Genomic DNA, 72,089 nt, shown 5'->3' with positions numbered 1-72,089 from the left:
GACAGCGGGGTGGTGTTGTTTGACCTTTGTTCTTCACATCCCTCAGGAGAGCAGACAACACCTCTATTTGCAATGTTTCTTCTGAATGATTTCCCGCCTCGTGGATTGACAGGTACTCTGATTATCTGCCTAAGGAAAATGAAGGGATAAACAGCTGAGAGATGAAGATTGACTTGAAAGGACTGCGTTGAGGAGTGTGTGTTACACTTGGATAAAGAAGAGTATAAAACAGGGCCGCGCCGAGAAATGTCAGATTAGCACCTAAATATATTTTGAAGAGAAACATAGCATTTTGCCAAAATGGTTTTTACTTGAATAGTAACGATTCCAGATTGTCACTGTCACAAGCCTAGAGATTTATCTGAGAAAGATAAATGCCTTTCTCTTTTTAACCATCTAGAACAGTGTTCTGTAATGGAGGTTTCGAGGCATCTCATTCAGTAATCTTGGGCGGAGGCCTGGGATCTTTATTTGAAAACTTTATCCTGATCAGTGAAGATGATGAAAGCCAGCATGGAGAACAAAAATAATACAAAATCATTGTGCTTAAATAATGAAGTGTTTGCCTCTTGACATATCATCCCGAACCCAGACTTTCCCCAACCCCATTCTTTAAATTTTTTTAAATTGGTGCATTATTATGGTTTCATGCATGTATACAACATCACCCCATCCTTGATGTTGAAGATACCCTTTTTATATTGTGCAATCCGTCTAAGTCAGAGAGACCAAGAGAATTCTGTATGATTCCCTCATGCTCTCGATCATCTTTTTCCCAACCATCCATCTTTTCTTCTTTTACCCAGCTTTGAATGATACTAAGAGTAGGTACTATGTAGCTGAATATTATTACCTAATACTGGATTTTATTCTGAGTGGATACTCAACTGGCTAGTGGTAGATCTAGAGACAGAGAAATGAAGTTAGCAAGAGGAAATCATTTCCTATCCAGTTGCTATAGCTTGGGTGTTTATGTTCCCCAAAGGTATTGGGAGGTGCTATGTTCTTTAAGAGCTGGGGCCTCATAGGAGGTCCTTAAGTCATTGCGATGTGCCCTTGAAGGGGAATGTGGAACTCCATTGTCCTCTCCCCTCTGCTCTGGTTCAATACCTGAGCAGTTTGCTCTATTATATGTTTGCATTGTGATGTGTTACCCTCATCATTAGGTGCAAACCAATGTGACCTCCCAATGTTGGACTTGAACCACAAGAACCACGAGACAACATATTTTCTTTTTACTTTATAGGTAGCTTGCCTCAGATATTTTGTTGTAGTAAAGTGAAGCTGACTGATACACCAGTTTTATAATTGACTTGTGTTTTCCTTAAAGAGAATAGTATGAAGACTGTTTCTAATGTAATTTTGGTGTTTCTGTATGGAAAAAGGGGAGCGAGCTGAAGGAAAGGAATCCTATGGACATGGTAACCAAAAAGAATAGCAAAATCAGACAATTCCTGGCTACAAAAAAAAAAAAAAAAATGTTTGTCATTTCTGTTTTAATCTCACTGGGTTTAATGATCTGGTGGGTTGCAGAAGAAATTTCTGCCCAAACTAGTCATACCAGCAAGTGATGGAGCCTTTTGAAACATCCTGCATTATCTCCCTCTCACTGAATTAGAAAACAGAGCCATGCAAAGCTATTTTTACAACCTTTCCACTGTGTGATGTCTGCATTGCCCACTGTGTCAAGGCCCAGGAGTGGCAGGGGGACTCATCTGTGGACTGGACAAATGAGATCATCAGGATTTCATCTCTGTACCCTTGGCCGTGACTTGCACTGCTCTAATCCCTCTGTTCGCATTGCCGCCGAGGCAGGGCATAATTCTTGTCATTAAAAGGGTGCACGGTTTTGTGTGTGATTGTGTGTGCACTCTCCCAGCTCATCCTTCACTTTTTTTTTTTTGTTTGTTTGAAAATTAAAACTCTGAGTCGCTGATGACTGGATATGAAAAACACTCTGAATAGACTTTTTTTCCCCCCCAAAATCTGCTCCACAGCTGTGTTTGTATCCATCCAAGTGCTATGGCCCTGCCCCCCTCTTCACGGGGCCAGGAGAAAGATCAGCCTGAGGTTGTGAGGCGGCCAGGTGCTCAGTGACCAGGACCTTTCCCATGGGTGTGCCTCTGCCCTGAAAGAGCACGTTTAGCCTTTCCCCCAGCCCTCTGCACATTCACGGTCTGCTCAAATTCATTTAGGTATTTCTTTTTTCCTTTGCAATTCTCTCCTCTTCCCACCCCTGCTACAGAGAATTGGGCACACTTGTCATTTTTCCCACGGGGGAAAATAAAACCCAACCAACCAACCGAAAAGCATGTAAAGGTATAAATGGCTATATTCTTTTGTGTTTAAGACATTGCTAATAATCAGGACCACTCTTTGCTCTGCTTGCATGTCTGAGAGGACTAAAGGGCACAGCCCAGCCAATTCAGGGCTTCCTTGAGTCAGCTGTTACACATGGAGCCCAGTCAGGTCTGTGATCCTTGTGTCCACAATATAATTTGCCAGCTGCTTTTTCTCTGGAAGAGTCTCTCCCTCCCATTTCCTCTGAATACTGCTCACTGGGTTGTTCTGCCCAGTGTTGTTGTGGTTGTGCCTCAGGGGTCCTTAACACAGGTCTTCTGTCCTTTTCACCTGTGACCGCTCTACTCACCTCACTCAATTCATCTTCTTACCTCCCTGCTGCTCCTGCTTTTCAGACTTGCCAAATGCAGCCCTGCTGGGAGGGAGGGAACGTTATGTCTTGCCTGGCAGTATTCCAGAAAGGTTAAGAGGGATTCCCTGCCTGGGAGGGGAGGGCGGGGGAGAAAACGGGGACCACACTTATTTGACCTCCTCCACATTCTATCTGACCTTACAGATGACAGCTTGACAACATGTGGAGAAATTGAAGCAATATTGACTTCACCTCAACCTTTTAAGAGGCCGTTGCCACGCTCAGAGCTGTGGGGACCTGATGACATTTTCAACAGGGAACCTGAAATGATCTAGACATCTGCATCGGGTTTCCCTCCGGGAATGCTGAGGAAAGGACCCCAGATTTTAATGATGTCACAGTTTCCTCCCTTACTCCACCTCCTGCTCTTATAAAAGGGAACATTTGAGAAAGCTGACTGCAGCAACTTTGACTGCTGGCCAGATGCCTGGCTAGGACCTGTGCTGGCTGAAGCCAAGCATTGTGTGTGGGTGGCTTCAGGACCAACAGTGGTTTTACAGTGCAGCTGTGTGCAGCCCAGGCACCTTGCTGAGGCTCCAATCACAGGATAAGGATGCACCATCAGCAAGACCTCTGCATCTTGCTGTTATTTCTCTATGGAATGTGGCCAATCTGCCACTGTGGCAGGCCAGAGCTGTTGTAATATGCAGTCCATAACTGATTTGTTAGGAAACACCTTCAGTGTGTGATGGCAGAAAATCACTTCAATCTTCTTAAGACAACCAGGCATCTGCTGTGTGGGCTGTACTCCACATGTGAACAGCACACAGAATTGTCAGCAAATTCTTTCTTGAGATGTCACCACTGAAAGTTTATGCTGCACTTTGGGTTCTCCCTTGTTTTTCATGCTGACTCTCGATTCAGGCACTTGATTTCTCTTCATTTTGCAAGTGAGTTGATTTGAAGATGAATTAACACATGAGTGGCTTATTAGCAGGGATGAAGATGGCGGGCAGCCTAGAATTGGGACCTCATTTAATTCCCCTTCCTCTTTCTTTTTTTTCCCTCTTTCTCTCTGCTTTGATTTTCTAATGGTTATTGTTAGTATGGCTTACATTGATCAAATTGGTTCCTGAATGTTTCTGTGATAAGCATCTATGTAGATTTCATTTGGAAGGACTCATACACCAATGCTATTCAGCAGGACTTTCTGCTATCATGCTGTCTCTTCATGGCTCTTCAGTTTGGTAGCTATTAGCCACGTGTATCTATGAAAATGTAGCTAATATTATAGATGATCAAATTTTTAAATTTTATTTAATTTTTATTAGTCTAATTTTATATTTAAATAGTTACTTGTGACTCTTGACAATTGTATTAGATGGTACAGATTTATAGACCAACCCATTCATTTTGCAGATGAAAAATGAGATCCCATGAAGTCTTGACTTTTTGCCCAACTGCATTTTCAGACTGTGGTGGCATAAACACATCTGACAGGTAATGCCCAAGCCAGCTAAAAGATTAGTTAGCGCATTTTGAATAATAAGCTAGTAATTTTTTTGATATCTCAGCATGTGATTTTAAAATCTTGTGCCTTATAAAATAAATTAAACAAGTAAATACTAAAATACAATTATATTCTGTGTCAGGTTAACCCTGTACATAATTGGTTTGTACAGAAAGAGTGGCCCCAAAGGGAAATTAGGCTGGTTAAGACCAGCCTGTTATTCCACAAAGGGCCCTAGGGTGGAGCTGTTGTATAACTTCTGAGACCTGCAAAATCCAAGCTCAAAAAACCCAAAGCAAAGAAAATCCTCTTTTTCTTCCTATTTCTGCTCAGTCCACCTCTAACAGTTTGTTCTTTTATGTTTAGATCTTTGAGTATTTTACCTCCCAGAAGAAAGAGAAAGAAAATTCTTGTGAGTCTACAAAAATAGGATTCCATACGTAGGAGGTAAAACCTGAAGTTTGGTCTGCTTTAAAAACATATTGAGGATACTGTACAGATTAACCCCAAAGGAAGTTTGAGCAGATATTTATTGATGTTTCCAATAGATTAAAGAGAAGATGGCAGAGAGACAAAACCCATCAATATTCTGAGGTCTTATACACTAAGGCATTCTTAAACATCACCGTAGAGCCCCTAAATTATCAGCCTTGGTTAGAGTGTCATTTCTGGGAAAGACTGGGGAAACATGTATTTTCAGACTGTGGTGGCATAAACACATCTGACAGGTAATGTCCAAGTTCTCAGTGTGCAGTTTCTAAAGATCTGACTAAAGGGAGTATTAAGAATTTTGTGTATAGGCAACCTAGCTCTTTAGCATCTGAGGCCCCAAGATTCTGCCCCTCCCATCCTATTAATGCTGTTCTCTCTCCTGGAGAGAACACTTCATGTAGACATTCAGTAATGCCTCATGCCTTGTAATTCCCTTAAAAGTTAATGAACGTGTTAGAATTAATTTTAATAAATGTTGATTAATTGCAGTTTGACTTGGGTTTTGAAGAACAAAGACGCCCCACATTATTTGGCAGATTTTTCTGTCATTTTCAAGGTCCTCACAGCAGATGGCAGTGTTGCTCTGCGGATGCTACTAGGTAAGGCTGGTGTTCAGACTGGGCCAGAATATTCCCATCCGGACTCCCTAGCTGAGCTCTACAATGGGAGGTATCCCCAAATTAGAGCCTGGATAGAGACTGAAGGGAAAGACCCAGGAGAATTCAAAAGAATCACTGAGACTGCTGTGAATTCAGAATAATTTAGTTCAACCAAGTTTTATTGACTTGGTTCAGAAATATATATGAATAACAAGGACAAATAATTTTAAACAGTTTCTCACTGTGTTTGTATATTTGTGTGTATGGTGTGTGAGTGTGTATGTGTGTGGTTAGGGGAACCAGAGAATGGAAGAGGAGACAAGAGGTGTAAATGATATTAGAACATGCTGTCTGTAGATAATACATCACTATCTACACTATTAACATTACACATAGATCCTGAGGCTGGCCAACAGTTGATGTTTAGGTGAAAGTCTCTTGTTACAGATACATAGAGAAGGAGACTAACTGAATGTTTTTCTTGTCCCGAGAATGAAGAGAGAGAACCAGTGCTCTTCCAAGGTCACTTCCAGCCCTGATATTCAAGAAGTTTGTGAATATTTTCGTTTACTCTGGCACTTGCTACACCTTCAGAGTTTACAAAACAGACTGCTATCCTTCAAATCACACTGGCGTGGGTGAAGTCACGGAGCTGGATTACTCTCAATGTCACATCTTATTTGGCCTTTGAATGCTATTTAGCAAGACTCCTGTCCAAATGGCATGTGATGGTGACCAAGGCAATTAGAGAGATTGATTTGGCATGCATGATTTCATTCTCTGCTTTCTACAGTGAGAGATGAAGGAGCCCATCAGGGTCTAAGATAACCAAATTTGATTTTGCCCACATGAAGACAGTAATTTTTCAAGTGGTTTTGGTGTTATAATAATACTTAAGCTTAACTTAACCTCATTTTTTTTTTAAGAATAAGCATCTCAGAAAGAGGATTTTCAAAATTATGTTCTTTCAAAATTTTGTTCTTTTTACATTAGTTTATGGCCTAAAAAGATTTAAAACAAGTAGCAACTTTTCAAGTTAATGTTATTTTCTAAGGCTTTTTGTGTATTTTGCATTATGTCACATCCATCTGTTCACTAATTTGAGGTTGCTTCATTACTATTGTTTTAATGTCATACAAAGGCATTAAAATGTCACAGAATAATAACCTTGAACAACAAAAAAAAGCATGGCTAAAAAGGGCTCGCTCTGATTTTTTCTGGATATTGATTCCCTAATTGGATTAGAGTCTCCCTTTGACAGAATTCCAAGAAAATAAAGGGCCAGACCATGATTCACAACTGGTTGGATCTCATCCCAATGACCACGGGTAATGTTCATTCATTCCACAAACTCTGATTAAGGGTCTTCAGTGGGCACTGGTCAGTGTTGCCAGCATTGCCCAGGCAAACACATTCCTGGTGGCAGTTACAGGGTGAGTAGGTAGGAAAGGCAGCATGAGTTTTGAAGTCTGTTCCTTTCATGTCTGCTTTGAAGAGGAGCAAGAGCATTTGGGAGTTACTGAGGAGAGTTGAAATGGCAGGTAGCCCAAGATGGGATGTTGAAATCTTTTTCTCCATTTGCCTGGAAACTATGTGTGGCTCCTATGTGATATCTCTGGACTTTATGGGAAGCTCTTGGACCAGCCTCAAATACCTCATAGTTTTCCTGTGAACTCAGAGCTTGAAGTTAGAAGCAGCTTGCCAGTGTGATGAGGCCTGCAGACAGCTTCTGAAATGGCAGCTGATGGGAACACATGCTTTGTGAGATATTCAGATGTGTGGATTGTTGTGGGTCTTTTGCTGAAATATTCACTATAGATACTCATACAGCACTACGAGCATGAGATGCCTATTTCAGAAAAGATTAGTTGGTGGATTTTGCTTAATTTCATTTAAGTGTTCTACACTTTTTTTGGTGAAAGATCTTGCTGAGGGGACAAGTCAAATTAATCTGTAAGTTTCCTAGTCCTGTCCTGCCCTCCAGCCATACCTCCTGGGAGCTATTTGGGTCATCTGTACTGTGGAATAAAAATTATGATCAAACATTTACCACATTGTAAGTGCTTTTAGATGCCTTGCTTCCTGTTATCTTCACAATGACACCATGAATTAGGTATCATACTATTGATATATCATTGAGGATCAGAGAAGTCTCTTGAGGCAGGATTTAGAATATTCCATTCTGTGACATTCTAAAGGGCATGTCATTACTGTCACCAAATGAGAGCATTCTCACAGGGATCTTAAATATATGGGTGAGAGGTCAGTTGACCTATTCTCTACAACATCTACTGAAGCATCATCATTCTTCTCAGCTGAGAGAAAGCAAATAGGCAATAAGACTATTACTTAGCATCTCCATCCACCTTCATATTGTTAATATTTATAATCTGCTAATCTCTTGGCAAGACTAACAGATAAGATTGCTGAGTTCAGCATCTTTGAGAAGCATCATCATCATCAGATGTCTCATCCGTCCGAGATCTGGTTATCTTAGCCTTTCTCATGCTTTAGTAAATTATTTGTTCTGGACCTGCTCAAGTGAGCTGCCTGAGCACTGCCATTTGCCTAACTAGTGAAGACGAGTGGGGCCCCAGCTAGAGAAGGAATAGAATAGATGTACAGATGGCATTAGGACTTAAATTCAATTTGTCACGTGTGTGTTTTAAATATGTTTCTAGGGTGTTAATTTAATTTAAAAATAAAATTTAAAGATAAAATTCTTTTCAAAAGATTAAAAATATAACATCGTAGATTGATATTGGTGATATAGAGAAAATAATAGAGTTAACCCAGGACCTACTTTATAACTGGAAACAGCAATTAAGTAGAGCTGGCATTCTTAAGAATTATAGTGAAATAAAATGAAATTGCGCCCAATGAGGTTTTCTTATGTCTCTTCTTTATCTGAAAACCATCAAAGAACTGAGCAAGAATTGTTATATTGTATTCTAACAATGGCTCATTAATTCATATATGACTTCTAATATTCCACATATCCAATTATGTCCTTTAGTGTCCCACAAATCATTGTGATCTCGTGGTTGGCGAATAAGGTGCATTAGATGCATCTGTTAAAAAGAAGTTTAAAAAGTGGCTTCATTACACTTTCATGATATACAAAATATCATCATCTCCAAGATCCATCTTGAAAACCCATAATTCCTTTATTAGCAGGATACATTTTGGTGTTTTCAAGATACATAAAAACAGCATAGAGTACCTCTGAGAAGAATAAAACCAGTATCTTTGCCATGCTGAAAAATATGTAAATATCCTCTATCAAGAAGTTGTGTTGGGTATATTGCTATTAATAAAATTATTTCTCCTTTGTAAGACAATTGTATTTTGGTGACTTTTTAAAAATAAATCCATTACCTTTGACATTTTTTTTTCTGAAGTACTCCCAGAAATTAATATGAAACTTGGCAAGTGCAAAATTTATATTGGCTTTATCGTGAAATTTTAGGTTGGTGACTAAGGTTGGCCTGAGTTTCTTCATATTCCTTAAAGTAGGATTGCCAAAATGATATTTTTAATCTTTCTATATTTGTGTTTAAACAAAATGATGCTACCTTAAAATTAAAGCTGTATGATGACTTTGACTGGATGCTTCATTACCATTTCTGATTGTTATGTATAAAAAATAAAATGAATCTATTTGTTTAATTTTTTCTTCCTTTATAAACTACAAACATGTTAGTTCAAGTGAGTGCCAGGAATTTACAAAGCCCCAAATGATGTTTACAATTTATAAAATGAAATGCTTTCATGTACATTATAGGCTTTACTTTAATATTCTAGATGTTCATGAAATAATACTGAGCAGCAATGACCCGAAAAAGTGTATAGTTAATTCAATAATATTTGGCTGGATTTCCCACTTTTATTTCTAGTTTTATCTGCTTTTAAATTGTTTATTTGCATCTGGGCTAATTTTCACAACTGAATGACTGCTGGGTTGCATATTTGGATGTGACAGTGTAAGTTTTAGAGTTGGCAATTTAAGGATTGATATAAAAATGAATAGGATTTCCTCAAGAAAAGGATTAGGATTTTTCCTGGGGAAAATTGGTATTTTCTCAGTCTGTGATCACACTGTTGAAGCTTAGAAAGTAATTCTAGACTCCTGAATATATTCTAGGGCCCTGCACATAATTCTCACTCCAAGGAATGGGAAGACTCATGGCTACAGGTAGACTGAACAGGTGATCCCCTGCTGAGCCCTTTCAACAAGATAGAGTGTTAGCTGTGGTAAGTGCCCTGTGGATTGTGGGGTAGACATAAATACCATAAAAACAAGGCCAGAGATAAGGTGATGAGATCAGCGGAGCAGTGTTTGTGACATTCCAGAATGCTTTTTATTTCACTAAAGAATTTCCATTTTTTTGTATTTAAAATTAAAAACAGAAGAAAATATGTTATATTTTTCCCCAGAAAATATGAAGGGAAGCTGTCCTAAATATGAAAATCATGATGAGGCATAGTCTTGCAAGAGATATTATCTAATGAGCAAAAGATCTTTAATTGCTGGTAAACCTGATATTTTGGATTTACTCTTCTAAATATTCAGCTAGATAAGGATGTTTATTTCCTTATCATAGATAAAGGATTGCATTTGTTTGAGTTCATATACAAAATATACAGAATGTAATGGTTATCAAAGTCTGTGTTGGATTCTGGAGGGATATAAAATATATTTATTTTTCAAAGCAGGCAATGCCCCTATGTTCATGTCAAGAGATCATTGCAATTTCCAATACCTTGGGGGCATCTCTAATGACTATTAGCTTATGAGACAATAACTGATTCAATGTATTTTTTCAATGGAGGGAAAATGAGTACCCTACACAGTCTGTAAACTCTTCAGTAGGTTGGAATAATGAAAATTCCTCACTGAAGAGATGATGATGGTTTATGTAAGTGGCTAAGAATCACATGCCACAACCAGAATAAAAACATTTCAAATTTTCTGCTGTAAATTAATCACAAGAACAAATCTAATTTTTAGTATAAGAAATATTGACTATGTGCTTTGTCTTCCTAAAGTTAATTATAAGTCATACTACAAAAAGGATGCCTAATGGACAGACACAAGGAGCCACAGGATGGGCTACTACAATATGGGCGATGATAGTGACAAAAAACTGGGTCATAAAACGTAAAACCATCTTGAAAGAATATCTGTCACATGGGAGTGATCCTCACTATTCTTAATAATGCTGTTTTATTCTAGGAGCAGATTTCTGCTAAAAAGCAATTTAATTTTTTTGATACCCCCAGTTCATGTCCAATAAATATCATCCATAGGTATTTTTAGATATAATCTGATTCAGTAAAGTGATAATAAATCTTGAATTTTAATTTTGACCTGAGCTAGGTCAAATTTTCTCAACAGAAGATGCTGGGCAAAATTTAATGAATAAAAGGCAGTAAATAAAAATATCACATAGGTGAATTGCACCTGGAGAAGCAGGTAGAAATATATAAAATGGTTGTAGCCCATAGATAGCCAGAAAGGGAAAATAAATGTAGAAACTTTGCAATCTCATCTGTTTTAATTTATAATGAAAAAAAAAACACTGTATATATTTTGGCAGGTATATTTTATGTCAGTAAAACATTAGGATAAAAACATTTTTTTAGGCTTGGAGATATGTAAAAGATAGAGTTATAAGTCAATGTGAAGAAAAAAATGAAAATATGAAGTATAAATACTATTTTTCCCTGCACAATTGGAGTATCTTTCCCTAGGCCTATTTACAGGAGATGCTCTAAAATTCCATATCTATAAGCATGTAAAGTTTTAACATACTATATTCCTGCTTAGATTCATTTAAAAAGGCTGATTGACTCATAGGACTTGTAAAGAAGTAGTAAGTTTGTCTTGGATGTCAGGTTTCATTTCTTATAAATCCTGTGTATCTCATTAGGGTTACCTGAGACTAAACTTGATGAAATATATGTGATGTATATGCAGCTTCAACAATGAAAAATATTTGTGGGCTTCTTTTAAATTAAGTGAAGTAATACAAACCATGAATGGGATGTTAATGAGGTTATTAAATTTGGGGAGTAATGCATTATCAGTTGATACAGAGATAGGGTATAGCTGGATTTATCCATGGGGTAAAAGAAGCCATGGTAATTATTTCTATAGAGGTTATACAGATAGTCTTAATTAAAAAGTTTAAAGGAAAAGAAATTATTTAAATGATCTATATTAAAAGTAAATGTATAGTAGAAATGAAATTATCTGAAGTAATGCCATGGTTTGTAGGGGTATATTTTAGCCTTTTCTTTCCTATTTTCCTCTCGTGTTAATTAGGTATGAAAAGGCAGAGTGCTAGTACTTGTATTTTAGACATTAAATGATATATTGGACTTAAAAATAGACTGTTTTTTAGTATTTATTTCTTCTGTGGCAAAATCAAATTCTAAAGTAATAGTGTAAGAGCTTATAAGCTCCTTTTAACTCTTTGTTTTAGAGTTCAACTTCTAGAGTTTTAGAATTATAACCTTGATCTAAGAAGCTATTGAATTTAACAAATTTATGGTAAAACTTATAAAGCAAATGAAATCTATGAACACATAACATGTATCATGTCTCAATTTATAGTTAATTCTGTAAACAATATTGGTTTCTTTTTCTTAAAAGAAGAATATAAAAATTTACCTAAGATTTTTGATAAATTTCAGTCTCCTATAGATGAGGAGAGAAAGAGATAATTCCAATTACCTAAAGGATACCTGAATAAGCTTCATAGAAGTAATTTGAACAGGATTAGCCATGGCTGATGAAGTTGGTGTCTAGCCACCCCACAAAAAAGTCTGCCTGAATTACAAACATTCTTTATTTTATTGTGTCCAGAAGATACCATAAGAAGGAGTAAGAAATTAAGTCTTGAAGTATGCAGTAGGGGAAGATAAGAAAGGAAAGTTGGGGCAAACAGACAGTTGGGCCCAAAGGAAATGGACACTGTGATTTATCATATATCAGCCAATGATCATCTAATTTCACTTTTGCATACAAGAAGCCCAGGATTATAAAATTTCTGGTAAAAAGAGAGAAGTAAAAAAGTATAGTATTTTCCCCTTATCTGCAGGGAACATGTTCCAAGACATTTTGGAAATGTCTTGGAAACTGTGGCTAAGACTGAACCCTACATATATATGTATATATAAGAAAAAACATAGTATATGATTAATGTTAGCTTACAAATTAGACATAGTAAAAGATTAACAACAATGAATAATAATAAAGGAGAACTATTATAGAAATAAACTATAATGAAAGTTATTTGAAACTTTTAAATTATTTCTGGAATTTTCCATTTAATACTTTGGATTGAGGTTGATCCAGAATAACTAAAGTTGTAGAAAGCAAAATCATAGATAGAGACCACGGTAGTTAGCAGCTGTCTGTGGACTTGATTAGATGGGGAACTTATTGGGGACAGTGACTGTGCTCTTTACCACTATATCCCAGGAGAGTCTGGTTTAGAGCTGTGTTTAGTAAACTATAGAAGGAAGGGATTACTATATAAATGAAGCACCAAGCACATTTAGAAAATATATAATCAAGGAAAAAAAAATAGAACTAAAGTTAGTGATTTGAGATTTGTATCCTATCATTAGTGAAATAAAATATTTAAGAAAAATAGAGAGACTGTCCCCCAAATAACCCCCACAAAACCCCACAAAAATACACCCTACTACAGTTATTCAGGAACAGAGACAATTAAATTCTTTAGAGTTGCCCTCCTCAAATTGTGAGTTGCAGATCAGCACTAGCCTGCAATGAGACTAAGTGCTTAGAAACATTTATAGCAGACTGTCTCTTGAATCTAATAATGAAAAAAAATTGGGGCTTGCATTTATATGCCTCTATTTTAAATTAGTTTTTCAGTAATTAATTTTTAATGACATTTAAAATGATACCAATCTGTGATGGGTTGGAAAAATAACAACAAAACTGTTCCTTCATCATTAATCATATGAGAAACACAGCTATAGAGAACTTAGACTCTGAAAATACCGTGCAATTCCCCAAACTACTCACAATTGACAATAAAATCCCTAAATTTTAAAATGCATTTATAAAAAGTGACACAGAGATTCTTCTTAGATGTTTTGCTCTCTGTCTCTCTGGACCTCAAGTACTCATTCCATCTACCTCTTGGCTAATTTAACCTGGTGATGTGATTCCCAAATAAGATGAGAAGGGTAAGCTGCTTGCGTGGTTCTGATTGACTATGTTATTTGGATTAACCACTAGGCCAGTGGGAAGAAATCCAATCCACATGTATCTATGTAAACTAGATGAGGTTTCTTCTTTGGTAGGGGCCCATATATCCAGGGCACGTTGGTGTTATTCTTGGTAATGAATTCCTGTTCCTAACATGGTTAAAACCAGTGACTCTCACATAGGAAGGAGTAGACAAATTCAGGAAAATATAATTTAACATGCAGTTATCTGCTTTTTGTAATTTTCAGTTCAGGAATGAATAGTCTATACTGGAGAGATTCTTTGGATTGCTCTGTCAAATGGGATAAATCATTTTGCCTGCAAAATGAACAGTGGGCTTAAATGAACATCAGCAGTTTCAGAGCTGGTGCACCCAATTCCACACTTCTGACTCTTTTAGAGCTCCCATTGATTTTAATGATGATGTTCAAAGATTCAGTCTGTCACACCTAGATGAGAACTGGCCTCATAAAATGTGCCTGAAGCTGGTGGATTTTATCAGTAGGTAGGGCAACACTGATCACCTTGGGGAAAATACTTGTAATTGGCTTAACTCTTGCTGTTTGTGATTAATCATCTATTCTGAAATAATATGATTCGGTATTGTCTGCCCAGTAATTTTATAGTCACATGGAGCACTAGCTGGCTAGACAGCAAAAGTAAGTTTGAGTTCTTTTTTTTTAGCATTCCTTCCAAACTATAGTTAACTATACTATCATATGTAGGCGTCCAAGGATGTCTAATAAACACAGCATTTTAATTACCCATTAAATAATAATGTACTAGATGCTATGGAGAGGACACAGGAGGGGAGCACAATATTTTAATGAATACATTTGTATGTGATTTGAACTACATTTAGTTTTCTCAAGATACGAATGCAGTATTCTATGCTTTTATTTTAGAGTTAAGTCATAGATGCCTCAGAGATTCCTGATACTTTATCATTTCTCAAGTGTCACAGAATTCCTGAGGGTCTGTGATAAAGTGAGGGATGGGTTAATAAAGAGTTGGTAAAAGTTAATGGTTAAAAATCAAATGCTTTCCTAGAAACACAGAAAAGCAGTTCCCCTCCCATTTAAAATCATATATAAGGATGTGTAACAGTATTTGTAACTAAAGCAATCAGGAAGATTTCTTCACCTTCTAGATAATCCTATCAATTAGGGCAGGTTAGAGTATGCTGAGACAAGAAACAACATCTGAAATTTAGAGGTTTAGAGCTATAGAATTGTTTTCTTAGTCTGTAGTCCTCCTCTTCAAGAGTCTGAAGGACTCTTCAGATCAGTGGTTCTCTAACCTGCAAAACAGTAAATCTATCATTTTGTAGAAGCATCATCTGGAAGATTCTACTTCCTTAGGCAGTGTGGTGGGGGAGGACCAAGTTGTGACCAGCTCTTAACTTTTCCTATCTAGAATGACATATGTCAGTTTCTTTCTCTCTCCCTTCACTCCCCCCACCCTTTTTTGTTGTTGTTGTTGTTGTTGGTGCTGGGAATGGAACCTAAGGCCTCATGCATGCTAAGTCTATGCTCTACCACTGAGCCACATCTGCAGCTGGACAGAGGTCATTTCTACTTACTGGCCAGTCATTAGGTTAGACTTAACTTCAAGAGAGTGGAAAAGTATAATCCTCTTTATACATGAAAGAAGAGAAGAATTGGAGATATTGGTGAGCAATGGTTACATTTACCACAATTATCAAGTATTAAAAAATTAGGCAGTCATGAGAAAATAGAATTTTATACACTGAGAGTGTGTATGAATTGATTCAATTTTATAAATGTCCAGTGAAAATCATTAACAAAATATACAATTTATTTTCTCTAGCAATCTCAGCTATGACTCTGATTAACTTTACTGAGCTCTTGCTATATACCAAGTTCTATAATGAGATATTTACATACTTTATTATATTTAGTGCTTACTTTGGGAGTTTATTCTAAGAAAATAAATGGACATATCTGTAAAAATCCCACAATAACTTATTTAAAAAAGGGAAATAACCTATTTATCTACCAAAAAAAGGACTAATTAAATAATATATTTACACAATGGAACACAATACCGTGGATCTGTGCTCTTGACCATTATTTATAATTTAGTGGAAAAAAGGGGAACAAGTATCATATTGTCCCATTTAAATGTATACAGAAAAAAGTTTGAAAAGATAATTACTTACTTTTTAAAAATTTAGTTTACTTGGTGTGATAAGATTAGAAAATATTTTCTTCCTTTACACTTTAAAAACTTCCTGAGTTGCTTACAATATAGTGTACATTTCCTTTAAAATAAAAAATTAAATCCTTTCCAGAATAAATTATAATCATTTACTTTTATTGCTTCAATTTGTAAAAAACATTGCTGAAACATGCACTTATAAAAGGTATATAAAGGGGTGGGGTTGTGGCTCAGTGGTAGAGCACTTGCCTGGCATGTGTGAGGCACTGGGTTCAGTACTCAGCACCACATAAAGATAAATAAATAAAATGTATTGTGTCCCTCTACAAATAAAAAACTTTAAAAAAGGTATATAGATATAGATAGAATTGAATTAAAACATTTCCTTCTTGATGTCAGTATTTTGCGGGGAGAATCTAGCTTAGACATTCTTCTAAAAAATTGGTTGACTACAATACTAAGCTTCTATATAGTAAGAAAAAAATTATTGGGTTTTTCATTTATTTAAACTAGCTTTTTATTCTCTCCCCTTCCCAATACATCTTATTAATAATAAAATCTAAAATTGTTTTCTATGTTGGGAATTTAGTACATAATTTCTTGGAGAATATAAGTCAGTATAATTATTAAGATGTAAATTTTTTTCAGTTCTTGGATGTAGGCAAAGTTCTAGCATTCAGGTGGAAAGGATTTATATTTCTTATCGGTTGCTTAGACAAACCATGTTTTGTATTAAGGGTACTGGATTCTGAACCAGATTTTATTATTCATTTCATTATAAGCCTTCCGACTGTGAGTTGAAATTCTGTCCAGGTCCCAAGAACATGATTTTCTTGTGTTTTAAAATATCAATTTGAAGAAGCTCAGAGAAGGCTCCACCATGGAATTGAAATTTCTAATAAATGTGTACTGCAACATTTATTAAAATGCATAACATCAGGGCATTCTTTGTGGAGGATTTCTTTAAATAGTCAGATAAATTTAAGAAGTATTCTGGTTGTAAACAAATATTCTCTAGACTTGTTTTAAACCAAATATATTCTAAATAATTCAGTTTCAACCACAGTTGTTCTCTATCTGTAGCAGTCATACAGTAAATATATGTACAGTTCTTCAGTATTTTTCCCACTTAGGGCAGACTACATGGTTGAGTTGATTAGAAAAGTATATGCAAGTCCAGTACTTAATAGAAAAAAGCATGTCCCTATCGATCAAGAAAGCCGCACAGACTTAAAACACTGAATGGAACAATAAACAGCTTTGTTTTGGTGATTTCACTTTTAAAGATATTGTTGCAATTATTGAAATATATAACTTTACTTATTTTCCTTTCCTAAAGAAGAAATGAAAATGGTCCAAGCAAATAGTGAAATATTAAGTAGAATGTGAGTTTTGTATTCCAATTTTAAATGTGCTCAAGGAAAATTAAATGATGCTGATTGTAGCTCCAAGTTTCTATTGTACTGCAGTGCTAAATAATAAAAAATGAAATACATTTTTATAACCCAGTAGTGCAATGGAGCTGCAGTTGGCTCAACCACATATAAGAAGCCTTGTTTTGGCTGCATTTTGCTGGAGATGCTTTGTCTATTTATAAGCTCAACAGTGAAGGCTACCAGGGGAATGACTACTTGGTGTGGCCGTGTTTCTGTCAAAGAATTTATAAAAGAGGGCGGGGAGAAGGGAGAGGGAAAGGGAGAGAGAAACAGAAACCTCTGGCATAGAACATGCTGATCAATATGTAATGATATGGCTAGATCAATGACTCCTAATTTTCTTGGTTTGAAAAATGTCAACTGCACGAACATATTGGCAGATTTCAAAAAGTTTCTAAGTAGAACAAATGCCAAACTCCAGATAATTTTTATTATTTCTTTTATTCATGAGCATCGCATTTTATTTCAGATAAAGTTCATAGTCAATAGTGTCTTCAGTCTGCAAATGTTACACTGTCCAAAATTTTCTTTTTTTAAACAATAGAAGTTCTGTCTGTTCTTTCCCACAGTGAGGTGTTTACATTCACACTGTTTAATAGCACCCCAAATGAAAGGCACACATATCTGAGGTGGTAAATATCCTAACTTGTGAGGAGGCAGCAGTTTTCTTTTAGACATTATATTTTCATATTTTATTTTTATGTTTTTAGAGCTCAATTATAAATAAAGTTTTTTATATGTAAAATAGTATCAAACATATTACCTGCACAGCGCTACAACTGTGTCCTGGCCTGTGCCAGGTTTTCTGTGCTGAGGGGGTTTGATTTGATTCCATGTTTCAGTGTATGTATATGAAGTTTCCCTTCCTCCCTCCCTCTTTTTTCTTTTTCTTCCTGTCTTTTTTTTCACAATTTTTCTTTTTCTTTTTATTTTCAGCTTTGTTCTTTTTAAAAACTTTAAAAAGTTATTATAAAATCAATTCATGCTTATTCTGGAAAATTTGATCAAAACTGAAAAATGTAACATAAAAATTGACTTCTTCAAAATCACCCATCGTTAATCTTTCCCTATAATTCCCTTCAAATTTTTCTTTAGTAAATAGTTTTGTTTTATAAAATTGACATGAGGATATATAAGCAATTTTATATATTTTGCTTTTCATTTAGCTCACGTCAAGTGTGATGTCAAGTCTGGTAGGTGATACCTTGACCAGCTGAATGCAGACGATGAGTCAAAAGCAGAGTATGCAATGTGATCATACAATTCAGTATCCAAGCAGGTCACTTTTGAAAGTGGAAGGATGCTGTTAATTACTTGAGAATGAGAGGCATAAAATGAGACATGCTGGGTACTGTAGTACACATCTATAATCCCAGCTACTTGGGAGGCTGAGGCAGGAGACCTCTGGAGGCCTGGAGTTTGAGACCAACTTGGGTAACATGGCACCTGCCCCCCAACCTGTCACCCAAAAAATATACCTATGGCCACTTTAATGCCAAGGGAGAGTGGGAAACTACATTTCCCAGTGTGCACTGCTTCCTGAAAGTTAAAAAGCTTGACTGACACAAAACACCTGGGACTGTGATTAGTACTATTTAGAGGTTTACAGTCTAGGGCTGGTTTTGGATATGACGACTTCTTTCTGTGAGACACTTAACCAGACACCAGCTGGGGTGAAATTTCAATGGAGAATAAATCTTGCTGGAACCTCTCTCTCCCCCACAAGTCATGCTAGCACAGGTATGAAGCTGGTGTGTGCTAGTCCACTGTTCTCCTGGGTGCTGACTCCTTCCCACAACTTCTAGTCTTTGGAGGGGGGGGTTTGTTCCCACTACACTTCAAGTGAACTGTTGGCCTGGGCATCTTCCACAGAGGAATGTCTGCCAAAATCAACCTGGATATCCCTGTCCAGCTCTTTCATGTTGGGTTCCTTCAGAGACAGTGCATTCTCCAGGCCTTCTGGTTGAGGGAGGTGAGATTTGGGAAGTGCCTTGCTTGAGGTACTTTGGGTGAGTCTGGCTCCCAGAAATCCTGAAGAGTGTAGCATTTACCATATGCCTTTTGCAGATAGAGCTCCATTTGGTCCCGTACATCACAATGCAGCAGAGGTGAAGGATGCACATCTTCTCTCTGGTTGACTGCTACATTGAGCCAAGGAACTAACATGGCCTTTTGGGTCCTGTGCTGTCTCACAGTTATATCTACCATCTTTCCTGGCAACTTTTTGCTGTTCTGGAGAACTTATTCTCTGAGAGCTTGGGTGGAATTCTGTGTTTGTTGCATTTTTTACAGAATGATTCTTAATGAGGGGGCTTTTCAGAGGGCCAAGACACTGCAGCTTTCGTGTCCAGGGACTGCTCTTACCCACTGCTGGAGAAAGCTGTCTTTATTTTATTTTATTTTTTTTTGAGATTGGAGGGACCATCCAAGTGCCCCTTCTTTGGAGGTTCTTAGTGCAACTTTGGTACTTTGCTAGGGGGATGGTTCTTTCTTTTCAGAAAGACTCTTTACCAAGAACTGCTGCTCCTTGACAGATGTGAATACTTGACATTTCCTTCTAATGCTCTTTTGGAAGTAGAGTTTTCCAGCTTATGAATAAGGCAGACTTGATGGTATGCGGCAGGAGAGCAATTGGGAAGAGCAGTTCTCAGATGGAAGGCAGGTGAGGGACTCATCCTCTAATGAATCCCATTTTCCAACATGTGGAGCTCTGAAGCAAACCTAAGATTTGCCACACCAAGAACCTTAAACCGTTTCTTTCAAAGCATAACATGAATTTTTGGTCCCCACAAAAGCATGTCATTTGTTAAAAGCTTAGAAAAGCCTGCATCATTTCAGCATCTTTCCATTTTCTCTTTTATAATTGTAATCTTTTTCTCTCAATCACTTCAATCTCTGTTCTCTGAAAGTATGCACTAGTCTGTCTCATCTTAAACATAGTTTCTAATCCTATGCCCTTCTCCAAATACTGACTTTTTCCTTCTCTATGGAGTTAATCTGTCCTCATTTTAGAAACAATTCTATTTAGACTTCTGTCTATTTAACTGCTCTGAAAAATGGCAGCACTGACAGGGTGGTTCAATCCACTGGTTTCTTACCATGACATCTCTGTCTCTCTCTCTTTTTAATGGCTACTCTTCCTCTGCTTGTGTTAGTGTGCTTGTGTCTTCCAGGGCTCAGTCCTTATGTCTGTTCTCAAATTTCACACTCCAGTGATGGCTGCCACAACCTGTGTGTCCACAAACTTCAGACTCAACTTTCCATTAGCTTCAAGATTCCTTAGTTGCTCTTCAGGTAATTTCAACTCTTTGTGTTTAAATGCCACTATTCTCTCATTTTTCTACTTTTTCTTAGATTCTCTTGTTCACTATCCTTGTTCCAAAATCAGAATTTTGGGAATGCTTTTTGCTCCTTTATTTCACCCACTGCATCCCCTTCATTCAGCAAGTCCAAGTGCTGTGAGAACCTCCTTTATCCTCTTCTCCTTTCGAAAGCCTTGACTGAGTCTTATGATGTTAGCCTGAGTACATCTGGCTCCCACTACTCTGACTTTCCTTTTCATTAGTGTTAGTGGACTTCAATCTATTTGCCAACTACTACTCAAATTTTAAGACTGCAGTTAAAAGTCAACCTTATGGAAACTTTTCTGATGTTCAATTTTCCTACTGTAAATTTGAATGCTTTTTTCCTTTGTGACTCTCCATGTTACCATGCATGCCCTATCCCCTTCTATAGGTATTTAAAATTTTGTGCATATTCATGTCTTTCTCCCCACAGTTGGCTATGAAGCCCTCTATGGCAGGAATAACATTTGCAAGGGTGTGTCCTGTTTTCATATTTATTGTGCCTGGAACATAGGAGATGTACAGTAAATGGTAAATGAAAGCTTACTGCTTTTATAATATTTAATATTTTTGTTTAGTCTTAAAAATATTTCCAGTTTTCTGCCTATAGCTAATGCTGTAAAATATATCATAAATCTCATTTGAATTTTTCATTCTTTCCTAGCGATAGAAATAATCCCCAGAAGTGGAATTACTGAGAAAAAGAGAATGAATATTTTAATGAGTCCTAACATATATTGCCTAACTATGTATCAGAATGTTTAACATTTTTATAATTTGACCCAAATTTTAATAAAAAAGTTTTTAAAATAATAGCATAGTAAAACCATAAATTCTTTTGAGTTTTCCAACTTGGAAGTCATTTTTGGATTGAGAAATATTCAGCTTCTATTTGCAAACTGACATAGCAATATGCTGAAGTTAGTAATATTAAATTAGGCTCTACCTCCCAATGCTATTGAAAATATGGAAGGTAGCATTCAGTATAAGCCACATAGGCAATGTACAAAAGCTTATTTTTTTCCTTTCTTTTCCTTTTGTCACAGCCTAATAAATTCCTAGCGGACTTTGATTATTAAGACACAGTGCAAGGCCTACCTTTTTAACCTTCCTTTCTGAATAGACTATTGATTCAACTTAAACTGCTTTTTAAAAATTCAATATGCGCATCTGGGGAGTTTGCTACCCCTGTGCTTTACAGGAAGGTTGTGAAGATTAATACGTTTATAGAGCATTATGTGCTTCTTTGGATGAAAGGTTCGGTATAAAATACAACTCTAGTATTGTTATTTAAAAGCAAACTTTCTTTGGGGAAAGAAAAAAGGCTTCCACAGTAACTTTTGATTAAAAGTTATGTACTCCAGTACTTTTTTCCAAAGGCTATCTCCAAGGAAGTCTTGAAAATTGTACGCCTTGCCATCTGCTGACATGATGCGGCATAAAGGAGATGCTCTCATTTCTGTCCATCTATTTCAAGCCAGTGTGGGTTTGATTTGGTCTCAGCTTATCTTGGTGGCTCTGAGTTTATTGTTGTGCTTTATTTACATTTTAAACTATTCCTTGCCTGATTTTAATTGTTTAATTGGACCTAAATTCACGTGAATAATTCCTGGCAGAACTCCCCTCCCTCTCTTTCTCTCTCACAAAGAGATCCCATGTGATCAGGAATGCATGGGGTTTTGGTAGCTATGGTAACCGCATCATAAACCTTGATGGATGGCAGGTGCTTTAAGCACTTCAACTATTAGAACCTTATGGGCACTGGATGTGTTCAGCCAAGAATGACATTTGCCCACAGGGATCATAAAACAAAAAGAACCTTTACTCTTGATTTGGCAGCAAGGAGATAACAGACACGTACTAACGAGGATGTAATGAAACCAGATGAGGATTACTCTGATAAATACTGCTAAAAGGGAGAAAAAGGGTTATAGCAGAGGGTATAGTTTAAATGTGGAAGCAGTGTAATCATTCTCTACACTGTAAGTGCATCTGTGAGTTCTGGTTTCTTGAGTTGTGTGTGGGTCACAAGTAAAAATTTTAGGAAGCAATTCTAAGTCCAAAACTTTTAAAAATTATGTTTATCTGAAAGAAGGAAAAGAAAACATATTTGTTATGTTTTTAAATGACTCAGGAGTGTGAATGAGGAGATGGTAGGCGGCCTGTTAGATGACAGAAGTGGGATTCAGAATCACTCAGATAGTCTAAAGTGGGTATAACCCATTTAGTTATAATAGGAAAAATGGTTTGAAAGAGATGAACTAGTGGTCATGTTCAAGAAGAGGCATTTTAGAAATATATTGAATATGCCCCTAACAGAAGAATTATATTTAGGAGAATAGATTATTTAATAAATCAAAAATCCCCAAACTGGTAGATTTGGACTGAACAAACACAATACACACGGTAGTTTCAGAAGACTTCAAGATTGAAGGATCAAATATGAAAAAAAAAACAAATTAACAATGCCTTTCAAGAGCATGTTTTTTTTGCCACTCAGAGCTCCTGATCCTAGGTTAAAGGAAACAAACTAAAACGGACAATAAAGATTTAGAAAAGTGATGAAGGCATTTCCAGAAGGTTAATTCTGTGAACTGTTAGAACAGCTTTAGTGGGGCAGATTTTCAAATTGTCTTCCTTAAGAGTCTTTAAAAACAGAATGGTAATTTTGTTGTTACTAGAGACAAGTGGAGTAATGACCCAGGCTGTGCACTGCTCTCCCACAGTTCTCTCCAATAGACTTTAAACACGTTTCTGGGGCTGGGTGTAGGCCAAAGCAAGAGAACATGCCTAGCATGCCTGAGGCTCAGGGTTTAATTCCCAGCTTTGCAAAAATAAATAAGTTAGTAAAAAGATAAAGCCCGTATAATTTCTGATCAATAAAACATAACATTCTGATGTGCTAATGCACAATAGGGTGACTATAGATGACTATATATCTCAAAAAGCTTTTAGAAAGGATTTTGAGTTTTTACCATAAAGAAATGATTAATGTTTAGGAGATAAATAAGTTTTCTCTGATTTAAGCATTACCTGATGTATATATATGTATTAAAACATTATATGGTACCCTATTAATATGTGTTAATTTCTGTTTTTATATATCATTTAAGAATACATTTAATTAATAATCACTTCAAACCTCAGAACATTTTAATTTTCTCTGTGGGATTTGCTGACAAAATTCCATGGAATGAAAACTCACTTAGTCTAATCTATCATTTGCTTAAAAATTCTAAGTCTCATGAGATCCCAGTGGACCCAGCCATTGTGATAAATTGTCTTCTTTGGACATCCTTAACTAACCTGAGTTGGCAATTTTTCCTGTTCTCTTTTTTCTTACAGACTTTTTCTTTAGTTGAAGCATTAATATATGAAATGTATCAGTTTTTCAAGCTCTTTCATGATATGAATGATAAGAATTTCTGTGACAGTTTAAAATTTTGTAAAAGTAACACCATTTTATTGAACTTAGATTGTTTTCTCAGCGTGTTGTGTGTCATTAATTAGAGGATTTTAACCTTAATTAAGGGTCTGTTGGCTCATATAATATAAGCCACTTAAAGTATCTGAAGTTGAAACAGTAATTCATCAGAAGACAGTGAAAGATCTTATGGAACTAGAAGTACAGTTATTTCACTGAAGGATGGAAAGTAGAAACCGGAACCATGACAATTCATTTCTCTATGCATCTCATCTCAAAAATGTAGACACCTTTAATGACCAAGGTAATTGATATAATAACTTGAGCCCCAGTGTCAAATTCTCTTGAGAGACATTCTAAGGTCAGTTTGGCTCAACTGTGCATCCTTGAGCTGATCAGTTTATGGCCTGGAGAGTGCTGAATGTCAGGTGCTTCTCCAAAGAGTAGCTTTTGGAAAAGAAGTATTAATATCATCTGTGAATTTGTAAGAAATGCAAATTCTTGTGCTTACCCCAGATCTTCTGAATAAGACCTCTGGAGCTGGGGTTCATAAATTTGAGTTTTAACATCCCTTCATGTAATTCCAAGGCTCACTAAAGTTGGGAAATCTCTGTAGGCTAACCAACTTCTTTGTTTTTTCCTCTTGGTCTTGACCCTGAAAATCTGGCACCCCAGGAGCCACTCAATCTAGGACAAACCTGCATGGCTGGCCACTCTAGTCCAGATCTACTTACTTCCTTAAAAAGGACTTTGGGACCTGGGGTTGTGGCTCAGTGGTAGAACATTTGCCTAGAATATGTGGGGTACTGGGTTCAATCCCTAGTACCACATTTTTTTTTAAAGGGCCTTGGGAATAGGTGGTAAGGCAAGGGGGCCTAGAAGACTGTATTAAAAGAAGAGGATGTTAGGGTGATAGAAAAATCATTATAAACTGGTATTTTTAATTTGTATAAGACCTCAATTTAACTAGAAAAAAATCAAATTACTTATTAAAAGACCTGTATCTAAGATATCCTGTCATACTTAGCATACACTTTTCACTTAGCACTTCATGTTCTTAAAACATGACCAGAACTTCAAGGTTAGTTTATCAAAGTATCTTACAGAATGTTAAGTTTCCAGGGTGGCTTTGTGTTGGCTCATTCCAAGAATTAAAGAGAAAACTGCTCAAATTAACCTCAACAACAGGATGAATAAAGCTGATACATGGCTTCTGTTGTTTTTGAAAACCCAAGGTCAAAGCAATGTGTTTATAAATAAATTTTAATTTATGAGAATCAGAATTTCACATTGCCGAACTGCAGCAAGTCAGAACAGTACTTTGTTGCCATGGATAGCCAAACATATTCCATTATAGAGCTCACTCCGGGGACGGGTGCGTTTCATTGTTTGTTCTTTCCAGAAGTCTGGGACTCAAGGGAGTTATCATTCTACATTAAATCAAAAACCTCTAAACACCTTCGTCATAATGAAAAAATCTTTCACAATGGACAGTTTGAAAGATGTAAAAGTTATTCTCTGTCACTGAGATTTTATGGGAAAAGCTGGTTCTAAGCACTACCTTTCTAAGCTTTCCAATAAATCAACACTATTGAAAACATTTAAAAGTGTCAGTGTGGCATAGAAATTATCCCCATAGAAAATTATGACTTTTTTTTCTCTTTTCTATTGCTTCAAGAACACTTTACAATATTGCCAATGCCTGCCACTCCTCGGAACCCTATAGTGGATGTGAACAGAATCATATATTGGAAAACATGATAGCTGAGCATTCATAAAAACTTCTTATCAAACAAAATGCATTAACACTTCCTAGCTGCATTGGGATTTATAGTAAATCATCAGGAATCACATTCTGTGAGATTTAAAAGAGACTTAGAATTTCCTGATTTTAAAGACTTAAAAGGGAGCTGCTCTGAGGATTTATACAGTTTTCAAATTTGCTAATACTGGAAATGCTATTAATTCTAGGAAATCTTTATTAACCAAAGTAAATAATACCATGTATCTTTCCAGAGGGAAATTTAAAACTTATAGGAAGAAAATCCTATGTAAGGAATAAAACTTGCTTTAACAAACATTCCATTCCATCGAGAGAGCTGGTTAATGACTTTTTGTAGTTTAGTTCTTTTATTTAAGAGGCTCATTGGTGAAGGCTCGTTCATCTTTTCTGATTTATGAATATTAATCCTGGATAAAAAAAAAGATGGATAGGAACATCTAGATCAATTTATGGAATAGTTGCTTCACAAACACCTTGAAGAGAAATAGCAAATGTTTGGACATTTCTAAATTTTGGAATAATCTTCTTTCCCATATTTCTTAGGTGCTTTAATTATACATCTGAGTCTAAGCAAAGACCTGAGAGGAACTCTCTACCTTGTCATTAAATTATTGAGTTGGAAGAGAATGAAGCCATTAGCCAACTTCCTAATTTTACACATGAGAAAACTGGAACCATGAGTTGACCAGGGTTATTAGGTGGAAGGTACTTATTTCATGGGAAAACACTGGTGATCAAATTTGACACAGCTGAAAATGAGTTGTACAGCTTCCCCAAATTGTGTCCTAGAGTTTTGAAAATGAAAGTTCGGTTTTGGGAAAAGAGACTTTAAATGTAATGGTGCAATATAGATACATAAGTATACAATTATGTATGTATGTGTGTACAATTATATAGATATAAATTCGATAGTTTTGTATCAGATATATGCAAAATAGAACCCTTTTAAAATAACTTATTTTCTTCCTTCCTTGAGTCATCATTACTGCTCATCTGATTATTTAAAACTCTTCCCTGTGTATTCCAATCACTTCCTGTTTGAAACTTAGTTGTCCCGAGGTCCATCAGACTCAAGCATGTTTCTCAGTCACTGTTTGTACCCAACACTGTTCAGATAGATGAAAGTCTCTCTCTCAGACGTTTTCTTCCCCTTTTCCTCATTATCCCACATCCCTGGTGGTGTCTATAGTAAGGAACCTGCTGTGAAAGATTGAGCTGTATGTTCTTGTACAAATCCTGGCTTAGTTTTGGGACAGATTGTATCTCATCATTAGTATATCATAAATTGACTCTTTTGGTTACCCTATTTATTAGGTACTTTAGTTAATTTTGGGACCACTCTCTTGTTCCTTAAGCTTCTAGAACAAAATCCATACAACAACCAATGCTTATGATTTCTTTGCCTTCTATGGTTACCTACCTCCATTATTTATGCTCCCATTTATGTTTCCAAGAGGATGCTTTGGTTACACACAAATTACACATATTTACACTCCACAAAAATGAAAATTTCTGGATAATGGTCACTCTTGGAATGAAAAGAAAAACCAAACCCAGATAGTGCAAAAGCACATTCTTCCCTAATCTTTTTCTGTTCATTGTGCTACACTGCCATTTCTCTATAGTTTTCTTTTCTTAGTGCCCAGTACCAAGGGGAATATCTGTGTGTTCTTTCCCTTAGTTAATTTAAACTGGGAACAAGGAGATAACTGGAATTTACAAGCTCTTGGTCTTCAAGTTTCTCTAATTTCATAACCAAAAGAGTTGAATGGCACCCTCAAACTTTTGAGGTGGCACAATGAGGTGTTTTTCCAAGGAACACCTTCTTTCTCCAATCCCCAGGCCCAAACATCCATTTATTTCAAATTCTTGAAGACTGACAAATGCCAAAATATTCCTACTGACTCATTTACCTCATTAACATTTTTACTGGACTTAGGGTCTAATGTCAATTGGTAAAATCTCATTTTAATTCAGATTATTTCAGAATAAGCATTTTTTTCACTTTGTACAGTGATCTATGCCCTCTTAGATTAACCATTAAGGAGGAGGAGATTTCGGGAAGCTTAAAAGAATAAATAAAGAAGGTTTTTAATGATATTTTAGATTCCATTTTTTCTATGGTTTTGGATAATTCAGTATACATCAAGAAAGAAACATTAACTATATTAAACAATTATAATGATTTTATAGTCTGCGTGTTTAATACTAGTCATTGATCAAGAAATTTAGAAACCAATGGGGAAAACAAAGAAATTTTCATTATATTTCATAGAATAGCTTCAAAAGATGAAATTAGATACATTTAGATATGTAGGGGAACATTTTCCAAACTTTAGCAAAAACTGAATTAAAAACAGATCCTGCCCCAATGAAAGGTTGACTGACCACAATGAGTCCTCTAACAAATCATGACCACCATTTAGTTAGCACTTATTATTGCCCAAGTACAGCTCTTAGTATTTTATGTGTATTAAGTAAGTCCTCACAACACTATGCAGTAACTTGGCCATTCTCTCCTGACAATTTACTGAGATAATAATATGACTTGCCCACCTGGAACATCTAGTTAATGGCTGAATTGGGATTAGGAAACTGGGTATCTAGTTTCTGACTCTGGGATACTAACCATTATATACCAGATGGTTTCTCAAAGATATCATTAAATCTGTTGACGTAACTTATACTACCATTGAGGGTATGGCATAAAGAAAGGTATCACATCCTCCTGCAGTGAGTTGTCTTTGCTGGGCCTGATGGAATGTGCCCCACATTGCTCCTGTCTCAGAAAGGTAATGATACTACTCATTCTCTCCTTCCCTGGCATATTTATTCTAGGTCTTACACAGAGTTAATTCAGAAGGTTGGGTTGGCATTTCTGAGATCTGCAAACTTTAGATGGTGTCTAAATGGTTCTGGTGAGATTGCAGGCTTCTTTCTGAAGCTTTGTGTTTACTGATGCCCTTGTTTCTCTGGGTGCTGTGTCTGTTGTTCTGACCTCCATGCAATGCTTTCCTACATATATTATAGGCAGAGAAACTAAGCACAAAGTCCTTAGAGTGGGGCTGAAACAAGAGTTGCATAATGAGAAGTGGGGAAGGAAAAGAAACTGTGTTTCTGAGTGTTGGATGCTGTAGGACCTGATGGGCTATGGTATGGCAATGTTTGCATTGAATTCTACATAAAAGGGAACAACATGGCAGATTTTTGTAGGTGTACATACCACCAAATTTAATATCTAGCTATCAAATAAAATTTGAAGCAGAATTTTCATGGCAAAACATTTTTGTTAGACTCTCCATCTAGCAAGAGATAGGTAGCTGGGCTAGTTTTCTGAAGATGTTTAAGTTTCCTTAAACATTTCCTACAGCTTATTTTTTATATTTATTTTTAATTTTTATTACTTATTCTTTTTAGATATACATGACAGAACAGTGTATTTTGACATATTATACATACATTGTGTAATGGTTAATTTGAATTGTCAATTTGATTGGATTAAGAGATGCCAAGGATTAAGAGGTTTATGGGGGTGTCAATGAGGGTGTGTCTGTAAATGATTGGCAACTGAAATGGAGACCCTCTGTAAGCTTGGGCACCACCGTCCAATGGGATGAAGGTTTGGATGGAATAAAAGTTGGAAGAATGAGGAAGCAGCAGCTGATGCAAGCTCAGTTCTTCTTGAACGGGTTCTTGATTGCTGCAGTGATCATGTGAGGATATGAGCCTCTTGCTTCTTCATTCTTCCACAGTGGACTCTGTCAATGATTCTCCACAAGCCTTTGGTCTAGGACTAGTGTAGTGCCTTTCATCCCTCTTGTTCTGGGGCTTCAGCCTCTTGGATTTTGCAGTTGCTGGTTCTTCCAGCTCTTCAATCTGAAGATGGCCATTGTGGACTACCCAGCTTCTGGTTGTGTAAGTGAACCTAATAAATCCCCTTTTTATAATTATACTTCCTGTTGATTCTGTTCCTCTAGAGAACCCTGACTAACACACATGGAGTACAATCCACTCCAGTTAGCATCCCACTCTTGTGGTTGTACATAATATAGAGTTACACTGAGTGTGTATTCATAGACGAGAAAGGAAATTATGTCTGATTCATTCTACTATTTTTCCTTTTTCCCATTCCTCTTTGTCTAATCCAATGAACTTCTATTCTTCCCCTCACTACCTTCCCCTGTTGTGGGCTAGCATTCCAAAAGCTTATTTTTTTAATCTCATATTTTATATGCAATTTCACACACCACTCTATTATGTAATTGAGACAGCTATTAAAATTTTTATGCTTATTTTTAATGCAAAGTTTGAAAATATTACACTTTAAAAATATATGTTCTGGAATTTATTGTATTAATAGAAAATTAATATACCTAGCAAATTCCAGAACATATAACAAATTAGCACAAAGCATAGTGGCTTAAAATAGCACAAATTTATATGGTTACAGTTCTATAGGTTGAAAGTCATAGGTCTTACTTGGGCTAAGACCAATGTGTTTGCAGGACTGTCTTCCTATCTAGGGCCCAGGGTGGGGGGGAAATAGATTTCCTTGTTTTTTCCAATCTTTAAAAGTCACCTGAATTCCTTGATTCCCGAGGCCCTTCAAACCTAGCAATACATCTCCTTGGTCACTCTTCCATGGTTACATCTCCCTTGAGCTGGTAAAGGGTCTCTGCTTTTAAAGCCCCATGTGATTAAATTGAGCCCACTCAGATAATCCAGAACATTCACCCCATTGCAAGGTCCTTAATTAAATCACATTGGCAAAATCCCTTTTTCCACCTAAGGTAACATATCCACTGGTTCTAGAGATTAATATGGACATCTTTCAGAGGAGGGGCATTGTTCTGTCTATCTCACTATAGGTTTAAATTTTATAGAGTTCCATATAACATAAAAGTTTGGAGCTGCTTTGAATTTGGCATTCTGAATGGTGATTTTTCATTGAGGTTTTCTTTTTTCTCTATGAGATCAACAAAATATTTCATCATTTTCTGAAACCTTTACCAGACCTGTTATGCCTTAAGTGTGTACAGAAGCTTCTATATTACACATAAATTGTTTTTCTTTCAATTGTTTCCTCTCCCCAAGTATTATTTCCTTTTATTTGTGCATTATCTTTATGTCAAAGCGTTTCTCAACTTGACATTTTCTTTCCAAGGTTTTAGCCTCCCATTGCACAGGCTCTTTATTGCTTCACAGGAGAAACTCATCACAAAATTGTTTTTATTTGCTACCTGATTATGTTTCTTTTTGACACCAGCATCATTTTAACCTCTAAAAAATATAAATGTTTTGTATTTATTAGAAAGAGATTTTAGAAGGAGACAATTAAAAGTCTATTGGTGTTCTTGGTTAAGTGTGCAATTTAAAATGGACTGATTTATTTTTTATCTGGTTTGAACACATGTCTTGGACTCACAGTGTAACTTAGTGGTAGAGTGCTTGCCAAGCATGCACAAGACACTGGGTTCAATCCCCAGCACTGCAAAAACAAATGGCAAAACCCCATACACACTGCATACATACCTATATTTATGTCTATATATTTGGGTATAGATGGATGTTTTCTGTGAAATTTCACTTATAATTTCTTCATGTTATCTTATGACTTTGCAGATGACTCCTATGAGGACTGAGAGCCACTCAGAGTTCTACTGAGAGTGTAAACACATATAGAAAGGGTTCGGAATATACAATCATCAGCAGATTATATATGCTACTGCTGTCTACTTCCAAAGAATGTACTAGCCTGTTATATCACAGTTGCTATTAACTCCTTCACACAGAGTTCAGATTTAGAGTTAAAGCTCTTTAAGCAAGTCTTTAACTTGAAAAGTACATGACAGCCCATTTTTGTGTCTCTTCCACTTAGTAGAAAGGACCAAAAAACTTCTCACACGTTTTGTCATTTAATTTGCTCTGTCCCCACATTTTTGTAAATGTTATGGCTGTTCTTTGACAAGTCTCTAATTTTTCAAATAGAATGAATGTTCATGGGAGGATTTCAATTTTGAGCACTTGGCTTTTTCTTCTTCTTCTTTTTTTTTTTCTCCTTAAATATGCAGCTTAAATTGTGAAAATGCCAGTTTGAACTTCAGCTTCGCAAATTCAAATATCAACTAAAGTCTCCTTAACTCCTGTGATATTTCATTTGTGCTCAAATCCCCACTTTCTTATGGCACCTTCAGGAACTCTGCCTACCTACTCTTTAGCAGGAGGGGAGGAGAGTCTAATGTCTAGAGCATTCTGTAAACTTCATTTTTTTTTCATCTTTTGTTTCCAAAGTTGAGAAATTATAGTTAAGCTTTTTGCAGTTTGGAAATATACTTTGAATTTCCCAAGAGGTGGGGTGGGCAGTTGAAAAATGAACATAAAAATTGACATCACCATTGTGTGGGGCTGCCAGGGAGTCCAGGTTTCAAGAATGGCTTTTAGAAAATCTGTTTTCTTAATCTCTGAATTAAAACATATGAATCTTTGGAAAAGTATATTTCAATATAAGCTAATATAATTTAAGAAAATATTCAGGACTTTAAAATAGTTACTGGGTAAATTTGAAATGATATTACTTCTCAGTTTGGGAAGATATTCAGGTCAACTTACACCAATTTGAAAATATTATATTTGCAGACAAATGGCACAAATATATCATAGGCCTAAAATTGATTTATAAAACAATCTAAACATTACATACAGAGTCAAGATATTTTAAGGATGTGCTTGAGGGAGTGCAAACCTTAATTTCATGGGAAAATAAAGAACTCAGTGCTAAGAAAATTGATGTTATGCTAGAAAGTTCCCTATCTAAAATATGTATATAAACTGTGAAGGGGAAAAGAAAACCATCTGTCTAACATATGACTTCCAAGCCCTGTATCAAATACAAAAGTCTATACTGTAGTGGGTATAGCTCAATATTTTAATTCTTCCATTAAAAACCTTGTGATAATTAATTCTTAAATATTTTTTGTATTGAGTGGGTGAACGATTGTGTAGTTTGTTGTGGAGTATTCAAAATCAAATCCAACATGGCTTGTGCACTCATGGTCATTTAATTGGAGAGAAAAATTATTCGTGAAAATAATTATTGAACTAGTACAGTATTTAGTGCCATAAAAAAGATTAAAACCTTGTGGTGCTTCAGAGGACAAATGGTTGTATCCAGTGGGTTCAGAAAAGGCTTAGTGAATTTGGTATGTGAAATCATCCTTGAAGGTTCCCCTTAAACCTGGGCACTCAGAAGAAACAGTGCAGGGACAGCACAGAGGGAGGACAGCAGAAGTTGTAGCTATAAGTGTGAAAGGACAGAATGCAAGATAGGACACACATCCCAAGCCATGCTCCTTAGGCCATATCTTTTTGGAACATGTGTTTTCATTGGCTCGAGAAATATCAAGTTTTCTTTCGAATTAGTTTTCCGCATTTACAAACCTAAGGATTTTATATAAAAATACAGACTTCTGGTTTCTCTTGAGATACCAGGCTAACCTTGGTGCATGGCAAAAATCAGTTGGACTTGAGTGGCTACAACTCTTTTGATGGAGCCTCTAGTCTCTACCCCAAGACCACTTCACACATTTATATATCTGCCTCTCCTTTGTCAGTATTTGAAGTCTCAACCCCTGAGTTAGGGCCAGATCATGAAGGGCTTTGCATGAACAAGCTCATGTACTTCATGTTTAGCTTTTCCTATAAGAAATGGTTTTTGAGGGACAGAGTATCATAACCAAAAAAATGCATCAGAAAGACCTATGTGGGAGCTCTATTTTAGATGCAAAGCCACAAAATAAACAAGGCAAGAAGCTAGAAAAATGGCCACGTAGAGAAATTGTCAAAGTGGAATTTATCAGTTTTTGTGACTATTCATATGTGAGGTTTAAGAGGAAATAATTAAAGTGTTTTATTTCCCTTCACCATCTTCTCCATGGTGCCCTACCTATTCTTTAATTCATTCTTAAAGGAGATCAAAGGAAATAGCCCTATGAAGTTTTTGTTTTTATTTATTATATGAAGGCTAAGAATATTGTTCATATATTACACAGAATTTCTTTAGGTAATCCATGAAGGAAGTTTCTGTCTGATCTTTGTACTATAAACAGGTATGCTTATATGAAACTGTGGTGTCTCTTTTCTTTGTATGGACATTGTGAACAATGTTCCTATTCATATTTATCTCTCTCTCTCTCTCTCTCTCTCTTTATCATCTTAACCATTTAAATGTGTACCATTCAGCAATGGTAAGTACATTTATGTTATTGTGTAACCATCTCTATTATCCATCTCCAGAACTATTCATCCTGCAAAACTGAAACTCTAATAATAATTCCCCATTTTCCTCTCCCCCAGCCCATGAAAAATACCATTTTGTTTATGTTTTTCTAAATATGACTAAGGACCTCATGACTAGAATCACATAGTATTTGTCTCTTTATGACTACGTATTCCACTTAGTATAATGTCCCCATGATCCATCCATATTGAAGCATATATCAGAATTTCCCTCCTTTCGAAGGCTGAATAATATTCCATTGTATATATACACTACATTTTGCTTATCCATTCATCTGTTGATGGAACTTTTTGCTTCCACATTTTAGCTATTGTGAATAAAGGGGCTATGGACACAGATGTACAACTATCTCTTCTTGATTGGTAATTGAAAAGACTGTGCTTTCAATTCTTCTGAGAATCTTCCCAGAAATAGGATCACTAGATCATAGTTCTATTTTTAATATTTTGAGGAGTAGCTATACTGATTTCTAATTACTTTATAACATTTTACATTCCTACCAATAGTCACACAAAAATTTCAGTTTCCTGATATTCTTGTCAAAAACTTATTTTCTGTTTTTATGACTGTAGCCATCCTAATGGGGATGAGGGAACATCTCATTGTAGTTTTGATTTGCATTTTCCTAATGGTTAATGATATTGGGCATCTTTTCATGTGCTTATTAGCCATTCCTATATCTTCTTTGAGGAAAGTTCTATTCAAATCTTTTGCCCATTTTAATCTTTTTTTTCTTTTCTTTTAAACTATTGTTGCTACTGAAGTTCTTCCAGGAACAATGCTTAGTACTCTGCAGCTCCAACCATCGTAAGAGCTCTGTCTGGCTCTGATTCTCACTTAAGGCCAGCAGCTGTTCATAGTACCAGAAATTTTGCCATTTTATTACACTTACCTTTATGTCATTCAGTGCTTGGTCACTTAATTTTCACAAATTATTGAAGTCAGGAGTATGAATTATCTTCTGATTTCACCAATATAAGAATGAGGAATTTTAGTTCCTTCTATTTTGTTTTCTATCATTTGTTCCTTCACCAATTGTCTGGATTTTGTTAAATAAAATCGCAGTTTGTGGTTTCTTAACATTTATTATGTATCTTCTCCACCTAAGAAAAAATTAAATTTCATTTATGTTTACTTATTTAGGATGATTTTTTTTAACTTTAGCATTATAGTGATTGCTTTTAATGAGCCTAACCAGTTCTTTTATTCACCACTCATTAACACGAGAACTGACATTATAATTTTCTTTGAAGTCTACTTGAGTGCATCTTCAGATAAATTTTTAAGAAGGATACATAGAAGCTACATTTTCCGATCCCTTAAGTTTATAGGAGTTTTTCTGATGCCTTTGGGAAATAATAACCTTAGTGAAAATTGAAATTATTATGTCTTAAGGATATTGTGCCAAGTTTTTATAATTATTGTCTCATTTATTCTGGTATAGAGGATGTTAGAAAAATATACCAATCAAGGTTTCTAATCGAGTTTGACTTTTGTTCTCTTTTGAGGAACATGTCTCTTATAACTAAATTAGCTTAGAATTATTCATTTGTTGTTCGTTGAATAACTTTTACAAATGTATTTTTAAAAGTTTTATTGATACATTAGAATTATACATAATGGATTCTTTATACCATATTTGTACTTGCACATAATTTGCTCATTCTCCTTCTCAAGTACCTTCCTGTTTCCCTCTTCTCCTCCCTTTCCATGATCTGCTTATTCTACTTTGATGATCTCCCTCACCACTCTCTCTTTTTTTTTGTCTGATAGAGAAATCTCAGAGCTACATATGTGCCTACATTAATTTTGCTACATCTACTTTATTCTTGGCTCCATCTTAAGTATTGTTTTTTTGTAAAAAAATCTTTTTTCCTTTTGTCTTGCTTTTTTTTTTTTTTTCCAATGCTGGGGATTGATCCTGGGGTCTTGTGCATGGTAGACAAGCTCTCTACCACTGAACTGCATTCTTAGCTCTATGCTACTTATTTTAAAAGTATTTGTGTAACATATGGCATTTTTAAATTGCTTTATATCCTCTTCAGTATAATCTAGTGTGTAAAGGATATGATAATATTAATTAGTTTCACATTTGAATTAGGCCTGATATTTCTTATTTTATAATTTTATAAATATAAAATAGGAAAATAATTGGATTTGATAAAGAGTAATTAACAGTAATCTTTTATGAAGATTCCTTAGGGTTGGAAATTCAGAAAAAAACTATAGATCCAAAGACATATCAAAAATGGATACTCATAAAAGGGAAACAGTTCATGGCAGGAAGAAGAGATCTTGTTCCACTATAAAAAGACTATTTAAAAAAATGTATTCCAATGTTCTGTAAGATAACATTTATTCTGATTTTCATATAAGTTTAAACTGGAGTTACACCTGAAAAACATCATTCAGGTTTGGGAACAAAAACAAAGCAAAACACATAAACAAAAACAACAACCAAAAACCTGACTCAGTGACTGAAAAATGAATTAAGGAATACAACTCATTGAATTCAAACATTTTGCTAATAAGTAGATAAAAATTTGTTGGTTTCATTTCTTGATTCTTTTTTTGCTTGGATTTTCAAACAATTACATATCTTTTTTTTTTTTTTTTTTTACAATTACATATCTTTACTCATCATCCCTTTCACTCTTTGGAAATACTGAAATAGGTGTGAGATGTTTCTGCCCTTTGAACAGAAAGAAATTGATCCTAAGACTATGATGAAAATATTCATGGCAAAACATTAAGCAGAAAGAAATAATTCAGCATGCATTTTTTGTTTATATCAGGAAAGTAATGTTATTTGCAAGGTCTGGGAAAATGGTGTGTTATTACCTATTTTGTTTGAAGTTAATATTTATGATACGATCCCAGTTTAGAGAAAAAAGCATTAGGCTGAGAGTCAGGCTTATTTTGGATCTGTTACCAATTGGCTCAATGATTATCAGCAAATTGTTTAATTTCTCTGCCGTTCATTTCTTCATTTCTGAAATGGCACAGATGTCTTAGAACAAGACAATCTGCAAACTCCCTTCCAATTGTAACATGGTATGATTGTCATCTCTATTATCCCTACATGGCAAAAAAGATTTATGCTGGACAATTTCTGTGTATTCGTGATGAGATCTTCAGTGGTTTAAAAATTTCCTTTTGGTTTGATATTTGTGCTTTTGCTTTGTGCCTCCCTATTTTAAATTTCAAACTATTATTGATAGATTCACAAAATGAATGAAACTAGATCATGCTGAGCAGAAGGAAGACTGAAAAAAAGTGAATAGAGCAGAAAAATAGGAGGAATGTGTAGAAATTGAGAACATAGCTAACCAAGAGAGAAAGAAGAGAACATTGAGAACCATAGGCTCAAATTCTTCTGATGTAAGAGACATTTCTATTTGCTGTGACATTTTATCACTTTATTTGGAATTAAGTATATGGATAATTTTTTCAGACCACTTCTGTGTGTCAAGGTCCATGGGTCAGAGGTATTTGGCTCATCTCTTTCAATATCTATTATTTTGTGCTTCTTATTGATGTCTGATTGTAATTTTTGTGCACTCAGTTCATCCACCCATTTGTATTTGAATTTATCCTTAACATATTCTTATAGTCATTCCTTTTAAGAATAATGATGAAAAACTCCTTACCTTCTGGGGCATATTTTCTTGCATCTCCTTCAACCTCCCTGACAAATTCATTTCCAGATCTTTTGCTGGTCTTTGAAATGGACTTCTAAATGCTAGAATGCCGCAGGCCTCATAATGTCTTTTTCTTTATTGATCGTTGGGTGATCTCATCCAGTCTTCTTGTTTTCCATACCATCTTCATATGCTGAAAACTCTCAATTGTCAGAGTACCTCTACAGAGACCACCAAGGAAACTTGCTCATCAAGTGCATTAAGTTTATTGAACTGGATGACCAAGAGAGCTTCATCTCAACAGAGAGTCAGGAATCTCTAAAAAGGGGGAGGCTTAGGGAACGGGTACATAGAGCTCTAAGGGCTGGAGTTAGTCCAATAGTAGTTGGACTGACTCACATTGAAGTGAGCAAATGTGTCTGGGCAGGAATTGGTCAGTATTGAGTGAGTTTCTCTTCCAATGCTACTTTGTCGGTGGCACTCTTGATCACCGTACATACAATGGAACAACTTCACCTTAACGTTCTTTCACTGTCACTGCTGGAGGATTCATGACATATTCTCATCACTTGACATGATCTATGTTGACCCATTTTTAATTGTTGCACTCCTTCCCCTGTCATGCAAGTGCTCTCCGAGGACAGTGTTCTCATGCAGCACTCAGAACAAAGCCTAGTACATTATCAGCAATCCAACATACACTCGTGAAAGAAGTAAGGGATACTCTTAATTAATGCTAGCTGTAATTACAACTTTAACATTTAAGTCTCCAGTAATTAGCTATTTCAAGGATTGCATGTCAGTTGGTGCTTGCAGAGCTTCATCTGTCTGAGGACCAGTTTTCTTGTGTCCAGATAGATCTCCTCTGTCATGTGATGATAGGTCAAGGGAAGTGTTCTGACACTGTGCTTAGTGGATTTGAGAGACATGACCCATTGTTTTCATTTCACTCTCTTTTTGTTCTGTAAGACTCTATGAAAGGAAGCCAAAAGCATTTGTTTTTTGTTTTTCTAATTTTCCCCCTTTTTCATATCTCACTTGCCTCTTTCTCCCAGCTCATCTCCTTTTTTCCTTTATGAGGGAAATTGTTAGGTTAACATTTACCTTACTCACTGAAAAACAATTTGATCTAACTAATATAGTAGAAGAGAATGAATCATTATTTTTAATTTCTGCCAAAGCTTTCCAGAACTTTCTCAAGGTTGTATTTCTACTTATATAAACATTCAGCTTTAGTATAGGTAAAAAGTGGAGCATCTACTGGAGTGCCAATTTGTGAATGGGCAGACTATGTGAAGATAGATTTCATTTTATGTGGTATCTTCACTTGTGATTTGTGCTGGATTCTGGCAGAATTTATTATAGATTTGACAACTGACTAGAGCTTAGACTAACCAGGGTTGAAGGGTTGAATTAGGATTTGGGATCTGGATATAAGAAGACAGCCAGAATTGTACCTGAAGCTGTGAAGAAAACTAAGGAAGAAATCTTACTTTCATTTCATTCAGTGAATTTTCTTTTGTTTTTAATTTTTATTGGAAGGCAGCTTTACCATTTTTAACACACTGTAGAGTATCATACAAAGTAAAGCATTTCAGTGTTATGTAAAACCATTACCCTTGATCCAAATATTTTTGCACATGAATTAAAAGGTGTCTAAGAACTTAGGAATAACATTCTTTTCACAACTCTATAAAAATAATCATGACGGATAAGTATTGCCTAATATTTACTCCATTGCCTCTTTTTGTGACCCAGCTGTAAGGGTATTTCAGTGTTGGTAAGGGTATCTTGATTGCTGGTGGTGGTATTAACAGTTTCTATCTCCAAAACAGAACCTTGTTGAATGTTTGCAAGGTTAAGTGTTGTTACTTCTGCAGTAATCCAAACATTGTTCAGCTTCTACAGATGCTAACACTGTACTGCTGGAATAAATAACATTTTTATTTTGATGTACTTTAATATACTTGGCAAGTGGTCACTTCTCATAAGGCATTTGAAACAGGCTGGACGAACAAAATTCTTCTCATGTGTTCTCTGTGCCTTTGTAATTCATCACTTTGAGTAAATCTTTGACCATGGAACATTTAGTTACACATAAAAGGTCACTCTCCAGAATGCCAATGCACATGTGCCTTCAGATGTGAGGTCTTCATGTAGACTTTGCCATATCTTGGTGTATGACAGATGTGTTTCTTCTTTTTCCCAGCATTGTTCCCTCTCCCATCACCTTCTTTACAGTTGGGATAAGTGCAAGCTACCCTCAGAAATATTTTTCCTTCTTGATGTTGTTGGTCCCTTCTTTACCTGCTCTCTTAAGTGTATTAGGTTATTGGTGTTCAATGAGGTGTCACTCTTCAGGATTAGGTTCTTCCTTGAGCCTACTATTGCAGGAATGTCAGCTCTCTGGATGTAGCTGGATTCTGGTGGAATCTATGGTTTATTATGACTGTGTATTTGGCAACTGAGTAGTGCTTAGACTAACCAGGATTGAAGTCAAAGCTCCACCTGCTGTGACTCGACCTAGCCCAAGTGTTTGAACAGGCATCGGCATTATTATTTTTGGCAGTAATATTCTGTATTTGCAAATTCTGCAAGTTCTGGACCCTTTGTACTTAACATGTTTGCCAAATTATCTGTCCAGGAATCACTATCTGTGCCTGTATTAAAAAGGCTTCAGGATTCAGTCTCAGGTAAAAATTTTGCAAAGCCTGTTATATTTTGACCACTAGCTTGCACACCATGGCTTGTCTGTGGTATAAATCCTTGTATAATTTGAGCATGATTGGTTGGCTGCTGAGACTCGAAGCTGTAGATGGTATACAATAGGCTGTGCTGCAGAAACCTGCATATTTTGTCTATGTTTCTTCAGAAACAGATAACTGGATAAAATTTCCCTAAAGATCTGAAGAATGGACTTTTCCACTAGAAGTAGTGAAGCTATTTGTGTCTTGTTGAAATGCACCTATACTATTTATTGTAATAGGCAACTGTGATGAGGAATATATTGGCACAAATAAATCTCTATCAGTCTTCATTTCATTAATATCAGGAGAAACCAGCATTAATCTTTTCTGAATGTGTGAAGTATCCATAGCTTCTCCTGTGTTTATCAAGTGTCCATTAGCAATTAATCACTACAGTCACTAAGAATTGACCAGTAGTCCCCAAGAGTTTAGATCAACCCTATTGATGAGTACAAAGGTAATGGTTCCTGCAGACCAAGAGATACATTAGCAAGTACTTGAGTTTGATCACAAAAAGATGAACCAGCAGTTGCAACTCCTCAAACCTGAACTTGTCTATTCCACCATGAGATTCTGGATATTAACAGGAGGTATTCCCAGGGCAAGTAAGTTTTGATTAGAGCCACGAATGATCTGAATTTGACTGCTTTCTTGATTTATACTCCGTTATCTGAAGAGCCTGTAAAATTATTCTGAAATTTCTGTCTGTTGACTGAATCTGTTGTGTTAGTTCATATTGAACCCTGGACACTGTGCCTTTTGATAAATCTGATCCTGGTGCAACTGAAAATGTTTGTTGTTTTGGCAAAGTCTGAAGGGGAAGGACATAATATTCACTGTAAGTATCAGCGCTTGGAATCTATACTAGATTTATAACTTCATCTTTTAATTATAGAGTGTCGGATAAAACCTTCCATCTGTTTGGTGTTCCTCCCAATTTTACAGAAGCCAAGTCACCTGTCACTCTAAGGGCTGTGGCAGGGGCCTGGGCTACACTAGCAGGTTCTTTTTTCTCATCTGCCAGTGAACTATCCTCCTATACTCCCGTCTTGTTTTATTTTGCAATACTGGTTATTCTACCATTGAGACACAGACTCAATCCTTAATTTTTTGAAATTGTTCAGATGACCTCATACCTGAATCCTCCTACTTCAGTTTCCCAAGTAGCTAGGATTATAGCCGAGTGTCACTAGGCCCTACTGGCAGCACCACTGCAGGTAGTGGCCAGTAGAGCTAGCAGTGATGGCTGAGTGTCCTACATGTGATCAGCCAATACATTGTATTTTTTTAGTCAGATAGACCTGTATTTGAGTGGTTATGACATTCATTGTCTGGATAACTTGGAAAAGTTTATAAACTCTCTAATCCTCTATAAAATGCACCTACATTTTTTAGTACTATTATGGGTATGTAATAAGAATTTGGTTAATATTACAAATATTAAATATACTTAGATGACCCATTATTCCCTGATGTAAGAGTAAGCCTGCTATATAATGAACACTTTTGAATAATCACTCACTTTTTTTTTTAGTATATACTTTTCTTTCTTATACATTCCATGGTATGGTATAGCCTTTTAAAATTTTGATACTGTTGATAGATTTTTAAATAGGAGGTTAATATCATTTTACATCACAATAAAGAATATATATTTCATTACCCTGGAGCCAGCATTGGACACTTTTCCGATGTCTTTAATCTTTGCCAATCAGATAGTTGGAAAATAACATCTCATTATTTTAATTTGCATTCTAAAATGTTTATATTTCTTTTTTTAATAGTCTTTAAATAGTCTTAATATATTTGATAATATTTTATTAGTATGAGAGCTGTTAAAATGTATCATTTTAGAAAAAATATATTTATTAAATATAATATATGCATAAATATATACAACATATATGTTTTAAGTGTTTTCTGTAAGATTGTTGGTCTGTTTTCTGCACTCCTTTTTTTTCTATAGAAGATGCATTACTAAATATATGCTGATATTTTGATGCAGTTTTCTACCTTTTGGAAGAATTAAACTTTTTGGAATTTTAAGCTCAGCCTGAGGAGAAAACTTGGTTTTCATCCCTTTATTACTGAAAAGATATATAGATCAATACAGCTGATATGTTTTCAAATTATAGATATGAGGTCCTTGAAGTCCTGCTGGGGCTCTGAGGTAGGTTACTTGACAGACATAACTTGGCAAATCTCACAGAAGCTTATGAGTGTGTTTTTCAGAACTTAAGATATGTCATTTTCTGATTCCATGCACATTCAGTCCAAAAGTATTTAGAAAACTCTTGACTGTAAGGAAACACAAATTTGTACACATTGTTGATGATCTTGCTGCTTCCTTGTGAAACACTGTGGTTACATTAAATGAGATTCAAATGATGAAATGGTGTAGTCAAAGAAAGGTATCATGATCCTCACCACCAATTTCAGAAACAGAGATAAAAACTGAAATATGCTGCCTAAAGTCTGATTCAAGTGAAATGGCATCTGTCTCTGCCGTAGCTTTTACCTGTCATCTTTCATTGGCCAAGTGAAGATGCTGCAAATGAAAGTATTTGGGGCCACTGCAATGATAGAGAATTTTTTAGAAACCATTTTTTTTTAATAGTCTGGTTGAACTCGCTTTAACCTGTCTGGTTTCTTGCTATCACTTTGTCCATCAAGGTATTTGACAAGATGGTGCATTAGTTATTTAAAGTCACCTGACATTGCCTTGTTAAACTTTTCTCATCACTGCTGTTCAAACTGTCTATTTCAAGTATGTCTATTGATATAAAATTCTGGAAGGCAACCTTATCTGCTTATTAAATTGGTCCCTAAAAACAATATATATTTCCCCAAATTTGTATTAATATTTGAATACATTCTGCTTTCCATCTGACATTTTTCTCCAACATGAGAATTACTAAGCTTAAGTCTTAAGTGTTTTCATGTGGCCCACAGATAGCCTTGAATTCTGATAACCTGCTTCAATGCACACTGCAAACTTGCAAAGAAAGCAAATCAAAGTAAACAATATTTCTCTTGTCAATTGAGATGCATAGAAAACCTTGACAATGGTTTCAGTGTACAAGGAAATAAAAATCACTGATATCATGACTAAGCAAAACCTACTAATAAGCAAGAACACTGAGTTTAATGCTAATAAAAATTTCTCACTTGAAGTAGTTTACAATTTATTAAAGATAAACCATTGCCTTTTATTATCTACTCAAAATTTTATTATCTGTTCAATATACTGCATTAAGGTTTGTGGTAAGAGTGGATATATTTTATAGTTTCATAAATTCTTCTGGTTTTATTTGTCAATATTTACTATTTTGAGATGTAATATTTTTATTAGCCTAGTGCAATTAGCTTTCAACAAAGTTCTTAAATTATAATCTGTGCTGCAATAAAAAATCTAAGATTTTATTGTTGCTTTCTACTCTACTAAGTTTACTCAACATTTAAATACATGACATCTACGAATTCTTTGAAGAAAATTATGTGATTCAGAACAATTTTTTGTGTTTGATGTGTAATTTGCACCTGAGGGTTGTTTATATTTTTGAAATTTGAACAACTGTCTCTCATACTTCACTAACTAGTTGTTATAGACTTGTATAGGAGGAAAAAATTATCTATGAAAATAACAGTGACATCAGGGGTCAACTATGGCCTCTGGGTTAAATGCAGCCCAGTGCCTATTATAAAGTTGTATGGGCACACAGTCAAACTTATTAGCTTTTGCATTTTCTTATGGCTGCTTTTATGCTACTTTGGAAGAGTTAAGTAGTTATGACAGACATCTATTGCCCACAAAATTAAATTCTATCCTATTTGGACCTGGAGAAAAAGTTTGCTAGTCTCTGAGCTTGATTATTTTTTGAAGGCTGACTCACATGACCATCAAATATTTTATTTTTGATATACTGTCTTCTGTTTATTCATAAACACACTCTATTTTTTAAATACACTATACTCACATGATATAAAATTCAGTAGAGAGTACAGTGAAAATTAAGCCTTTCTTCCATCTACTTGTCTTTGAGTTCTCCCACTGAAAGGCCATCATTTCATTTTAGAAATATTCTATATCAATTTTATATAATATAATTATAATTCACATTTTTTACACTGATTAAACATTCTTTTCAGAATTTCACTATTTTTAAAAACTATGTATTTTGCAGATTCACAATTGTACATGTAGAGGGGCATTTTATTTTTAGTTACTAATATTATTTCATTTCAAAAATTATAATTTAGGTAGCACCTTATTAATGAACTTTATAACCAGTTTTGCTATTATAACATTTTTGGATAGGCTAGTATATGTTTCTGTGAACATGTGCAAATATATCTGTATAATAATTTCCTGATACTGATTTCTACACTTGAAAGATGTATATGCTTTAAATGATTTTGGTTGTTGTTGCCAAACTCTCCTACACAGAGGGAGCACTAATTTACATCCCTAATTAGAAAGATGTAAGAATGCCTATTAACACATACATATACTAACATAGTGTTTTATTTGTTCTCAACCTTTGGCTATTGAGAAAAAAAAATGTATCTCATTTTTCAGTCTGCTTTTCTGTCACTGTGACCAAGATGCTTGACAAGAACAACTTGGAGGAGGAAAGGTTTATTTAGGGTTTACTGTTTTGGAGGTCTCAGTTCTTAGACTGCAGACTCTATTGCTCTGGGCCCAAGGTGAGGAGCACATAATTTAGGGAAGGGCCCAGAGGAGAAAAGCTATTCAGCTGATGATTGGGTCTGGAATGAAGAAGGGGCAAGAAGGAGAGTGAGAGCACCTGGGAGAAGGAATTTCAAGGCAGATATACACTTGCAGGACATGTTCCCCAGTGACCCACCTCCCAGTGGATGTTTGAAACCACAGATAGTATTGAAACTATGTATGCTGTGCTTTTTTTTTTTTCTCCAACCATGCCTTCTCACCTGTCTATAGTTACAACCTAGCCATTCAAACTAGGATGGACAGATTAGATTCTACCTCTAATAATCTAATTATCTCAACTCTGAATATTCCTGCATTAAAATGAGCTTTTGGAGAACACCTCATATGCAAACTACAACATTATTTTGGTTTTAATGTATGCATATCTTGTTATGAATGAGATTTAGCATATTTTATTTATTTACTTATTGTCGTGCTGGGGATTGAACCCAGAACCTTGTGCATGACCCCAAACCACTAGCATTAATTAATATATTATAAGACATATATATATATATAGTAGTCACCTTTATCTGCAGGGAATATGTTCCAGGACTCCTAGTGGGTGTTTGAAACCACAGATAGTACTGAAACTACGTATGCTATGCTGTTTACTAAGCATACAGCCTATAATTAAGTTTAATTTATAAACTAGTCACAGTGAAAGATAAACAATAATGAATAACATTAAAATAGAGCGACTACAACAATATACCATGAAAAATCTTATTTAAAACTTAAAAATTGGGCTGGGATTGTGGCTCAGTGGCAGAGTGCCTGCCTTGCATATTTGGGGCACTGGGTTTGATTCTCAGCACGACATAAAAATGAGTAAACAAAATAATGATATTGTGTTCATGTATAACTAAAACAAAACAAAACAAAAAAAAAACTTAAGAATTATTTGTTTCTAGAACTGTTCATTTAGCATTTTCTGATCATGGTTGCCTGCGGGTCAGTCAAACTGAAAAGTGAAATCAAGGATTGGGTGGTGGGGGGAGAAACATTGTGTTACCTTTCTTGTGAATCATTAGTTTATGCTGTTGCATGTATTAGAATTAAGGAGATATATGTCCTGTTACCAGCCCCTTTCTCTCCCTCAGCTTTAACAAACAAATGCATGCTTGCTCTTAGAAGTAGGTGGGTTAGCTATTTTCATCTCTATCACTTTAAGTGGACTGCTTTTGAGCTTCAGAACTGGGGGAGCGTTATGTTTAATTTCCTGTCATAATTTTGTTCTTGTATAAAATACATAACCTTTCTTTTGGGGACATGCAATTTAATATATTCCTATCCACAATTATTAGAAAAGAGAGGATAGCTTTCAATAAATGACAGCAAATTTAAACATTTTTATCATAGAACTATTTCTTTGGACAAATATCTTATGCACATATCTAAATATATGAAACAAATTTGTTTTTAAAATGGATTTTAGAAGAAACTACTTAAGATCTTGTCAAGTTGAATACCATAAACTCCTTATCACCTCTAAAAAGCTCAAATAAATCCTTATAGGAGGATTAGGGCTCCACTGTAAGCCATGAGGAGATTTTCACCATAACTAGCCATGGTGAGACTTTGGTGAGTGACTCTATTAACTCCAGATTGAGTTTGACATCTAGGAAGACCATGTATCTTACCCTAATTACTAGGAAAACTACTCAAGCTTTTTAGACCTGAGATAACTTACTGATTATAAGCAGGTTATGCTGACTAATCTGGTCAGAAATACTGTGCTCAACGTATCAATGTAAAACTAAACATTTGTGGCAGTATCTGTACATTAGTTTTAGTCATTCAATTATACAGACATACAATTTGCATCCCATTTATGCTGAAGGATTCATCATGGACACTGCTTAAAATTGGACTATGTAGAGTTGGGTCTAATGGAACAAGGGTGGGTCTTTAACTTTGGAAGGTTTTCTGCAGGCTCAGAAGCTTTAAGGTGAATGTGATACTTCTTTTCAGAGTCTCAATTTTTCTTGGAAAAAAAATGTTAAATGTATTATAAAGGTGTATATTTAAATGTATTATAAAGGTATATATGTTAAATGTATTATAAAGGTAAATTTAGTTAATGTAAAATTGCATATTGCATGTGTATATATATATATGTGTGTGTCTACACATGACCTACTTATGCCACTTAACATTTTTCCATACATACATATATATGTACATGTATATACACATATATGTATACATATGTACTATATGTGTATATATATGAGAAAATACTGGAATTCTTCCATATATATATATATGTATGTATACATATATATATGGAAGTTATTTTCTTATGAAAATAACTGGAAAAATGTTAACTGGTGTATCTAGGTCATGGATTCTCATCTGGGCCAGTGTTTCCTCTAAGAGAAGTGGATAATCATTCTTGAGAGACATATAAAATATAGGTATGCATAGAGTATACAAGCAGATATACAGTATATCTACAGTCATAAAATTTCACTGGATGGGGATTGGCAATTAGGAAATAGTTATGCTAAAATTCTTCTTAGGAGGGCAGTATTAAAAACGTTTGAAAACAAATAGTGAAGGGCATATTCATGATTATTGTACTATTCTGTTAACTTTTCTGAAGGTTTGAAATGTTAGGCCCTAGTCCTAATAAAAAATTATTTCCATTTGTTTCTTCCTTGGATAGTACTAGATAGTATCAAATAATCTAGGTGTAATTTACAAATGTGTAAACATTTTAAAACTGGCTTTATTGTAAGCCAAACAGCAAACTCCTTTTGGACCAATCTGGTTGCTGGTTGCTTTGATGGCCTAGAGAGACAAATAAGGACAGAGGAGCAAAAGTGAGAAATTACAAGATGGGTGCCATGACAGGCAACCTAGTACATACCCTGCAGTGGAGCCCAGACAACCTGAGCCATGCATTCTGGCTGATGGAGTAAAGGAATGAAAAGACATGAGCACCACCATTTTTTTTTTCTGAAATCAGCTTTTCTTCTCTTAAGCCATGTGTTTTAATCTTTTGATTTTTACACTGAAAAAATTATTTTCTACAGATTAATTCAACTTCTTGCTGCAATGGCACCCAAATATGTATGTTATGTTAAATATGTATGATTATGCCAAAGGTCCTCTTCATCCTATGATGTTTTTTTTTTGTTTGATATAGTTGTAGCCTAAATTCTTTATTTGTGAGTTTGTGTGTGTGTGTGTGTGTGTGTGTGTACGTGTGTGTTGTGGTTTTTACAGCAACCTTTGTTCACTTCCTTAAAGTATAATTTAAAAAAAAAAATCAGTTGGTAGTAACATTTGGGGATGAAAAGGAAACACTTCAGAGTATACTTGAAAAGTTATTAAAAATAAAACAGATAATGAGAGTAAATTCATTGCAACAGGAGATCAGCAAGGGTGAAACAGACCTGGCATCATTCCTCAAAGTCCTCAGAATCAGCTCTAAAGTGGTAAGTGTATTAGCAACCAGCTACCCGTAACTGCAGAATAAAAATTTCAGATAAAGAGGAGTATATTTTAAAATTCAAGTATGAAATTATCATCACAGAAACACAAATGAGCCCAATCTATGTATCTACATTACATTTGTAAAAATGTATCAAATATATGGGTCTATTACATTTTCAGTGACATTTGCAAATCACAAAAATTTGGAAGGAAAATCTTAGAAAAAGAAGAATATCTTGGCCAGAAAAAATATCAAAGAAAGTCCAAATATGGAATAAAGGTATTTTTAAAATCCTATAGTCAGTTTTAGTATCACCTAAAAAGGTATCTCTCCTGTGATAGGAATCACTGTGTGATAGAAGTGGCTGAATCTATTTTGGATCAAAACCGCAGCCAAACTAAAAAAATGTTCCCTTACAAAGTACCACCTATTCTAGTGTGTTGAAAAGGCATGCTTTCAACACTGATTGAGAGACTCAGGCTCAGTTGGTTGGATAAAAGCAAGGGTAATAATAGTTTGGCTTATTTTTAAAATTTGGCTGTGTTTGCTATATTTATCATGAAACTTCTGAAGAAAGGTTATTTTGTAAAGTGCTTTGTAGATAATAAATTTTCGGTAAGGGGATTTTAATAAAACTGTCCAGGCATGTGCACAGATGGGCCAAATTTATTAAGGAAAAAAATGCATCAGGAACTCTGAATACACTGATAGCAGCCTCAGTCTGCCTTCTGTACTTTTCACTATGAACTAAATTGATGGGTGGATGAGAGGATGAAAATTACATTTTGGGAAAAAAGTTATTTGATTGCTGAACTTTTGGGCAACTTTATAAATTTAAGACTACCCTCCCCCCCACCCAGTGGAAAAGAAAAGGTAAGCCAAAGTCTGAAGAAAAGATGACTAAAATGAATGAATCTACTATTTAATTTAATGTGGCTGAAAATACTCAACAGCAACTGTTAAAAAAGTTTTTCTGCAAGAATAAAAGTAGTTTAAGAGTTAGATGCAGACAGTTAATTATGGGAACTATGAGTTATTTGAGATCCCAGAGTTGCAGTGAAAATGAATGGAGTTAATGAATACAAAATTAGATGCCCAACACAAAGCAGGCATTCAAAAAAGATAGGTTGTTCTTCTTATACATGTTGAAAAATAAAGCATTAGTGAAATAAGAAACATAATTATTCACCTTCAGTGAAAATATCATAGCATGAGTATTATTTTGCCCCCCCCCCTTAGGTAAAAGAACATCCAGTAGATCTGAGTGACCTGGCTCCTTGGTAGCTAAAAAGATAAAAATTTCCATTACTAGTAGCTAAAAAGTTGTATGCTGTATAGATAGTGGCATGCTAGAACCATCTTTTCTTGACTTGCAAGAATCAATTGTAAAGTTTTCAGAAATTTTTGTAAGCTGGTTGGTATCACATTGGCAGACTGAAATATGTCATGATGGGAATCTTTATACCATGGAAATGAGTAAACTGTATAACTCAGGGTTTTTTTTTTTTTTCTATTGTATAGAACTGGTTGCTAAAATTTGCTAGTTTACTACATACATACAGCCTCTTGGGCAAATTCTAGACTTCTCAGACTTAGCATCTAGCAGTTATAAAGCAGGTTATTACTTTTATTCTTATATTTATAAACAAGAGTTTTAAAAAATATAATATCAAGTAGGAGAAAATAAGTCAGATACTAAATCTGACATATGGTGCCTCTTTCAACAATTTAGCCCATTTAAAATGACTTCATAAATGTAATATTATTTTTCCTGCTAACAAATTATTTAAAATGTTGAAGTTTTTAATTCAAAGAAGTGTGTATTAATTACAGTGTGAGAGCTAAATATTCATATAAATACCTAAGCTAAAGTGAAGTATTTCAAAAAATGTTTTGAATTATAAGTGGATCGATAGTAGTTTTACCTTTTCAACTGTTGAAAAGGCATGCTTATTCTGTTTGGTCACTAAATATTTTTTCAACTAAATCTTTAAGAAGAGTAGATGTGCACTGAATAAACACACCATCTAAAATTCAACTTTGTAAGAATGTGGCATGAAGGAAACTTTTGTTTTAATGCATACCCTGCCTCACCTCAAATAGCCTTCTTTGTGAGGTTTCTTATTATAATGTTTCCTATTGCTGCTATAACAAATTGCCATAAAAATCAGTGGTTTTTCTTTTAGTATAAAGTTCTAAAGTTCAAAACCAGCTTCACTGGACTAAATTCAAGGTGTTGCCAGGTCTCCACTCCTTCTGAAAACTCCAGGGGACAATCAATTGTCTTGCTAATTATAGATGTCAACTGCATTCTTAGACTCTTACTCCATGTTAAAAGCCAGCAAGTGTAGCTCTGACATAAACACAATTAGAATTTGGTGAGTTACTCTAGTGTCACAGCATTAGCACAAGAATCACACTCCTCATCAAACTTTGCACACTCATACCCTCACATAACATGTATAAATGTTATGCTCAAATTCGGGACCCCCAAAAGACCACCAGAGACCAAGATCCATGTAAGCAGCAAAGAGGTGTTTATTTTGAGCTAGCTTGGTCCTCCGTGCGCACACAGCAACTGGTGACACTGAGAGGGTTTGCAGCAGTTTTATACACTCTTTGGGGAAGACTGGGACTTCACATACATCATAGCCTCTTTTAGCAAATCATCACACATCATGGGAAAAATCATAAAACAACTCTAAAACATGATTAGCACATTCACTGGCGGGAACAAATTGGGTAAGGGTGATTGGCTGGTACAAGAGGGGGATGGCTTAAACCATGAGGGGAGTACATGCTGAACTACATGGTTTCCTAACATGTTATCAACCACCATAAACTACTGGGAGGGTCATCTGGCATCCCAGGTATTTCCCTGTCTCATGCTGTTTGGTGGCTGCCAGGGAGTTGCTATGGGTCTCCACCTAGCCTGACTGATCAGGGACACCTAGTGCAGCAGATCTCTCCTGTTATTTGTAGATAAACAACTCAGCAGGGTGGGTATGTGCCTAGGAGTGCTCTGTGGGTCTTTCCAAGGACAAAGGTCAGGCCCCCTTCCTTGGACAAGCTTTGCTCTGAGGTAGAGGCTGGCTTTTCATAAATTGTCAGGTTTCTTCAGAGAAATAGAACAAATAACACACACACACACAAGCATATACAACACACACAACAAAATATATTTATTATAGAAGTTGATTCATATAATTAAAGGTAATAGGGTAAGTCCTGGATCAAGTTCAAAGGCCTGAAAGCTAGAGACACCCAAAGAAAGGATGAAACAGAGAAGGTCAAACAGAGAAGGTCAATTCTGTCCTTCCTCAGCTTTTTTGTTCTACTCAGGCCCTCAATGGATTGGATGTCCACCCACATTGGTGAGGACAATGTTCTTTACTCACATAACCTATTCAAATATCTTCCAGAAGTGATAATGTTTATATTTATGCCAGTGAAGTGAAACACCATGACAGAATGATGTGTCACTGAGGAAGATTGGAAGAACAATTCACACACAGTAGGTAGGGAAGAACACAATGAGGATGTGACATTCACATCAAGTTATGGATGATAGGAAGGAACTAGTCTTTTTAAAATCGTGGGGCAGAGAATTGCAGGCAGTTTAACTGTGAAAAGTCCTAGGCAGGAATGAAATAGATGTCATTAAAGATGACCAGTGTGGCTAAAGACAGAGAAGATCAGATTGCTGGATCACAGGCGTTGGTAGGCTCCTTGTACGTAAAGGACTGTTTTTATCAGGGAGGTGTAAGTGACTGGAGGATATTAAGTGGAGGATGACGTGACTGTATTTGCATTTTGGAAAGATGTCTTTAGTTGATATACAGAGAATTAACTCCGTGTGTGTGTGTGTGTGTGTGTGTGTGTGCATGTACACGTGCATGAATGTGTAGGGGTGCTCAAAAATGGAAGCTGTAAAGTTAGCAAGGAGGCTATTGTAGGAATCCTAGGAAAAATGAAAAGTGGGTTGGACCAGGGTGGCATCAATGGGGAGGGAAAGAAATAGATCTGGTTATTATTCGGAGCCAAAATTGCAAGAACTTAGGGTGTATGTGTGTGTGTGTGTGTGTGTGTGTGTGCGTGTGTGTGTGTGTGTGTGTGTCCACGTGTGGGCATGGGAGGGTAGGGACACAACTCTAGGAGGGGCAGTGAGACTGAAATTACAGAATCTTACTAGGTTTTTGGTGTCATGAATTGGGTGAACTATGTGAAATGAAAATGACTAGAGAAAGACTGGATGTGGTGTGTGTGAGAATGTGTGTCTGTATAGAGATGTATGTCAATATTTTTCACTTGAGTATGTTACATTTGAGGAATGTATTAAACATTCAGAAGGAAATGTAATCAGTTGTATATATAAATTTTTGGAGCTTGGTGGTAAGGCCAGGCATCGAGATGTATATGTAGGAATATTTGACATAGAGCAGGTATACAAAGTCATGGCACTGGGTAGGATAATTTCTGGAGAAACCATGCATAGAGCATGCTCAGGTGTTATGATCATTTTCTAATCAGAGAGAAACAGGATTGGGCTTAGGGTTTAGGCTGAGACAGTGAAAAGAATTCCCTAAGGTGCTAAAAGGAAGTTCCTTAAATTACTCAATCTAACCAAGTTTACAAAAGTTTTAATGACAAAATTATATTTTGTTTTCAATTGGGCACTTCTCCTGTATCTTTGAGAGTATAGAATTCATGGTGAACTGTATTGGAAAGCTGTGATTATCAAATTTTCAAAACCGTGGCCACATGGGAGTTTCAAAAGATCCTTAGTGCCCTTAGCTTATAAACTATTACTTTCTAGTGGATTCTATCTTTGTAAAAAAAAATCACTAGAGAGAAAGAAAATAAATTGTAGTAAATATGTTGCTAGCAACATATATGAAGCATTTCTTTACTTTAATACTATTTTATTTTACAGAAAAATTCTCTGTATACTTGAATACAATCTGTAATCTTGATATAAGTCAGTAAGTTGAAAATTAAAAGTCCTCTAGGAAACAAATTGCTTTTATAAAATTCTAGTTTTTTACTAGTAAGTGGTACAAATAGTTTTTATTTAAAGTTATGAAAGTGACTGTCACTCATGTGTTAAGCACCTAAAATGGGATTTAAGATTTTCACTAAGGAAATCTCTCATCTAGGGAAGGGCATTGGGCTTCCCAGCCTGCATTAGGTTGTGGTGCAGAACCACGTTCCTTCCTTATATTGTAGGGTTCATAGGAAAACTTTATTTTGTAATGCTTGCCCTCTGGACAAATGTTAACTTGTAATGAGAATGTCTTCTTTTGGCTTCATAATCATTTGTAAGATATTTGAAGTTGTCCATTCTATATTATAAGCATGAAGATGCAAATTTGTTTTAATGCTGTGGATAAATGATAAGGCTTTGGTTGGTTTTTGTGGAGTGCTTTGAGTTTTATAGTTTACGTGGACATAGACCTTGACTCCCTGGTCTCCTAAAACTTGTTTTTCTGGGTATCCCAGTTGTCAAAACTCTTATTTCCTCTGTTGATGTAGGACTCATAGAAGGGTTTCCTGTTCTCTGAAGCTACCAGGATGATGTCCACCCCTTACCCATGTGCCATCCATGTGTACTATGCTCTGCCCAGGTCCCTCTGGGATTTGGAATTTCTTTTTCCCTGTGAAAAAGGTTGAAGGGATAAAGTGCTTAAATGTTTAAGGTAACTGGCATTGAAATTTTCTTTTTACCAAAATGTCTGATAAATATGTATTTTTATACAGTTTCTGCTTTATGAAAAAAAATAGTTCTTAGTTTCAACTTTGTAACATAGAAAATTTGGCTTCAAATAGGTTAAGTCATTGCCCAAACAGGGGTTGAGCTTTCTAAAGAAAAACCTATACAGAAAATTAAAGATTGAGTAATTTACATTCCAAAGGGGGGAGAGAGAACACAGAGACCAAAGTTATAAATGAACAAATAAAACTTTTAATGTTTTCAGTATTCATTAAAATTAACGTGGATGAAATAAGTGAAACAAGTAATGAGGCAATGAAGTAATTTTAACACAGTAAGTGAGTAAGAACTAAAACTGACACATTTTCAGTACCTTATTTTGGTTCCTAGAAATTTATAGGGTTTCCTTTATGCTTGAGTTTTTATTTTTCATGATACTGGGAACAAAAACCAGGAGCACTTTGCCACTGAGCTACATCCCCAGCCCTTTTAATTTTATTTTGAGACAAAATCTTACTAAGTTGACCAGTTACCCTTGAACTTGGAATCCTCTTTCCTTAGTCGCCTGAGTCACTGGGATTATAGGCATGTGCTACTGTACCCAGCTTCTATGTGATTTTACTATGATCCTTATTGGTGAATTCTCATATATTGTAGAAAATATGTATATTTAGAGGCATGTATGTGTGTGTGTGTGTGTGTGTGTGTGTGTCTTGCTCTATTAATTCTTCTCATTATAGATTTTTGATTCAATTTTTAATTTCAGTATCTTGGGCTCTTTAATGATTTCAGATATCAATTAAAAATTGATGTTGAAGATGGGAAAAAACTTAGAGATTTTAATTTGTTTGACATTGTTGGGACATTCAAAACCCTCTAGTGAAAACATAGTGTTAATTTTGTTCATGGTCATTTCAAGCTAACCTATAAAACTTTTCATTTCTTTTTATTTAACAGGGATCAGCTCATTCATTCCAGGGTGGGTGTTTCAGAGCTTTGCAGGCCTTCACAGAAAAATCCCTTTAGCTTATTCTTTCTCTCTATCTTTTCCCTTCTAGCCCCTCATTCCTGAATGTCTTCAATTATCTCCAAAAGAAGAATGAAATTTTGGGTCCTGGAATAAAAGTCTACAAGCTTAAGAAAAATTTATACACAGAAATAATCCTATTTATATAACATTTTGTAGTTGAAGAGAGATATAAAGGGCTTTGGAGTTCAAAAGACTTAGATTGGAGGAATGACTGTGTCCTTGGGAAATTGATTTCTCAGTCCTCCAGTTTCTTTGAACAGTAGTACATTTACACACAAGAAGTACCAAATGAGTTAATACATAAAGAATGCTGAACACACTGCCTGACATATTATGTTTAATAAGCTACTACTATTTATTACTATAAATATTATTACAGGTATTTGAGAATTTAAGTGATGTTTGGTTTGGGTATGAGGTGTACTCCAAGAGCTCCTATTAATGCAGGAATATTTGAGGTAAAATAATTACATTATGGGAGTTGTAACCTAACTGGTCCATCCTAGTTTGAGTGGATGAACTGGGTTTAACTGTAGGCCAGTGGAACATAGTTGGAGGAGGTAGTCCAATGGGAGTGTGCCGTGGAAGGGTTCATCTTCCTTGTGGCCCCTTCTGCTCTTTGCTTCTTACCTTCCATGAGCGGAACAGTTTCCCTCTGCCACGTACTTCTACCATGATGAATAACCTCACCGTGGGCCCAGAGCCTTGGAGTTGGTATACATGGACTGAATCTCTAAAACTGTAAACCAAAATAAACATTTCCTCCTCTAAGTTGTTGTTGTTGGGTATTTTGGCCACGGTAAGGAAAAGTGGACTAACACAGTGAACATTTAGAAAGATACACTTTCTTTTGCAATGAGTCATTTTTATATCATGAAATTTCTATTAATGAAATTCTCAGCACTATCACCTTATGTCAGACCAGTTATCAAGACATTAGTATAAAGTGGTCATTGTGGTAAGTGACTGGTCACTATGGTCACTTACAATATGAGTATTCAGTTGAAGAATTTTAAATGATAAATGTGTGGTGGGGACAAGAGGCAATTCAAGGGAACAACATTACTGAAATGGCAAAAAAAAAGTGGGAAAAGAGCATTTCTTCTAAGTTGTGATTGCTAAGTTTTGCAGTATTCTAACAGGTAGTTGTTTAAAACCAAATGTAAGACTGGTGAAAAAATAGGTTTAGTAGTCATAAATGCTGTGGTTTAAGGATGTGAAATAATCACACTGGTAGAAGAGGATCAATACTACTGGTACAGATGAATTATAGAACTTTCCATGAACCCAAAGCTAGATTGGGCTTTCCATTTTAACCCCGTGACTGAATATTTCATCTAGTCCCACACCTGGTTGCAGACTACTTGTAGGTCTTTCTTGACAGTGGCAATATTCTACCACTTTGCTTACCATTGGATCAGAATCAAGAGGAGAACAAATACTTCTCATACATAGGCTTGCAGAAAGATTGGAAAGGGAGAGAGAGAGAGAGACAGAGAGAGAGAGAGAGAGAGAGAGAGAGAGAGAGAGAGAGAGAATTCCAGAAGACACCACCTTTTATCAATAGCAACCAGAAAGCATCTCTTTTTATGGACAGAGGGATCTTTAAGGGAAGAGAGGCCGGGGTGGGGTGGGGGGGAGATAGAGAGAGAGAGATCCCTAATGACAATGCTACTTGGTAAGAACTGTTTGCAGTTGCTGTGTCTCATTTTATGGATGCTTCCAATGTTATCTTTGAACAATTCTTGACAGAATTAATTCATGAGAATGATTTTTAGCTAATAGCTTCCTAAGTTCTGGGGATGAAGAGAACATGGCTTGGTACATTTTGGGGTGAAGTTTAAGATGGTCAGAGTATGGGAAGTGCAGTTTAAGTTAATTGAGGAGTGTCCAAGAGATAGAGAAGAGTGGCATACCTATGTCTAGGAGAGTAGAATGGCTTCTCTGACAACCTTTTTGTTTTATTGACCAATGGTACGTATATGTTTTATATAACTTTTCTTTCTGGGATTATTGCATTGCAACTGGATGAATGAAATCTTCCTATTCTCCCCAACACAAGGTAGGGTAGAGGGTGCCATGTTGTATAAGTTTATTGAGTACTTTGTAATTTGGGAGCTCTATCCAAATCTTTACTCAGCAAGAAGAAGGCCCAGAGCTGAGTTGGCTGTTTGGATTAAAAAAAAAAAAAAAAACAAAAAAAAAACTGAGTTGAATTTCTCTGCATAAGAGAGTGGCAAATTATTTTTTCTCTTGAAGGGAAGTTGGCAGAAAATGGAATGGAGTCAAGTGGAGCCAAGAGATAGATCAGTGGCTGAGCAGCAAGGCAGAATGATCAAAGGATTTAAGAGCAGGTATGTTTGTTTTCATTGGGAAGGCAACGGAGATGATTAGAACTTGCTGTACTCTAAGGGAAATGCAACTGTCTAAGAGCACCTTACCCACTGTGAAAGACTCCTGTCTCCCTAAGCTTTCATAAAAACCAGAAAAATCACAGCTTTGCTTTCTGCCTGAGTCCTGTGCTCTTGGAAAGTAGCAGTTGTTAAAAAATACCCCCAGCATTTTTTTTGTTCTCTGGGAAATAGCCACAAAAGAAAATCTTTGTTTTGCACATTCTGAGATAAACCTCTCTGATATCCCCACTTTGGGTTCCATAAGACAGAATAATTTCTTGCTTACTTGATTTTATCAAACCCCAGACCTGGGCTGGGGTTGTGGCTCAGTGGTAGAGAGCTTGCCTAGCATGTGTGAGGCTCTGGGTTCAATTCTCAGTACTACATAAAAATGAATAAGTAAAATAATGGTATTGAGTCCATCAATAACTAAAATAAACAAACAAACAAACAAATAAATAAATAGATACTAGGCCCGGCTGGGTGTGGTGGTGCCTGCCTGTAATCCCAGTGGCTCCTGAGGCAGAGGCAGGAGGATCCTGAGTTCAAAGTCAGCCTGAGCAAAAGTGAGGTAAGCAACTCAGTGTGACCCTGTCTCTAAATAAAATACAAAATAGGGCTGGGGATGTGGTTAGTGAGTGCCCCACGTTCAATCCCTGGTACCAAAAAAGAAAACAACAAAACAAAACAAAACAAAAAAACCCCCCAAATCCAGGCCCTCTTCTTTAAGATCTTTTCATTAATGATTGTTATCTCTATAGCAATAGCTGGAATAAAATCATATCCTTAATTGTCCTGGGCATTTTTGTCTTTCACAGTTTTGGTGCTGTGAATTGCATTGAATTGGTCCTCTGAGTGAATCTCATTTATTACATTTGGGAAACAATTCTTCTCTGAGTCCTTTGTGCTTTGTTCTGATGGGCTTTCCAGGGACCCTGGGGTGAGTCCAGCTCCTGGTACTGTGCTCTGGACCTGGGTACACTGTTAGGACAATCAGCATTTGATGTTGACTCTGGTTTTGCTTCCTTTCTGATGTCAGCTTGGTTTGGTCTGATAGTCTAAACATTTGTAGGTCTCTGTCAATGGACAAATGGCTTATGATATCTTACCTCTGTTAGGTAGAAGACAAGAGAAAATCTGGTTGGTTAGTCTCTTTTATTTTTATGGATATCTTTTTTTTTTTTTTTTTTAAAGAGAGAGGGAGAGAGAGAGGGGGGGAGAGAGAGAGAATTTTAATATTTTATTTTTTAGTTTTTGGCGGACACAACATTTTTGTTTGTATGTGGTGCTGAGGATCGAACCCGGGCCGCACGCATGCCAGGCGAGCGCACTACCGCTTGAGCCACATCCCCAGCCCTGGATATCTTTTTTGTTGTCAAATAAATTAAGAATATTTATTGACTGGGAAAAGAGCAGCTTTTCTGTATTATGGACTTTGTACTTCTATTTATGCTTGATCCCATTGCTTAAATTTTAAAATTGAAGTATTTTAAGCTTTTTCTCTCTCACGTTTCTTTCTTTATATGTCTGAGATTTGGGAAGGCCTTTAACCTTTCATTCTGCTAGTATGTAATATTTTTCTATTTGTGGGTGGTATTAGCAAATTGGATTATAAAGTTTCTTGGAGGAATTTATTTTCATTGGCTTAGTGTACTTACATAAATTAAATGTGCATAAGATTTCCAGAAATTAGAGAAAATGAAATAAATATTTTCAAGGTAAAAAAGAAATTTAAAAAAAATAGAATCTAACTCAGTAATATTTTTAGTATATTAAGTTCAGGTATGTCAACATAGTGTTTTGTTGTTTAATTATAGAACAATAATAAAATGGAGTTTGTATTTGTTATTTCTAGTTTGTAATATTTAACACTAAGGTTAGGTTGAAATGAAATAAAATATAGAAAAAAATTTGCAAAAAAATTTGTGTTCAGATAATTTTGATAAACTTTTGGCAAACAAGACTTACAGAAACTCCTTACTTGATATAGCTTAACTCTGTGCTTGGTATTTTTATAGTAAATGATGTCTCAGAATTAATATACATTATATCAGATTTTTTCTTTTCTTTTGGAAAAAGATTGTGCCCTTCTATTTTTATACATTAGTTTTGTAGGCCAAAAAACAAATTTCCTTGTCAATTACATTATTTTGATAATTAATTCTCACCGGATCATTATTTTTTATTTTTATTTTTAAATTTTAATTTGTTATATATGACAACAGAATGCATTACAATCAATATTACACATAGAGAGCACAATTTTTCATATCTCTGGTTGTACACAAAGTAGAGTCACATGTACTTAGGGTAATGATGACCATGGCATTCCACCGCCTTTCCTACCCCTATGCCCCCTTCCTTCTACTCCCTCCCTTTTTCCCCTTTGCCCTATCTAGAGTTCATTTAATCTTCTCATCTTCCCCTGCACACCTCCCTCCCCCCAGCATACTATGGATCAGCATCCTTAAATCAGAGAAATCATTCGGCATTTGTTTTTTTGGGATTGGCTAATTTCACTTAGCATTATATTCTCCAGCTCTATCCATTTACCTGCAAATGCCACAGATCATTCTCTTTTGATAATTATTAGTAATACATTAGCCACAGCTATTTTATCTTTTGTCATTTATAATTTTTTTGTTTTACTTCAATATTTCTCCCAGAGCACTTGCAATCATCTACAAGACAGAGTATTTTGTTTTCAACAAAGAAGGACTGTTTGAGAAGACCATGGACCACATACTTTTGGCATAGATTTCTGATGACATTGTTTAAACAACTTTGAGATCATATCACTAGGCAAAGTCAGGACTTCTAGAATTATAACTGGGAAATCTATGTGTTTATGAGGCTGTGAGCCCAAGATGAATAAAATAAAAATTAACTGTTTGGAGCATTATTGATGTTTTAGTGTCCATTTTCTGGATATATTAAAAAGCCTTTGTCTTTCAATTTGTCTATAACTCCTGACTAGTAAACTATGCTTTTGTAAACTAAAACAAAACATCTGTATATGATATCTTTTTCTCTCTGCCTGACAAATATTTCTGTTTTCAGGATAACATAATTATTTGCATAGGCTCCATGAGAATTTGTATGAAAAACATATTTGAAATCTTTGGTTATGCAGGGCCACTCCTAGAATGTCATATTTGACAATAAATGATATGACCAAACACTTTTAAAGGACTCAGCAAATTTTTACAAAGCCCTCTGGGGAAAACCCATGTGGTACCTGCAGATAAGTTCCCTGTTGTACATGTGAGTAAGGAAGTCACTCTGTGGTTGGTCCAGTGAGTAGTAAAGGGTAAATTCAACAAGTCTGTGTTGTCTATTACCTGGATATCCTAAAGAAAGTTGTGGTACTTTCTCTGGCTCCTGAGAGGTAATATTTAAATCTTGTGCTATGAACTGAATGTTTGTGTCTTCCTCATCCTGCAAAATTCATATGTTGAAACTCTTAAGTCTCAACGTGAAGGTATTTGGGGGACCTAAAGGAAAATTATTTGGGGGATCCTTTGGGTCATGAAGGTTGGGCAGTTATAGTGGGATTAGTGACCTCCCAAGAAGAGACAGGAGAGTTTGCTTTGCTCTCTACTATAATAGCACACAAGAGGGTGTGCCTTCAAGAGACAGAGTGGATCTGACAGCTTTTTGATCTTGGACTTCCCAGCTGATACTGTAAGAAATAAATATTGGTTGTTTATACTTGGGGGTTTTGGGCCACACCAGATAGGTTATACTAACTGTAACTTATGGTGGTATTAGCTTGGCCTCCAGAGGGACTGGGGCTAAATTATGAGTAAATTACAAGTAAATTATGGATATGTAAACTTTGTCTTTTCTAGTAGAACTTTAACTGACTGCTTACTTTAACAAAACCCAGGTTTTGTACCTACCTATGAATTGGACTGTGTGTTAAGTTTTTGTTGCTATGGTCCAAAAAAACCTGACAAGGGAACCTTAGAGGAGGGATAGTTTGGCTCACAGTTCTAGAGGTCCAATCCATTGCTCTGGGCCCAAGATGAGTCAGACTATCATGGAAGAAAGGCATGGTGGAGGAAAGCTGCTTCCTTCCTGGCAGCCAGGAAGCACAGATAAAGAGAAGTGGGAAGGGGCCATAGGGAAGGTGCACCCTTCCAGGGCATGCCCTCATTAATCTACCTCCTCCAGCCACACCCCACCTGCCTACAGTTGCTACCTAGTCTATTCAAACTAGGAGGAACTGATTAAGTTACATTTCTTATAACCCAGTCATTTCACATCTGAACATTTCTGCATTAATACAGGAGCCTTGGAGGGACACCTCATATCCAAACCATAACAGACTGAAAACTGTTACTTTGCTCAAATTATCAATAATTTCCAAAGTTTCAGTTTTTCTAGTTTCTTTCAAATATGGTTACAATTCATCAGAATTTCAAAATAATTTCTCCCTCACTCCTGGCTTAGTATCACTGAAACTAAAATATATATTCCCAGATCCCTACTGGGACTAGGTTGCCTGGCAATTGGACCTATTCCCCAAGATCTGAAGAAGTTCCCTGAACTGACATTTTGATAAACACCCAAATCCCTGACCATGTATGGGACAAGTCATTGTTGTGACTACATTGGAAGTGTGGTTAAACACTCTGGTCAGGCGAGCCCTTATATGAGAGGTAACCAAGACTTTAATAATACCAATAGCATCATCGTTCTGGCTTGAGAGCTTTGTGACACTCTCATTTTTTAGGCATCCCTCTATTAAGATGCCTGATCCTTAGGATATCAAACAAGGAACCTTTACCATCACCTCTCAACAAATGGTTCAGCCAATTTTGTAGGGGAAATGTCAACAAGTATCCTCTAGAAACTGTTTCTTAGACCTGTTCTGTCCCACTTAGGAGGTTTATGTTTACTTTTAGATTGTTCAGCAACAAATGGCATTTGTCCTGACAAAAAGGGAGGATGGACAATGTTGAACTTTACCAGAGTCTTGTTCTCCTGAGAAGCAGTGATGATTAGGAAGTTCTCCACACTTTGTGTCCCTGAAATGTCTAACCACAAGGACTATCTTGTTGTTTCCTATTCCAAGACAAGATCCATGTCTATTTTTCCTCCTGACTTCCATAAGATTTGCAGATGACAAAGTCTTGCTTACCAACCTCTAAAAAAACCTCAATTTTCTCCATTTTCTTTACAATGTTCCTCTTGAATAAATGTCATTCATATTGCACTAGTCTGAATAAATAAAATAATCTCCTTAATTACTTAATTTCCCAGTGTGTTTTGTTTTTCACATCAATTGTAGACCTTATAAGTAGCCTGTGTGTTGTATGTGTGGGGGTTGTGTGTGTGTGTGTGTATGTGTGTGTATTGGGTAAATCAAGGACAGAAGTTGTTTTCTACTTTTTAAAGAAAATTAAAAAGAGATAAGAGAACAGTAGCAACATGCAGAGAGAATATTATCAATGCAAAAAAGTTAAGTGAAGTGACCATAAGCAGTAGGCCCCCTGGGATTTCAATTCTCTTGAAATCTTAGGGACGACTTCACAATAGTGCTTCTCAGACTTTAATACAAGGACAAATCTTTTCAGGAGTTTTGTTAAAATGCAGATTTTGATTCAATAGAGCTGATATGGGGTCCAAGTTTCTTCTTTTTTCCCCAGGTAATGTTGATGCTGCTGTCCAGGCTATGCACTTCCAGTAGCAAAGCTCAGCAGGACTTGGAATGAGAGTCTGAGCTAATCTTTTCTAGAGTTCAAGGATGACCCTAGCTGACATTGGGTTATACAACCTATGCAATGATGCCAGTTTATGTTTGATCACTTTGTACTTTTTCAGAAATACTTGGATCTATAGTATATAGACCACTCTCATGACAGTGTTGGGAAGAAGAATAGCTGACTTGCAGCTTTGTTCCCAGGAGGCAAAATTAATAACCACAACAAAAGGTGGTGACTCTTTTCAAGGCTATCTCATAATAGGTAAAATCAGTCAATAAGAGAACTGAGATTCCAAGCAATAAGCTTGATGCAATATATCACATAAATTTATATCTCATAAATCATAATAAATTTTGAATGTAGCAGTTTTAATAGCTACAGCCTCTACAGAGATTTTTTTTAAGCAAGGTAATTAACATTGTATTTTTTGAATTAAAGGAAGTATTTATTTCAGTTTTCCTATTGCCTTAAAAACAGGTATGAGAAATTTGTCTTTGTAGCATGATACTAAAAGCAGTGTTAATATTTAAACTATTCTCCACCCATGCAAAATTATATTATCTTTTAAAAATACAATTTCATCTTGGCTTCTTATATATGCGTGACTATCTAAATGCAGATTTTTTTTTCCAGTTAGATCTTGCCTTACTCAGTTATCCAGCCAGGTATCAGATACTGTACTCATCTCCAGGATAAATTCCCATTAGAGAGCATGAGATTGAATTTACAGTACAGTATGAGCCCTTCCTAGCACAGATTATACTTTTGAATTTACAACATGCTGTTTCACAGGAGATGACTGAATTATAGATACATTGAAATGAGACTGTCTCCTCTATTATCCCCACTGTTTGTAAACCTGGGAAATTGACACCTACCTGTGTGGTGGTATTAACCTTGATGCAAAACACAGTTCCTGGTGTCTGGATTCCAAGGAGTTATATGCACAAATCCAGTTAACAGAAATAAGAGTTTTGGGCAGATAAATCCTCCACCATAATTTTGAAATTATTGCTCCAGTGAATTCACCCACATGCCCCGCACTTTCAAAAGGAATAGAAAGGGATGACTACTACTGTCACACTTTTCACCAAAAGGGAATTGAATTGCAATGTGCTGCAAAGAAAGACAAATAGACCAGACATGCTTAAATAATTTTAGTGGCCTAATGAGATGAAGAGAGTGCATTTAATTGTATAGTGAGCAGAAGCATCATTACCTTTTATATGTAGAGATGAGAGGGTATGTGTGTGTGCAGGCATACTCATAGGGGTGTATAGATCATTCAGACTTGTATCTGAAATAATAGGTGGTAATTTTTAAAAACCTAATTATGACCTTAACAAGATAGTGTCAGAAAAACTAAGCATTTAATTTACACATTTCTATTTACATATTTAAAACAATGTTTTACTTGATTTTTTAAAATCCTCATTTACTTAGAGTCACAAGTATGGAATTCAAAGAATGCAAATTTACCCATTTTGTCCTCAGTGTAAGAGTCACATTGTACAAACTCAGCAGTTACACAATACTATTATTCTAAGTAAATTTTCAATAGCTCATCTATACTGCAAATTAGGCAAAAATAAAAGAACAAAGGAACAAGATAACTGTGGGACATTTTGCTTTCTTGTGAAAATTTGACAAAGTTAAGCAGATTGACAATGTCAAAGCAAATCAATGATCACAGCACTTGTTTTAATTCTCTATCAATTTCACTCTCTTTTCATCTCTTATTTAAAAATTTCCTTTGTCTTAAAACAAATTGTTATACTCCATTCCACTAGGCCCAGCATAAAAGTTTTAGAAATGAAAACAATCAAACAGAATTTGAGACCTCTGTCATTGCATATAAATTCATCTTGACTTCTAATATTTGGTCAGCAAGTATTGCACTCAACAGAGGTATTCTAGATTTTCACACAAACTCTCAAGTACTTTGCTCAACTCCCAGCAGATACTGATCTTGAGAAACTGATGTGACTCCATTTTTGAGAAACCAGCCTCTACCTCAGAGCAAAGCCTGTCCAAGGAAGGGGGCATGACCTTTGTCCTTGGAAAAACCCACAGAGCACTTCTAGGCAGATAACCACCCTGCTGAGTTGTTTGTCTGTAAATAACAGGAGAGATCCATGGAGCCAGGTGTCCCTGACTCAGTTAGGCTAGGTGAGGACCCATAGCAATTCCCTAGCAACCACCAATCAGCATGAGACAGGGAAAATACCTGGGATGCCAGATGACCCCCCAGTAGTTTATGGTGGTTGATAAGATGTTGGGAAACCATGTAGTTTAGCACATATACCCCTCATGGCCTAAACCAATCAGTTCAAAGGAATCCCCTTCTTTTACTAACCAATCACCCCTACCCTACTTGTTCCAGCCAGTGAATGTGCTAATCAATGTTAAGAGTTATTGTTTGATTTTCCTTCGGTGTGTAATGAATTGCTAAGAGATGCTATGATGTATGTAAAGTCCTTGCCTTCCCCAAAGAGTGTATAAAATTGCTGCAGACCCTGGGCTTGGGGCCTCTCAGCATCACTAGTTGCTGTGTGCACAGAGGACCAAGCTAGCTCACAATAAATGCCTCTTTGCTGCTTACATCTATCTTGGTCTCTGGTGGTCTTTTGTGGTCCCGAACTTGAGCTTATCAATCTAATCACAGAGGAAACGATATCAATTGTGCTTATTCCCTGGACCTTACTAAGGCAACATTCCTACATCCTTCTCACAGTGTGAGCTAAAGACATGGCTCCCTACTCAAAGCTTATGGATAATCTCTCTCTCTCTCTCTCTCTCTCTCTCTCTCTCTCTCCTTTTGTACTTATATTAAATCAACCTTACAACCCTCCAATATAATTATTTATCTCCTTTTCAATGTGTATATTTCATGTTTTTCCTATAGTATTTTGCAATGACTATAATCTCCAGGATAATGTTAAATAATGTTTTTTTTTAAAAAAATTTAATGCAACTTCCTTTAATATTTTACCATTAAATATTAAATAATGATGTTTTCTCTAAACCAATTTTCTTCTACTTTATTTATGCTTATTTGATTTTTCTTTTATCTGGCTTCTCTAATTGAATTCTGCTTAGTGCATTAATTTTTTATTTTTTTATTCCTGGGTTTCTGTTAAATACACTGTAGTCTGCTTATTTTTCTCTAGGTATTATTTGAGATATATCCAGTAGGTTTTGATATGAAGTACTTTCATGTCATTCATTTTTGGAAGTTGAGAATTTAATTTAGAATGAAATTTTATAATTTCCTAGTGAATAGATTTTTTTTTCAGAAGTCTTACATTTCAGTCAGAAAATATGGTCTTAATCATTATCATATATTTTGTAGACTAAAATTTTGTGCATATACACATAACCATATTTTTATGTTACATGGATGTTTAAAAAAACCCTTTATAGTTTAATATTTCTTTCATTGTCACAATTATGTATAAGGAAGAGAAAAAATTCCCTTTTACCCTTCCAAGTTTTTGGTTGGTAACACCTGTACCAAAAACCAAACAAACAACAACAACAAAAACAAACCCAAACAAAATATCACAGAAAAACAAACAGAAATATATCAATAGGTACACCTCATATATACATGGAAATGGGAAAAAATAAGTAACTCTCAAAGAGGTGGCTTGGAATTCAGCCTTATGTGGCATTTTTAGCTAAAAGCAAAGAACGTAGGCTACAGGGAAGCCCAATCACAGCGAGGTGACCGGGAAAGACTTGGCAAAGGAGAATAAGGTTTGTTATGGAGATTTAAGCCAGTGCCTTCTCCAGTAATAAGAGTTCTCTTGTGGTTTAGTCATCCTTCTCTTTTTGATGCAGAGAAGGAGGCACTCTTACAATAGGAAATTTCATTTATAGATATAAATTTCTATTACAAAAATGTAACTTCTACTGTGCTTTCAGTCTTCTTTTGTGCTTGCCGTTTCTCAAAATAATTGGCCTGAAATAATCCTTATGCTAAAGAGGCATATTTTAGCATATTCTGGTCTCTTACATTTATATTTTGGGGCGGCATATTCTGGTCTTTTACAGTGATATTTTGGGGTAGCATATATTAGTTTTGTACAAATGTTGATCTCTATGTTCTTAAAGCTCTCTCAGGACTTTGGGATCCTCTTCTAGTTTGAGTCCTTTATTTATTTATTTTTCCTTTTTTTGTTCCCCTTGTAAATCTTCTTGAGAGAGTGAACACTTACTTGCTAGATCTCCTTTTATACTTGCCATTGGATTCAATATTTTTCAGTCTGCCTTTCATTTCCAAAAGGCATTCTCAGTTACTAATAATTTCCTAAGTGCTATCTGCAATGGAATTTTCTCAGCCTTTGTCTCCTCACTTGGTCTCAATTTGCAGTCACACTTTGAAGAGTGAATATTTACAATCCATTGTCTACTCTAAGAATATATGCAATGTGTGAGAAATCTCAGTTTAGAGAAATTATTTAATTTATGGTAATTTTAAAAAGTGGTGTAACCAGAGTCTAGGCCAGAGACCTAACTCTGAGCATCTCAATGAATCAAGTTTAGTCACTCACCCTGGAAACCAAATGGAAAAAGTAATGGTGAAGGAAAAGAAAGGAATGTATTCAATAAAAGTATATCAGGAAGATAAGGAGATCAAGCATCCTCAGCTCTTTCTTTGGGGATATTGATCAGTTCCAGGTTTAAATAGGAAATGAACAAAAATAGGGGTGGGAAATGAGGAGCACTTGACTGGCCTGGTTGATCATTATCTCAGGATTGGTCAGGCAGAGGTTTGTCTGAGATAAAAGCTGCCATTCCCTGGCGAGGGCAGTTTTGACTTTCCTCACAAGATGTTTTTTCATCAGATCCATTGCTCCTGGAATCCAAGGTAACTGCAGGAGAGAATGACTCAGAGCAAAGGAGACATGTGCAAAATAGATGTAGAGATGCCAAGCTTTTATTGTGCTTTTAGTTACCCATTAGGCATGTGCAGGCATCTACAGGCCCAAGAGTCAGGACTTTTATCAAAAGCAGCCTCTACGTCCTCATGACAATAGTTGATGTGCTTTGTTTGGAGAATAGAGTGGAATTTTAAAACTTATCTACAGTCCTAGATTTAACCTAAGTCAGTGTAAAAATCCCTGCTACATGGTATTGGATCTTCTAGCATTCTGGTTATCCCCTTGCCACATGTCATGCTTTGCATATCTCTAGAGGTCACATTGGGAGCAGTGATGAACCCAGCCTAATTCTGTCTTAAGATTGGGAGCTATCTTATCACAAAGTCATGAAAAGTTTATTTCTGTTTTACTGTAAAATACTAAGATTTCTATTTGGTCTCATCATAATTTGATGTTTTAAAAACTTGCTTGGGATTCTTGCCCATGCTTTAAACTTACCCATGCCTGGCTGTCCTTGACCAGATAACAACCCTCCCTGAAATCCCAGCTTCTCCTCATTAACTTTGATGTTGAAATCTGAGTTAGCTCTCTACCTTAATATTTTAAACAATATAGATCAAAAACCTGCTATCTGCCCTTGTATTACACTTGCCTGAACTCTGTCAGCTGCAAGTTCCCAAGAAACCCCCCTTTTTGTAACTTTTGTGTTATAAAAACTTCCATGTAATCAGACCAGTTGCTGTCCTCTGGCCCTGTTTTTCTGGGTGAGGCAGCTGCTGGCCAGCTCTCTTGTGTACACAACATAAGCTTGCTTTAATTTGGTTTAAATTGGAGTCGACAGTCTTTTCTTTGTGTTGTGTTTCAACAGCGGGAGGAAGAGGCAAGGATGGAATTTGACATCAGTCTGGCAGACCCTCCACCATGCTTTTTTTTTTTTTTTCCTGTTTTTAAGCTCAGGAGTTTTCAAAGTGCCTTCATTTCTTCAGATTCCACAATGGTTTCATTTGCAGGGTCACTGGAACTCTAGCTCTGCAAACTATACCTTGTGTTGATCTCCTGAAGTCAGATTTCTCAGTGCCAGGAGAATGAGGTAGATGCAGACCTATGGGACACGACAGGGTCCACCCTTCAGGTCTAATTGGTAAACTGAACTAGCAGAAGAGAACCAGGAGAACAAAAAGGGGGTACAGAAGTCTAGGCACAAATTCAGGTAACAGAATCCTATAGCTAAAATTGTTAGAAGAGCTGGCAGAAGAATAGGTAACAGTAATGAGGAAATCCTTGATTCCTCAGCAAATTTTTGATCCAGCCAGGAGCTTTTTATGTGCTGCCCACTTAGTAGAAAGATGTTTAGAAAATATACAGGATGTGGAAGGAAGGAATAAAGGGTAGCAACCAAAGTTTATCTGGAATTTCACATAGTGTTTCTGAGTTTGCTTTGAGAGAAGCATTTCTCCATTCTTTCTATTCTTTCATGATCTTTGAAGCAAAAAAAGTCATTTTTACATAAATACCTCTCCCTTGAATATAGAAATGTTGATGGAACTTTTGAAGATGTTAATTTCAAGTGTTTAATATCCCCCAATAGCATAAACAACACATGAATTGGATTACCATATGGAAAATGACAAAATTTTCCTCCTTTTTATTTTGAAGTCAACAGGATGCAGAAAATCTATTGTTACTTGTTACTGCTGTTTTGCACATTAAAAATAATAGAGATAAGTGAAGCTGAGGTCAATCTGGGCTTCTATTCTGCAGTTCTTCTATTTTTCAAGGTTACTGTGTTACTCTTTCAGGGTAGACTTGAAAAGTATCTGCTGACATTTAGAAAAAATGAGATTCTTTGTTATAAATCATATAAGCATGATGCTTCTTTTTCTTTTCTCCCAGAAAGTGAGAAAACAAAAAAATTCCAGGTTAGATAGAAATTTAACAGACTCTGATAATTAACAGCTCAGTGTTTAGATCAAAATTTCTCACTTCTTTTCTTTCTGAGGAAATAATTATCAACCTTGAAGCTGGAACAGGTTACAAAAGGTGAGACTGAATTCGTGGGCTGGGAGTTGTAGGTCACAGAGAGGGATGCTGCTGAAATATATGCTTGGAAGTGTCTATCTTCATTGTAGCCTTTATTTTCATTGTAACCTTTCATTGCAACCTATATAATTGTAGGTGCCTCCTGTCTTTTTTCCATTTTCTTATCCCAATTTCTCTCAGATCAAGATGTTTTCAAGTGGCCCTTATCCTTGAGCTCAGAGTAATTATAATAGGGCAATGTGGCAGCCAGAGTGGAAATGGTTAGGGAAATAGACAGATTTGTATTGTAACTTATCATATTACAGGTTCAAAACCATCCTCTGGAAGACTGATTCTTGTTCTGATTTATTTTCAGAACCATTTTATGTTCTGTTTTACCAACAACAACAAAAAAAAGAGTAATATTTAATAGATATTAGAAAACCAAGAATTTATTATATGTGCTTGGCATATATTAAATAACATAAGAGAGATAATAGTTAAGGTCTCTTTTTACCAGAGTTTAGATGGTAAAAAGAGACCTTAACTATTAGTCTAAAAAAAGTAATATTTGTTACTCTAAAAAAAGAGTTCTCCTGTCATAGGGGGAGCCACTTGCTATTTGTGAGTAAAAAGCACTTCAATGTAGGTAATCAGAAGTGAGATGAATATTAAGTGTAAATTATACACTGAATTTTGAAGGATTAGTATGGGAACATATCAAATACCTACTAATAGTTTTATACTGATAACCATTAGAAGAAATATTTTGATTAAATATAATAGTAAAGTTGATTTCACTTGTTTCTTTTCATATTGTTAATATGGCTATTAGAAAACCTAAGATTATATAAGATGTTTGTATATTTTGGCTCACATTATATTTCAATTGGATAGTACTGTTTCCAGGGTGTTGGTTAAAATAATATATTCTAAGCCTAGGGATGTATGTAGTTGAGTGGTAGAATGCTTGTCTAACATGTGAGAGACTCTGGGTTTGATCCCAGCACTAAAAACCAACCAACCAACCAATAACAACAAAAACAAAAACAAAAACAAAACAAACATGTTCTCTCATTTCATTCTCAGAGAGTCTGATTCAGGCTTCTGGTATTTAACTATGACTCGGCATTTTCTAACAAACATCTCAGATATGATCTAAGGACCACATTTTGAAAAATTAAAAGTGGAGTACAGGGCAGCTGTAGAGACTACTGAACAATAAACAAAATGATTAAAGAATGATAAAAACTACAGTGGGAAAAACTCCAGTGTTATTCAGTGCTATGTTGAGACATGTAACTGAGGGGTTGTAAGCCCAAGTAGCTTTTCCAGAGAAATAAATTGAGTTAGAATGCTGAGTAAAAGTTAGATGAAGGTGAAGTCTCTATTCCAATAAATGGATGAGTGCAAAGATCAGAGCTTTGAGCATGACAGATTGGTGTATTGCAGGACCCAAAAGTAATAGCATGGTGGGAAAGTGAATAGAAGTTGGGAGAAATAATAGATAATTTTAGAAAAATAGGTGGGAACCAGTCCAGGAAATACTTATAAACTTAGTTAAGGGATCAGATTTTTATTTTAAGATAATGAAACATCATTGAAGGTAGTTTAAGGATGAATATTTTGTGGATGAATATTTTGTAGTCACAGATATACCACGATATGCCAAGATACACATATATACATAGATATACCAAGATTGCCCATGGAACCAAGGAATCAGAATATTTGCTTGAAGTTCATTTTTAATCGTATTATAAATCTTATGATTTTATCTCCTCTTTGCAGTGCTTACTTGGAAATGTA

The 72,089-nt window shown here is 35.7% G+C and overlaps 1 pseudogene; it reads right to left on the bottom strand.

Moving 5' to 3' along the window:
- Window positions 1–39,329: 39,329 nt before the first annotated feature.
- On the bottom strand, window positions 39,330–55,946 carry LOC114106385 (transcription factor Sp3 pseudogene; annotated as a pseudogene).
- Window positions 55,947–72,089: the final 16,143 nt, after the last annotated feature.

Source organism: Marmota flaviventris, chromosome 8 (assembly GCF_047511675.1).
Source record: "Marmota flaviventris isolate mMarFla1 chromosome 8, mMarFla1.hap1, whole genome shotgun sequence".
NCBI lineage: Eukaryota > Metazoa > Chordata > Mammalia > Rodentia > Sciuridae > Marmota > Marmota flaviventris.
Note: the sequence above shows the minus strand (reverse complement) of the source record. Positions and strands in the feature narration are given on the sequence as shown.